The following is a 72,089-nucleotide window of genomic DNA, read 5'->3' on the forward strand; positions in this document are numbered from 1 at the left end:
AGTTATTTTTAAATGGCATCACAATAGAAATATTAATCATTTAACTTACACAAATAGTGAATAAATTCAAAACTTATGGCAGTATTAAGAATCTCTTTATTGTAAAACGCCGAGGAAGCTGGTTGCAATGAAACGTAATTAACGTTGAAGTAGTGGACATGATTAAACCTTGGAAGGCTAGGTTCAAGTTTATATTCCACCGAAGTGGAAAATTTAGTTAGAATTTAGTTTAGAAAATTAATAATTAGTAAGATAACGATTCGAAAGGAAAAATTTATTATCCTTTTAGAATAGGTATATACCTTTCTTAATTTTCGTAAATGGATATTTAAACATGGTTTTTTATTGTTCTTCTTCTAAAGGTGCCTACCTTGTAATAATGTTGGCGACCACATTTGACGTTAGGCCAGTCCATTTCTTAAGATCAGCCAGAATATATTTCTAATTCCAGGGCGTCTGTTACCTTCAATCTTGCCTTGTAGAGACAAGAACGGTCAAACAGCACTGAGGTCTCAATCTGCCTACTCCTCAGTGTCGAGTGACAGGTCACTATTTCTACAGAACACAATACTGGTACGTCACGAGTACGGGGACTAGACAGCTTAAGACCCCGAACTCGAACGCAACCGTATCCCTCTTGATAATGGCTCCAAAATGGGTGCCGAAACGTCGAGTATTAAATGTTCAACGCGATTCTTCTTATATATATATATATATATATATATATATATATATATATATATATATATATATATATATATATATATATATATATATATATATATATATATATATATATATAGATCTGAACGAAGATATGTGCAAAAAACTAGAAGCATTTGAGATGTGGCTATATCGGAGAATACTTAAGGAGAAGGAGGTCCTTAGAAGAATGACTAAGAACCGAGAGGTACTGACCATCATCAAATCTCGAAATTTACAATTCTTCAGACATATTATGCGAGATGAATCCAGATATGCTCTCCTTCAAGCCACCCTGCAAGGAAAAATATTTGGAAAACGAGGTCCAGGAAGAAGAAGAACATCTTGGTTAAAGAACCTCAGAATCTAGTTCAATACAACATCTGTGCAGCTTTTCCTCTGCACATGCGATCCATGATGATCGCCAACATTCGTAACGGATAGGCACATCAAGAAGAGAAGATATAGATTAGGCTATGAAAAGATAGTATAGAAAATGCGGAACAATGGGCACACCAGTACAAGAGAATATATTACATTCACTACTTTTCGCAGATGACCAAGTCATTTTTGCACAAGACAGGGACATGGAATATATGATAAGGAAATATGAGCTATGGGTACTTAAGGTAAATATGTGTAATTGCTAATAGTTATTGCAGATTTGAACTTAAGTTTAGAAAAAGCTACTATTAACAGTTGTTAGACTGTTAAGTATTTAGGGTCAATGATAAGATCAATTATTAATCAGCCATTATAACTGACTAGCTTTTTTGAAAAGCCAAGTTCCTGCATCACTGTTTACAGTCTCACCCTACATACTCAAATACTAGTTTAAACTCTATGAACAACTGACATCAGTCTACATCATGGCCATCTGGTACATCCTGCTAGATAACTAACGAGGTTCTGACGTCCAAGTGTTTGCCGGGATAAACAATCCACCATTTACTGGCTAACGGCTTCGGGCGGATGAGCTGGTAAGTACAAGGGCACTCTGTTATCCTGAGACTGAGAAATTAGTCTCGGGGCGGAAGAATCAAGAAAGTGGTCAACGGCATCAGAATGCAGAAGATAATGAAAAACCATTGCTCTAAGTTCCTGATGACATCTCTAGTACAAATTATAATCACTAGCACTATTTGCGCAATAGACAATATTAATTATGGTAATCGAAGACCAAGATCCAGCAGGGAAGGACAACTAGCAGAATGTAAGGTCTACTCGGTTGTCAACATGCGAAATCCTTGCACACAAAAGCAAAAAAATACTCAATCCTCTCAGATAACAATAGCTACCTAGAATGTAAGAAGTATATATCAGCCTGTAAAACTACATAACGTTATCACAGAGAAAGAGAAGCTAAATATAGATATACTTGGTGTTAGCGATGTACAATGGTCAGAAATAGAGAGATATCAATAAATAACCATCATATGTATTACACAGGAGGAGACAAAACTGATCATCGATACGAATTAATGTTCATCATAACATGCAACACAATTAGAAAATCAGTACTAGCTGTGATTCAAATCTCAGAAGGAATAATAATACTAAAAATTTAAGCACGGAGTTGCAATACTAATCTGATCCAAGTATACGCTCTCACAGCTGATAAGAGCGAAGATGAGATCGAAAAGTTTTATTTTTATGTTGCACAATACACTGAAGTTAACAAAGTCTAGAGACATAATGTACATTTTAGGAGCCTTTAATGCAAAAATTGAAGCAGGTATAGTTGAAAATATAGTGAGACAGTTCGGATTAGGAACTAGAAACGAGAGAGGAGAACGGCTCATAGAATTCTGCCAAGAAAAGAATATGGTAATTGCCAATACTTGGTTTAAGCTTCCTAAGAGAGTCTCCTTTACATACAGAAAACCACATTGTCAGAAATCAGATAGATTTTACACTCGTAAACAGCAGATATAAAAACTCTATAACATCAGTTAAAACGTATCCTGGAGCAGATGTTAACTCAGACCACAATCCGTTAGTGGCTGTCGTTAAAATAAAATTGAAAAAAATATAACTCAGAAGACAAGAACCAAAAATTAATATAAGAGTGCTCAAAAAGGATGAAATAAAAAACGAATGGATGAATTTAAAGATAATTTGAATGCTAATATGCAAAAAACACTAACTGACAACAAACAAATTATGAACGTAAATATAAAGTGGAATAATATAAAAAACATATTGTGGCACTTAAACCAACTCAAGAAAGTTTGGCACAATACAGGCCATAAGCTAAAAAACAATGGATGACAGAAGAAATACTACTACAGATGGAAGAAAGAAGGAAATATAAAGGAAAAGATCTACAAAAGTATAGAGAGATAAAAATAATAATTAATAAGAAGATCAACACAACTAAGGAATTGTATTTGATGAAACAATGTAAAGAGATAAAAGAACTAGAAACGAAATATGATATGAGAAATATGCACAAAATAAAGAGACGTGGCCGGAATGGGCCAAAAAAGTTAACAAGGACACATAAAAGTCAAGAAAGGACTACTGCTTATAGATTTACCCAAGAAATTAAGAAGATGGGAGACGAAATACCTATTAAAACTTGGAAGAGGATAACTTGAAAGTATTGGCAGATTTGTTCAACAGGGTGTACGATACTTGAATAATACCGCAAAAGTGGCTGAAGTCAGAGTTTATAACTATCCCTAAAAAGCAAGCAGCGAAAGAGGGCTCTGATTACAATAGAGTAAGACATGAAAAACTAATATCCATACTTATGAATAAGCACATTGGCAATCAAATCATAAAAATAATCCAAACATTATATTGGAACCAAAGTGCCGTAGTTCAAATTGATGGACAACAGTCAGAAGAAATGAAGATCTGTAGAGGAGTTAGAAAGGGACCGTTAACGGAAAATTAATTACAACTTACGATATGCAGATGACACTGTGATCATTGCAACGAGCTGCAACATATAATCGGAAGCTTAACTATGAATAGTGCTGAGAATTACTATAAACGCTAAAAAAAAACGAAATACATGTAGTTACAAAAAAGACCACAAAATATACACCACTTATTGATAATAAATGGTAACGTAATAGAAAAAGTAGAAAAATATCAGTACTTGGGAATTTTGGTCAATGAAATCAATGATCATAATACGGAAATAAACAGGCGAATAGAGATTGCTAGATATAGGTATAGATATTATATATTTTCAATATTATTATACGGAGCTGAGACCTGCACATTAAAAAATGCAATTTAAAATGAATCGAGGCTTTCGAACTCTGTTTATACCGCAGAGTATTAAAAATATCATGGACTGATAGAATTACAAATAAAGAAGTAGAACTAATCACCACTATACAAACAAGAAAACTGGAATACTTAGTCCACGGGCCACGTGATGAGAGGATCAAAATATGAAATTTTAGAACTCATAATACAGGGAAAGATTCAAGGAAGAAGATTTGTTGGCTGAAAGCAGAATTCTTGGTTAAAGAATCTACGTGATTGGTATCAATTCAGATGGATTAATTAGTTTATAGCAGCAAGTTTAAAAATAATAGCCATTATGATTGGCAACCTCGGTAGGGAGATGGCATTCTATCGTCTGTGTATATTTTGGTTTTGTTTTAGCAGGATGTTTGCAAGAATTTTGTGGGTGGTATTTTGGAGCGTTATTCCCTGGTAGTTAATACATTGCTTTTTTTTTCTTTTTTGAGCCAAATTCTTTGAATTAGCTTGTATATAGATATATATTCCGTATTGAACTTTTTAACGTAGGGGTTTTAGAACATAGCTCATTTAGCTTATTAACTGGAAATGTTTTCTTAGTTCACCAATTTGAATATCTTTGTATCTATCTTATCTGGACTACTGGTTTCGCCTGTTTTACTATTTCTAATTGCTCTTGTGACTTCTAAACTTAGTACATCAGGTGTTGCTTTGAGAAGTTCCTTGTTGAAAATTATGGGACTTTGCAGCGCAAACAGTTCTTCTGTACATTTATTCACGTGCCTGAAAACTTTATTGTTTTCGAGTGTAGGTCGGTAATTGTTATCTACCATTTTTATTTGTGGATCTTTGTCTTCCCTATTATGTCAACACTTTGTCTTTGTGTCTTTGTTCTAGTTTCTTCACATCTTGGCACCTAGTTGTCAACCATTGTTCTTTTGCACTTTTAATCGCCTTTCTTACCTATTTGTCCACTGTTTTGTACTTAGCTAAGTCTCTGTCTTCTTTTTTATCCACCATGAATTTAAGATCTGGCACCATTGTTTACTGATCGTTTATCGGGATACCAATATGCGTTATTTTACGATTTCATTATTTTGCTGCAATTTATTAAGTGGAATTATATTAAAAATAACAAGGGTAAAGTTTTGAACAACAGGTAAAGTTTTAAAAAACTTTTTTCTACATACTAAGGGAGAGTAGAGTAGAGCAAGGAGTTTTTCAATTTTTTAGGGTTAATCTGATATTTTTAATTTGACTTCATATTTTCGATACCTACCAAAGTGTGTGAAAAAACTCTATATATTTGAACCATCCTCTACATCCTTTACAATGTTTAAATGAATGTCAAATAATTACTGCTCATTTCTGAAACACATAATATAATATATGCAAGACAATACCATCTTTGTAAAAATACAATGTCATATGTACGATCCAAATACATACATTTATATACTTGTTATTCTAAGCCCGTTATAGAAACACAAATTGAAAGTAAAATTGACTATGATGATCACCTACTTACATCCCAATCAATTTTCACTTTAGTTTGGTTTCATTGAACCAAATTGTTTGAAAATAAACAAAAATATGGTTTCTCTTACTTAGCTATTTTTAATTTAGAAGCTTTCTACCGCGAATGACTATTGTTAAAAATGTAATTAATGAATAATATTGTGGAAGTTACGAAATTTCTTCGACAAGTTCTTAATGATTTCCTTAGTATTTTGTTACAGAAGTGGTTATTTTAGTTACGTACCAGTGACATGCCGCAAATAGAAAAGTTGATGGCTTTTGTGGTAAAAACAAGGAGTAAATAATGCTTCAATTAAACTAAAATTACAAAAATATTTAAAAAGCTTCATTTATGAGGTACTATAGAAATAATGTAAAACAAAAAAGCACACCTTTGTAAGGTAAGTAAAAATGTTTGTACTGTCGACCTCTTCGCTAATACCGTTAAACTGTTACAGCATTTATGTAAGTCTAAACATTTAAATGAACATTACACTAACTGAACTGTAACAAGCGTATTCAACAGCATAACAAAACACTACTACTTTAGCCAATTGGTCCCTGTATACATCCTTAATTGAAAACATGTTTTCCAACAATAGTAACTCCTTTAATACTTATGAAAATTATAGTTTTCTAATAGATTGCATTAATAATGCTGCTATTAAATCTATTCTTCAATACAATATTTTTAAATCAAAAAATCGACACCCACCATGGTGGGACCCAGAATGGGATTTGATAATCAATAACAGAAAAGAAGCATTAGCAGATTATAAACGTTCACCAAGCCTTGATAAGTATCTAAAATGTCAGAAAATTCTGATCATACTAAAAAGCAACTGAAACAAAAAACCAAAGTTAGTTGGATCAAATGAAGTTCTAATTTAAGCAAAAATACTTCCTCTAAAGAGATATGGGCACAGGCCAACAAAATGAACCGAAAAGCACATAATAGTATAAAACCGTGTAATGATACTCTATTAGACAACTTCTTTAATAAAGTATTTCCTCCATGGATTCAACATTTACCTACACAGCATACACAAACTCATTATTCAAATAATCACTTCCTGTTAAACCTTTTTCTAAAACTGAATTAGACCCTTGCCCTTAAAAACCACATTAATACTTCTCCTGGAGTCGATCACGTAAACTACCCCATGTTAATCAACCTACCAGATGTTGCTAAAAATCTTCTTTTAAATGTCTTCAATGATATCATCAAAAATAACATAGTTATCGATTTCTTCAAAAACATCTTAGTTGTTCCTATCCTTAAACTCGAAAAAGACCCAAACATTGTAGGTTCATATAGAACAATATCCTTACTGTCTTGCGTATTTAAAACTGTAAAAAGGCTTATAAAATTTAGATTAGATTGGTGGTTACAGAAAGAGAATTTACTCGCAGTAAACCAGTTTGGCTACAAAAGAGGTTTTGGAACTCTAGACGTTTCAAAAACACTTGTTGTATCTGTAGAGAATAACTTAACTAGGAATAACTATTTAGCAGTACTATTCATAAACATAAACATAAACATAATTAACATAATATGCACACAAACAACATCCCATTCAAAATTATACAATATGCAGATGACTTTTGAGTCTATACGGAAAGCAAGAAATATGAAAACGGTATGCAAAACCTAAGTGGAGTATGTAGTTCTCTCTTTCCATGGTTCTTAGAGAACGGCTTAAATTTATATATATATATATATATATATATATATATATATTCAGGGATTCTACAGTATTCACTGCCTTCCCTCGCTCAACCGTTTCCATCTCTCTCTGTTGTTGTTCCATTCTCCATCGTTTAGGCCTCTCTTACTTATGGCGTTGTCTACTTCGTTCCTCCAGGATCTTCGGGGTCGTCCTCTTTTCCTCCTTCCTATGGGGCTCCATTCGGTTATTCTCTTTATCCATCTGCTGTCGCTAGTTCTTCTTTCATGTCCATACCACTTTAGTCTTTTTTGTTCTATATATATATATATATATATATATATATATATATATATATATATATATATATATATATATATATATATTAATATGTCTGTTTCTATTGATGTTGTTTGCTTTATTTCGTCATTATTTCGACTATCCATTCTTGTTACTCTGCAGCATCTTCGTAGGCATTCCATCTCTGTTGCTACTATCTTACTGCTGTTTTTCTTGTTTATGATCCAATTTTCAGCCCCATATGTTATAATACTTCGCACTAATGTTTTATAAATCTGTGTTTTTGTCTTCATATTTAGGTGTCTATCCCACCATACTGAGTTAAGTTGTCGGATTGCTGTTCTTGTTTGTCCTAATCTTTGTATAATTTCTTCCTCTGTTCTTGCCTTTTTCGTGATTATAAACCCCAAGTATTTGAATTTATCCTTACCTTTGATTGTTACGTTGTCATCAATCTGTAGATCTTCTATGTCTTCTTCACTTGTAGATAGGCACTCTGTTTTCGCGAGGTTAATATCTAGGCCAGCCTTGGTATGTTCTTCTTGTAGTTTCTTCATCATGTAGCTGAGGTCGTTTGGTCTTGTGCAATCACTACTTGATCGTCTGCAAAGCTTAACGTATATAGGTATTAGTTCCGTACCGGTACTCCCATGCCTTCTTTTTTTTCCATGTAGTCAAGGCTTTCTCTAAGTATATTTTGAATAGGGTTGGAGATGTGGAACAACCCTGCAGAAGCCCTTTTGTTGTGCTGAAGTCTCCTATGATTCTTGTTCCCATTTTATTTTCTTTATACAGAGCTTGTGTAGTTTCTATGAGTTCCGTCTGAATTTCTAATTTGTACATTGCCTCCCATAGTTCTGAACTTGGTGCAGAGTTATACGCCTTTCTCAGGTCTACAAATGCCAAATGTATATCTCTATTTTTTGCTTTTTTTCTTTTTCAACAGTTGTTCCAGTGTGTATATGTGGTCTATGCATGATCTTCTTGCCGTGAAGTCTGCCTGATTCTCCCGATTTTGCCTTTTATCGCTTGCTCTATCTTTTCTCGCAGTATCTTCCCATATAATCTTCCTATTGATGATTATTCCTCTGTAGTTTTCGCATCGTTTTCTATCTCCTTTCTTAAATATAGATGTCATATATGCTTCCGTCCATTCCTTTGGAAGCTGTTCTCTCTTTATGGCTATCTGAAATATCTATTGTATTATCCGGTGTAATTTTTTTGATCCGTATTTTATAAGCTCAGGTGAGATGCCTTCAGGTCCCGATGCTTTCTTATTTTTGATTGCTTTTATGGCCGTTCTCATTTCCGTATCTGTTATTTCTATTTCTTGTTGTGGGGATCTGCTTCGTCTTCGCCTGTTTTCTTTTCCAATGAATTGTGGTCTTTGTTCTGTTAACAGTTCCTTGTAATAGTCCTTCCATTCTTTGTCCTGTATATTTCCCAATTTAATTTTTTCTTTTGAGTTTTGTTTCAATCCTCTCAGTACTTTTCATGACTCCGAAGTTCTTGTACCTCCTATGTATGATATCAATATTTAAGCAGGTTCTTTCCCATTCTTCATTCTTTTGTTGTGTTATTTGTTATTTCACTTTTCTATCTTTTGCTCTATATTCTTTATAAACTTCATCGTTGTTTGTAGTCAGCTATTTCTGTATAGTTGCTTTTTTTCGTCAATTATTCTTTTTGTTGGTTCATTTATTTCATAATAGTGCTGTTTATTTGTTATATATTCTTTTTCTCCAAGGGCTTCGAATGCTGCTTGTTGCTTAAATTTATCAATTGTCAAATCAGCAGTATCTGTCTTTACACAATATAACCTTCCTCTAAACCAAACTATATTTCTTAATAATCAATCTTTTACATTAAAAAAATATGTCAAATATCTGGGCCTTATCCTGGATAAAACATTAACTTGAAAACAACACATACAATATATGCTGGATAGATGCAACAAATGTAGTTAGAATTTCATCTAGAGTATAGTGGGATTGCGATGTTGAAACATCTTGATTGTTTTATAGAGATTATATATGATCTATTATAGATTATGGCGTTCTCTATGAATCTTGGTAACAATTTCGGAGAGCTATTGTACGGTTTTGTGCAGTTCCCATGAGTGTATGTAGAGTCCTGTCCAATCACGTATTTTCTTTAGCCAAGAACGTTGTCTATGGCCAGAACTTCTGCATCATCTATTTTTCCTTCTATGATTAGTTTTGGAAACTCATATCTCTGGTGTCGAGATATATGTCCTAGGTATGCGTTCTTTGTCATCTTGATTAGTGTTCTCTGATTGTTCTCATTTTTTTCAAAACTTCATCAAGCATACGTCGGTATATCCACATTTAGAATACCTTTTAGTGCTCAAGCCTTTGCTGCATACAACAGGCAGTACACGTAGCATTTGACATATCTCAGCCTGGTGATTAATCTGAAGCTGTAGTCGCTTAGCAACATTTTGATCTTGAGGAAAATTGCTTTTGCCAGTTCTATACTTGGTACTATTTCTAGATCTAGATTAGTTTTCTGTTATCCAGCAGCTCAAGTATTTAAATTTTGTCACTTGTACTATTGGCTTGTCGTAGACAGTTATGTTTGTCTGAAAGTTGAGGTTTCGGCCTATGACCATGAACTTGGTTTTATTTGTGTTACTTTTAGACCAAAATCATTGCCTTCTCTATTTAATTTGTTTACAAGTAGTTGCATGTCTTCTGTGGTATGTGTCGTGTCACCAACGTACAGGTATCTGTGGGGACCGTCAGGGGTTTTCGTTGTTAGATCGCTTTCCAGTCTTACTGCCGCCACTTGGTAGTGTTATATAGGTAAAACGGAATCCATATGTCCTTGCTGTCTATTCAATGAGTGTATGATATTAAAACTGCAGCCTTAAAAATCGCCGACTAAATTGGAACTTCGTTATAGTCCGCCTCATTAAAATTTTGCCTAACATACTTATGGATGTGTAATGGTCATATTTATTCCAATTTCTCTACCGATGGTGATGTCGTAAGCATGGGACAATGTTGAAAATGTGGGAAGTTTGCAAGAACCCTTCTTGCATCTGTTAGTGGTCTATCATTGGTATCTTTTGAGACAAAGCACAAATCTGGGTTATATTATTTTCTTCATGCAGCTAATTTAAATGTTTCTCTCCCTTTTGCTTTGAAGACTAGGTATGCGTTTTGTTCTTCGGACAATTCGACCAATGCCTTTCCATTTTCATTATTCGTGTTATACTTTCACACTTCGTGGTGGCTGTTAAAACTGCCGATGTATATAGTAGGGTGTGGATGAGTCTTTGCCACTTTTAGTTTCCATGTAGTGGCTGGGGGTTTATGTATGTTCTAGATCTAGGGTAATGTTCAAATATGAATAATTTCAAGTAGAAACAAATAAGGGTAATTTGTAATTATAGTGAAATTGCATGTTACTCTTTAATTTTGAATCAGAATGAGCCTGAATTGAATCACAGTGTCACCATTATTGCATAGGACATCAAACATATTTAATTCGTTTATAAGAGGGTTTCTCGAGTGATATGTGCTGTTTACCCCATTTAACGGATATAACGCTAAAACAATAATAACATACAAGTAGAATTTGTTTGGAAGATTTCGAGGCGCACTATTTCGATTTAGATAATGATGAAGCTTGATAAATCTTGTTCTGAGAAAACTGGGAAAAGATTTGATATACATCATGGTTTGAATTAAATATCCAAAACTAGAAATTTAACCCCTACATTAGATGAAGTAAAACGACGAAACCTGTCTGGGACACTATCAGTTTAAGAGCAAGCCATTTGTGTCATTTAAAAAAAAATATAATATTCACCGCAAAACGCATCAAAATAAAAAAAGTTTCAAAACTATATTAGATAATTTAACTATTAACAAGATCATCACTCAACACCAAATTTTTAAAAAGACTCAAGAGTTCAACATTTATCTCTATCACCTGTTTGTCGACTCTAAAGCCGTATCGTAAAACCAAGTCTGCAAAATGCTATGAATGTACCAAGGATTAAGAAAACTTATGGGCATGACAAAAATGATTATGACCAAGATGCTATCCGCAATCAAAATTTAGAAAGATACAACTACTCCATTTGAAAAGGCGCAGAGGCAATGCATGGCAGCTCTTCAACATAGCCATAGAAAAGGTTATTTATACTCGTAGGTAGACGTAATATGAAATATTAAAATCTCGAGCTTACAAACATTTATCTACAAAAACAAGATTAAGACTGATAGTAGCTACCATTACATATGGCTTAGAGGCATGGACTCAACACACTTTATAAATCATCTCTATCGATCATTAAAAGGAAAATACTATTCAAAATTTTAGGAGAGTTTTGTGAAAAGGGAACATGGAAGTGCATATACAACTAAGAGCCAAAAACATATACAAGCACAAGCTCGATGACAACAATATTACTAACATATTTACGCTAACCCTTCTACAGTGGACAGGAAGATGTGGAATCAAAAAGAATAAAAAGAATTGCAGTGAGTACGAAAAAACACCGTAGGCCACAAGCTCAGTTGGATAGAAAGGGTGACGCAAGGTGCCGAGAAGGTCGATGTGAAAAATCTAGGAACAGAACAGAAAAGATGTGACGAAGGAAATTTAAAAAAAGGTGGAGACTATCTGAGCCTCGACAACCACTGATAAAGGTCTCTAATATGGAGATATTCTTCAACGAAAAATGAAAATAGGCAGAAGTAATCTATCTGAAAAATCGACATGTCGGTAGATAATTTTGATGCTGATCGAAATTATGTAAGTATTAGTATTAGATTATTGAAATTTTTATTTAGACATTATATTGAAAGAAGAATAATAAAAGATGATATTAGAGTCAGAGATGCTCATACCAGATACAAAATTTTTAAACATTTCTTGTAATTTTTGTTGTTTTATCAGTTTGTCTACATTAATTGTTAATTAAATAACTAGTGTACAGCGTTTTTAAAAAAAATAAGCAGATAATTAAGAAATTACTTAGAAGTAATAAAACTACATCCTTGTTTGTAATATTTTTCTTATTTCCAGAACATTTAAGAAAAAATAATAAAATTTAAATAAATTGGTAACCATCATCATTTTACAAAAGTTAATTTTATTTAATTGAAAAGTTCGACTGCCTTTATATATTATCCTTTAAACATATGATTAACTTTGGCCTTATTTCATATACCAGTCAATCTGTTGCATTTCCGGTCTTTGAACTTCGATTTCTTCGCATAAACAAACCTAGTGGTCTACCTTGTATGAGGATAATTGATAATTGATCGAAAAATTGCACAGTTCCGCTTGTTACAGAAACTGAATAGCGTAAAACTCGATATGGTTTCACTTTAACCATCTTTGAAATGTGTCACACGTCCGGTCTTTGTAAGTTTTTCTTTGTTTTATTAATGCGGCAAACACAACTTCCAGATGGTTGTTTTACTAAGTCACAAAAACAAAAACGATTAGTGTGCAATATGAGTGGTAGAAAAGTAGGAAGACTAATACATTGCTTAAAATTTTGTATTTTTAATAAACTTAAGACGAGTATGTTCATGTCAACCTAGCTTTTTGAAATGAATTTAGAATATATATATATATATATATATATATATATATATATATATATATATATATATATATATATATATGAGCAATTCCAATACTTTTCACCCACTTTTGTGGGAGGGGTCTTCGGATTTGCTCCAAATTATAGTATGTTATTATACCTTACTAATAGACTACATAATAATCAAACAAGATACCACAATAAAGATCAAAGATGTGCGAGTCAAAAGAGGAGCAGAATGTGGAACGGACCATAGACTACTGACAGCAAAAATGAGCATTTATTGGAAACATAACAAGACCCCCTCCACAGAAGAACAGTTGAACACTATAAGAGAAAAACAATACAATATAGAACTACTCCAAGAACAATCAATAAGAGAACTATACCAACAACGTCTAGACCAAAAATTAATAGAATTCAGATACGGCAACATCGAAGAAATATACGAGCATATAAAGGCGAGTATAAAGCAAGCAGCATTCGAAGCCCTTGGGGAAAAAGAACATATAACAAATAAACAGCACTATTATGAAATAAATGAACCAACAAAAAGAATAATTCAAGAAAAAAAGCAACTATACAGAAAATGGCTGACTACAAACAACGATGAAGTTTATAAAGAATATAGAGCAAAAGATAGAAAAGTGAAATAACAAATAACACAACAAAAGAATGAAGAATGGGAAAGAACCTGCTTAAATATTGATATCATACATAGGAGGTACAAGAACTTCGGAGTCATGAAAAGTACTGAGAGGATTGAAACAAAACTCAAAAGAAAAAATTAAATTGGGAAATATACACGACAAAGAATGGAAGGACTACTACAAGGAACTATTAACAGAACAAAGACCACAATTCATTGGAAAAGAAAACAGGCGAAGACGAAGCAGATTCCCACAACAAGAAATAGAAATAACAGATAGGGAAATGAGAACGGCCATAAAAGCAATTAAAAATAAGAAAGCACCGGGACCTGGAGGCATCTCACCTGAGCTTATAAAATACGGATCAAAAAAATTACACCGGATGATACAATGGATATTTCAGAAAGCCATAAATGGAGAACAGCTCCCAAAGGAATGGACGGCGGCATATATGACATCTATATTTAAGAAAGGAGATAGAAAACGATGCGAAAACTACAGAGGAATAAGCGTAATATCATCAATAGGAAGATTATATGGGAAGATACTGCGAGAAAAGATAGAGCAAGCGATAAAAGGCAAAATCGGAGAGGATCAGGCAGGCTTCACGGCAGGAAGATCATGCATAGACCACATATACACACTGGAACAACTGTTGGAAAAGAAAAAAGCAAAAAATAGAGATATACACTTGGCATTTGTGGACCTGAGAAAGGCGTATGACACTGTACCAAGGTCAGAACTATGGGAGGCAATGTACAAATTAGAAATACAGACGGAACTCATAGAAGCTACAACAGCTCTGTATAAAGAAAATAAAGTGTCCATTAAAATGGAAACAAGAATCATAGGAGACTTCACCACAACAAAAGGGCTCCTGCAGGGTTGTTCCACATCTCCAACCCTATTCAAAATATACTTAGAGAAAGCCTTGACTACATGGAAAAGAAAATGCGAAGGCATGGGAGTACCGGTACGGAACGAATACCTATATACATTAAGTTTTGCAGACGATCAAGTAGTGATTGCACAAGACCAAGACGACCTCAGCTACATGATGAAGAAACTACAAGAAGAATATACCAAGGCTGGCCTAGATATTAACCTCGCGAAAACAGAGTACCTATCTACAAGTGAAGAAGACATAGAAGATCTACAGATTGATGACAACGTAACAATCAAAGGAAAGGATAAATTCAAATACCTGGGGTTTATAATCACGAAAAAGGCAACAACAGAGGAAGAAATTACACAAAGATTAGGGCAAACAAGAACAGCAATCCGACAACTTAACTCAGTATGGTGGGATAGACACCTAAATATGAAGACAAAAACGCAAATTTATAAAACATTAGTGCGAAGTATTATGACATATGGGGCTGAAAATTGGATCATAAACAAGAAAAACAGCAGTAAGATAGTAGCAACAGAGATGGAATGCCTGCGAAGATGCTGCAGAGTAACAAGAATGGATAGGAGAAGTAATGACGAAATAAAGCAAAGAACATCAATAGAAACAGACATACTAACATATATAGAACAAAAAAGACTAAAGTGGTATGGACATGTAAGAAGAACTAGCGACAGCAGATGGATAAAGAGAATAACCGAATGGAGCCCCATAGGAAGGAGAAAAAGAGGACGACCCCGAAAATCCTGGAGGAACGAAGTAGACGACGCCATGAGTAAGAGAGGACTAAACGATGGAGAATGGAACAACAGAGAGAGATGGAAACGGTTGAGCGAGGGAAGGCAGTGAATACTGTAGAATCCCTAAATATATATATATATATATTATACCTTATAAAATAAGACTACAGATCAAATTTCAGCCCTCTAGGTACACTAGGGCCCGAGAAATCCCTTCTCAAAGGCCCAAAAAAAGGCCCTTTTTAGCCTATATTCAAAAAGCTATATCTCGATGTCCTATAAACCGATTTTAATTTAGAATAGCTCATTTTTTTTTGTTATAACGTCAGCTATTTACAAAACAATTTTCAAAATCATAGATTCATTATCGGGGACTAAATTAGTGCGGACGAAATTTAGATTTTGGTTATTTTAAAAAAATCATAAATAGTGAATGGGTAATTAGAAATACTTTTGATAGGTCTTATTTGAAAAGTTTTTTTATTACCTTTAAAATGAGACTTGGTATATTAAAATTTATCAAGTAGATTCAGAGTTAGAGCTGTTTGAAATTGATCATTTTCGTGAAAATCGCATTTTTTCGAATTTTCAAGCTAGCAGCAAAAAAATTTTTGAACTTTTAGAGTAACGAAACTTGGTGTGATGATAATTCTTCAGATGTACAATAACCTGTATCTCTTTATTTTTGGTGTTTTAGCCATCATTGACCTTATCTAACTGCTTCAAAAATTGGAAAAATCGAGTATTATGCATCTAAAGTAAGCCAAAGTACTCGGCAGTTTTGGCATTCTTGAATCAATTTCATAATACTAACCCCTTTTTCTCAATATAGATAATAAAAAAACTTACCAAGAGCTTTAACTTAAGTGATGGTAGATTTCTCTGGGTGCTCGAAAACAAAAGTTTAAATTGTTAAAACGTATTTTTATAATTCAGGGTATTAAATCTGTGAAAAATCGTTTTTGCCTATTAGTAAGTTTATGTAAAATTTTGAACAACTTTGATTTTGTAGCATATAGAAAACTTCTTTAGTCACTTTTCAAATCTATTAGCAATTGAAACAGTTTTTTAACCACAAAAAAAATGTACCGCCGAGCGGCGAAATAAACATTTCTGATAAAAAACTTTGATAAAAAGTTTTCCAATGTGAACTAAAGCATATACTAATGCTATATACTAAAGCTGTATATACTAAAGCATAATGCATCTACTGTTCCACTCGGCATGTTTACATTATCCTAATAGATAGTGATATTTTTTCAATTTAAAAATTTTCGTTGATAATTAAAATCATTCCCTATTGGCGATTCAAACAGTTTTTTAGGCAGTGTCAAATTTGTAACTATTACTGCCAGGTTCAATTCATATACTATAATTTATTATTTTTTTCAGCGATTTTTGTAAAATAATACGGTAAAACTCTATTGTAAGCTTATTATATTTATTAGAATTCCAAAAATTATTAGAGAAAAAATATTTGTGCACACATGCGTGCACGAATTCGTACTAGCATTAATCCTTACACTCTTGGCCGCTCGGCGGTACATTTTTTTTGTGGTTAAAAAACTATTTCAATTGCTAATAGATTTGAAAAGTGACTAAAGAAGTTTTCTATATGCTACAAAATCAAAGTTGTTCAAAATTTTACATAAACTTACTAATAGGCAAAAACGACTTTTCACAGATTTAATACCCTGAATTATAAAAAAACGTTTTAACAATTCAAACTTTTGTTTTCGATCACCCAGAGAATTCTACCATCACTGAAGTTAAAGCTCTTGGTAAGTACTTTTATTATCTATATTGAGAAATGATGATGAATATGATGATGATGATGAATATGAAATTGATTCAAGAATGCCAAAACTGCCGAGTACTTTGGCTTACTTTAGATGTATAATACTCGATTTTTCCAATTTTTGGAGCAGTTAGATAAGGTCAATAATGGCCAAAACACCAAAAATAAAAAGTTACAGGTTGTTGTACATATGAAGAACTATCATCACACCAAGTTTCGTTACCCTAAAAGTTCAAAGATTTTTTTGTTGCTAGCTTGAAAATTCGAAAAAACGCGATTTTCACGAAAATGATAAATTTCAAACAGCACTAACTCTGAATCTACTTGATAAATTTTAATTTACCAAGTCTTATTTTAAAGGTAATAAAAAAATCTTTCAAATAAGACCTATCAGAAGTATTTCTAATCACCCATTCACTATTTATGATTTTTTAAAAAACACCAAAATCTTTAAATTTCGTCCGCACTAATTTAGTCCCCGACAATGGATCTTGGGATCTAGGATTTTGAAAATTGTTTTGTAAATAGCTGACGTTATAACAAAAAAAAGAGGTATTCTAAATTAAAATCGGTTTATAGGACATAGAAATATAGCTTTTTGAATATAGGCTAAAAAGGGCCTTTTTTGGGCTTTTGAGAAGGGATTTCTCGGGCCCTAGTGTACCTAGAGGGCTGAAATTTGAACTGTAGTCTTATTTCATAATTCAAATAATAACATACTATAATTTGGAGCAAATCCGAAGACCCCTCCCACAAAATTGGGTGAAAAGTATTGGAATTGCTCATATATATATATATACATATATATAAGAAAAAGTACTTGTGACTCGTTTGGAAAAAATATATAACTGTTTTGGATGGGTTGGAGTCAATAAAAGGGCTATTGGTTAACTATTTTTTATCTCGAACTTTCAATTGTGTTTACAATTATTATCAAGGGCTGCTAAAAAAGACAAAATATCTTACAAAGTTGAACTAGAAAGAAAAAAAAATTTTTGTTAACTCACCAAATAAAATTAGTTTAGTAAATAAAAATTACTGCTAATACATCTCTGTATTTTGATAATATTACATTACATAATTTTGAAAACATTTTTTTAATACAAAAACAATTGAATTTATAAATAAGTTAAAATAGCAACCAATTACAAATAAGCCTCAATGTCATAAATGCCAACTTAAAATTTTTATTTTTGACAATTAGATTGCCAAAAATAAAATTTTGTTTAAAAATTCTTTTTTGTTTAGTAACAAAAAAGAAGAAGATTTATTCACCATTGATAGATGTCTGAAAAAATGTAACAGATATATGGAAAATTAAATCAAAATGTGACATTTTACAAGTTTTATACATAAATTATAAAGAAAGAATATAATTATAAATTTTGCTTAGATTTTGAATTTCTGATCTTTTGTTTAAATTATTATCACTTTTGCTAATACAAACCATTTCCAAAAAAGTCCTTTTGAATTTATTACTTTCACTACATAAAATTTTAATGTTATCAAAATCAATAATATGGTCTTTATCGATTACATGCTCTGCCGAAAACTCCTGATTGCCTTCGAACCATGAGATTTATTTTTAATCATTATGTTTCTTTCTCTTTTTTTGTTGATTTTGACTTTCGCTCGTATTATTCTGTGGTTACTGCTTTGGTGAACTTGTTGATAACTGTTATATATTAAATTATTTGTATTTTGTCACTTATGGTATGGTCGATTTCGTTCCTTGGTCTACCGTTTGGACTTTCCCAGGTCCACCTTCTGTGCATCTTTTTGTAAAAGAAGCTGTTCATGTTAAATAAATTATTCTGGAGTAGGAATCCTAGAAGCGTTTCTCCTCGATCATTTCATCCTGGAGAGCCGAATTTTCCCAAGGATGTTACTAGCTCAGCTTCTTTTACACCTATTTTTGCGTTGAAATCGCCACATAAAATTGTAAATTGAGTACGAGAGCCATTAAGCGCAATAGATAATATCGTCATAAAATATTTCGATTTCTTCGTCTGTATGGTCTGTTGTTAGAGCATATACTTGGATAATTTTGAGTTAATATTTACTGGTCAACTTTAGAATAAGATATGCCACTCTAGATGATATACTTTGGATGTTTATTATTTGTTCGCGTGGTTTTTATGGACAAAGAGACCGATGCCTCCAACTGATGCAGTTTCAGGGCCAGTCTGAGAGAATATATGTCCCGATTTCAGTGTTTTTAAAGTTTCACCTCTCTTTCTAACTTCGCTAATACCTATGACATCTCATTTAATTTTCTTCATTTCAGTTTCCATTTCTGTGAATCTCTCCTCGGACAGTAGACTTCTGGCATTTTATGTACTAACGTAAAGAGTTGTGGGGATTTTGGGTTTCCGTGTAGTCAGCTTTTTATTCCACCCAGAATCCTTGGGACAAACTGGTAAATCAGTGTGAGATTTTGGACGCATCCTTCTCACCTGGGGTAAATCTGTATCTGTGATGTAAATTGAATGTTTGATTATCCGCTCTCATTTCTTGAACGTTGCGTTTTTCTGTATTGTTTGCTGAATAATTAGATTCAATTTCAGAATATAATTAAGCATATCCACAACCATTAACGTCAAAGAGGAAGTGTCTGGCTTGTTTTATTCCCCTTAGGGGTCAAATATTTTTTAATACTATTTCTTTAAACAACTAATAAAAGGAAAAATTTCAGTGGTTGGCTGTACATTATAGTTTAAACAATGAAGTAAACAACTACTAATGTATAATGGTAGATATATATTATAAAATTTCAATTATCCAAACTGTTTAAAAAATTTCAGAACGTTTTCGGACTTATCCGACTATCATAGTGAAAACATCTTAATATTAATTGAAACTAGCCAAATAGTAAGGTTTAATAACCCTTAGATTACTTATTGAAATTCTTAAATTTAAAAATTGATGTGACACGAGGTCTATGTTAAAAGATTTTACTTTAAGGGAACATACTGATTCCTAGTGGTAACAAGGACGTTAGTATCCGGAGAAAAATGCCAGCCAACTCAAAAGTTGGCTGGTATCCAAAAAGAGAATTTCTTGAAATGTTTTTTTAATAAAACATAAAAAGTTAAATACAACATTAATTAGTAAACCTATGATGACCTGGTCATTAGCGACGGCAAATTTAATGGCACAGAGATAGAATACAACAGGCTCTGACTGTAGTTAAGTAATTGAGTTCAAATGTAGTGCTTAACATAAGTCCCTATAAGTCCAAAATCATGAAATTTGATAGAAGAAGGAATTTAGAGGATTAACGTAAGCCTAAATAGTACACTCTAAATCTAGTGAGTGCAGTTAATTATTTTGGGGTAACACTAAAAACTTATTTGGAATCAGCAGATAGGACGAATAACCAAGAAAGCGGTAAGTACGTTAATGATAGCCCGGCGTACTCATAAAAAAATGTGGGGTTTAAAACCAGACATGTTATATTGAATTTATAGGGTCTTAAAACCAACAATTACATATACATCAGTATATAGTAGCCAAACGTTCAGCAAAAAAGTTCTATCCTCAAACTAAGCAAGGTGCGAAGACTGGTTTGACTCGGAATCACAAGGTCTGAGGGGCACATCAACGATAGCTACAGAGTCCCTACTCCAACTTTCTCCTTACCCCCCACATATAATTATAAGGCGGAGGTGAAAATGGGATATTATAGACTGCAAGAAAACCTAAGCTAACTACCGGTTAGATTAGGACATAATAATATTATAAATGGAATTAAGGATACCGAATGGATGATGATTTCTGAGCACATGACACCTCAATGTAGGCCTGAAGTACTTTTGGAAGTGGACATTTGAACACGAAAGAAATAGGGTAGAGGAAACACTCGACCCGGACTGCAGGGTTATACCTGGTATATAGACTGATCTAAAACTGCAGAAGGGTCGGGTGCAGAAATATTCGGTAGTGGTGGAAATTTAAACATTTTTATTTCATTGGGAGAGTATACCTCTGTGTTTCTGGCAGAGATATTTGCAATCTTGCAATGTGCTAAAGATATTAACATGGGGGCTTTCAAACTCAAGCTGATCAATATATACACAGATAGCCAAGCAGCAATTGTTACAGTTTCGCAACTTTTATAAACTATTAGATTAAATATTAAATAGTACATATTTCTAATTCGTACCGGGCCACCCCATCTAGAGTCGACTAGACGCGGGAAGTACAAATTAAAGGATATAGGACACATCACTATTGGTTGTAACATTGTCTGTACCCAACCTTGTATGTGCAAGTATGTGTCACAAATATACTGTGTTTCTCATTTTAGCGGTGGTTAAAAGTTCTCTGTCTTTTCCCACTAGGTGCAACATAATATGATCGGTCCATGGTATTTTTAAAATTCTTAAAAGTCACATCTCAAGAGCTTCCAGCTTTCGTATTAAGTCAACAATAACAGTCCAAGCTTCGGCACCATAAAGAAGAATAGAGTAGATATAACATTTTACCATCCGATATCGGATTTACAGATTGAGTCTTTTAAACTTCCTCATCTTCAAAAAGGTTGCTCTTGATTGCTCTATTCTTGATCGAATGTTTGATTTCGGATTTAGATCTTCCATAATCCAGACTCCTAAGTATTTCATTATGTCCACTTGTTCAAAATCTTCATTTTTTATCTGGATCCTTGTTATGACTTTACTCCTCTTAATGATAATCATGGTTTTTATTTTCTTTATGTTTATTGTTAAATCAAATCAAAAAACTGTTCCCCAGTATCACAAATTGTATTTAGTAGCGTCTGCAGGTTTTTCTCACTTTTAGTGATAATGACTGTATCGTGGTGATAACGAATGTTATTTATATTTTCACCATTTATCTTCATCTCTTCTGTACAGTTCTCAAGAGATTTCTTACTATGTTAATATCATTTTTGTCAAGTTTTTTTTGTTTTAATGAGAATGTTATGTTTTTTCTTCTTGATGTGCCTATCCGTTACGAACGTTGGCGATTATCATGGCAATCTTTATCTTATCTGCGGCAGCGCGGCAAAGCTGCACAGATGTTGTATTGAACCAGATTCTGAGGTTCTTCTTGGACCTCGTTTTCCAAATATTTTTGGTCTCGGTCAGTCCACGGCATCTTAAGCATTCTCCGATATAGCCACATCTCAAATGCTTTCAGTTTTGTGCACATATCCTCGTTCAAGGTCCACGATTCAACCCCATAAAAAAGGACAGAGAAGACGTAGCATCGCAGCATTCTTACTTTTGTATGAAGAGAGAGGTTGTGACTCTTGATGAAGGCCCCCATCCGAATGAAGGTGGATCTAGCTTTTCCGATGGGTGCTCTAATCTGGTTGTGCCGAGGTAGTTGTAGGGCGTCACTCTTTCTACAGGGGATTGGTTGACGTAGAGTTGACCTTGATGTTATGTTTAACTTTATCAAAAGATTTCGAATAGTTCATTTTTGAGCAAGACTGGTGAAACTATACAGAGCTTCTACTGTTCCGAAGCCATTACGAAAGCCAAACTGTCTATTATTCATATACGCTTCACATTATTTGAATATTCTTGCATGTATAATCTTTAAAAATGTTTTCAATAATTGTCTGTTAATTACTTGTCTGTAATTCCGATTATTTAAGAAGCATCACTACAAGCGTGTGTGTGTGTTTCTATTTTTAATGTTTTGTATTTCTTGTTACACATTTTAACCATTTGAGAACAAAAAATTTTATTAAAAATCCTTTATAAAAGTTATATAATTTAAAAGACCCAATTGGGCTATATCACAAAACGTTTTCGGAATCCATGTTCCATCATCAGTGCACTAGGTGGGTATACATGTATTGAGCCACTAAATATGTGGGTAAAAACTCGTTAAAATTTGTTTTATAAATTTGGTTTACATTATGTTGCGATAAATTTCTTAGATGTTAAAGTTACCAGTGGATTTGGTAACATGGCGACGTATGACTCCACGTGAAGTTGCTGGTCCTGAGACGATGTGTCTACGAGGACCTAATGAAAGCAACTCATTTGAGAACATTTTATGTATGTTTAAATATCATTAACTTTATTGTGTATTTGTATATTTATCACTGATTCTATTTTGATATGATTTTGTTAATAACTGTATTGATGTCATTATTGATCTTTTTATTGATAATTTCGGTTTGTTAAAATTTGTACTTAGATAGATTTTATTATTTGTATCACCTTTATAATGGTATTTTCGTAAAATTATATTATTGCTTTATGTCCTTAATTCATTTAACAATTAACTGTGAAAGCGACTACACTAAGAAATGAAGCGCATTTCTTAAATTTCATTGTTTTAACATATTCGTGAACACCTTTGATTATAGACTGGTACATTTATAGCTTGCTTTATATTGTTCTTGTTTACACAGCCAGAAAAAGTAATTATTCTTTTGTGCTATTATTTGTTGTTGAATCGTATTGATCATAACAGATTCCGTTATTCCATTCGTTCTCTTTGTATAATCATATTTTGCATGCATTCCCAACCTTAGATAAATGCTTTTTACCTTTGGTCACAATTAAATGTATATGTGATATGTTCTGCTTTTATTGCACTTGCTAAAAAAATATTTTACTATAGTCTACTTGTTTATTTCCTTAGTAGTATGCCGTAATATACATACTTAATTCGAAAGGAAGAAACCAACGTGTTATAAACAGAACGAATATATCCAGAATACCTTTCTGATGTCCTCCCACGTTATATAGAGACCATCATATGTACATAAAGCAACAGCCATGGACGTTCTCGCCCTAAGATGGTATATAAGCTAGTGTAGGAATTCGAGAGGAACTTCACAGAGTAGCGGAACATAACAGTGTGAGACTGGAATGGGTTTCAGTCTCACACTGGAAAGTCATCGGGAATATACGGTAATTAAAGAGCTTATCAACTTGCCAGAAGAGCATCACTTACAAAATAATTCGGTCCAGTACTGACCGTGGGAGTGACCGACCAGAAAAAATGTATATTGGACAGATATATGATAATAGAGCTGAAGTACTGCGGAGAACAAGCAAAAATTAGCTAAGAGTTATAATAGACTTCCTTATTGAATATGTATCAGCCAAGTGCACCTGCATAAAAAAGGACTGTTTCATGGAAACTTAAACTGCAGACTCTGTAGAAAAGAACCTGAAAGTCAACCATATCTTGCATGGCTCCGAGGCATTAGATCGCAGGCGGCGCGGCATACACTTTTTGGACACTACCAAGAGGCTCCAAAAACATATGGTATCCATCCACTAGACCTGTACAAGCTGGTACCATAATCCTGAAATTTGTATCATAAATAAATAGGTGTACACTAAGCCTACTGTCTGCAGTACGACCGGTTTACAACAGACGGCTGACATGGAAAAAAAATAGTAAACCGTTTAAGGTAAATTAAATACTGTTTTTTATTGATAGAAATGCAATAAACAATTGCCTATTCACAGTATTTTGGGTTTCTTTACATTACTTAAAGATTTAAGGCAGTAATACAAATGCATATTCCAATTCTGTAAATAGTAGTAACAATTCTTAACTGTCATTTTTTATGCTTCATAAATTAAACATCAATTACTCAATATTAAGTGGTTTTTATTTTTCTTTCTTTAACTATCCTCTCCATTAAAAGAGGTTGACCAACAGAAATTAATCAGGCGCAGTTTATAGTAGTTAGTCATTGTATCCCTGATAAATGGCTAGAATCAGAATTCATAGCGATACCTAAAAAACAGGGGGCTAAAAAGTGCGAAGAATATCGAACAATCAGCCTAATGAGCCACATGTTGAAACTGTTTCTTAGATTCATCCATGGAAGAATTTATAAGAAGTGCGAGGAACAAATATCGGACAGACAGTTCGGCTTTATTAACGCAGTGGGTACCAGAGAGGCACTTTTCGGAGTACAGGTACTGATTCAAAGATGCAGGGACATTAACTGCGACGTATACGCGTGCTTGATCGACTATGAAAAGGCATTTGACAGAGTTCAACATCAAAAGATGATAAACATTTTAAAAGAAGCAGACCTGGATGACAAAGACCTCAGAATAATTTCAGAACTATACTGGAATCAGACCGCATACATGAAAATTAACGGAGAAGAAACAGATCACATAAAAATACTACGTGGAGTTAGACAGAGATGTATCCTATCGCCGTTGATATTTAATATGTACTCAGAGAAAATTTTTAACGAGGCTCTTTACGGAATAGACGAAGGCATCCTTCTAAATGGTGAAAGAGTAAACAATGTTAGATATGCCGACGACACTTGGTGATAGCAGATAGTTTAGAGGGACTTCAGAGGCTAATGGACAGAATAAACGAGTACAGTCAACAGTACGGACTAAACATTAATACCCACAAAACGAAACAAATGATTATCAGCAAGAAGAATATAAATGGGGCTCATCTATACATTAATGGGACGCAGATAGAGCGAGTAAAACAGTATTGCTACCTGGGAACTATTATAAACGAACAGTGGAGCAATGTACAGGAAATAAAGTGCCCATAGGAAAGGCAAGAACGGTCTTTAACAAAATGAGCGCCATCTTCAAAAGTCACAACATATCCCTAGATACAAAAATGAGACATTTGAGATGCTATGTTTTCTCTGTGTTGTTGTACGGGGCGGAGGCATGGACGCTTACAGACACCACTTTCAAAAAACTTAAAGCATTTGAGATGTGGCTTTATAGAAGAATGCTCAGAATATCATGGACAGCAAGGATCACGAACAAGGAAGTTCTAGAAAAAATGAAGAAGGAACCTGAGATTGTGTTTACGATTAAACGCATAAAATTGCAATATCTGGGACACGTTATGAGAAATCAGCACCGTTACTCCCTGCTGCAGTCTATACTGCAAGGTAAAGTCAAAGGTAAGCGAGGACCCGGTAGAGGGAGAATATCATGGCTGCGGAATTTAAGAACATGGTTTAAGAAAACCTCAACGGAGCTGTTTCGAGCCGCAGCGAGCAAGGTCATGATTGCCAATATGATATCCAACATCCGAAACGGATAGGAACCAGAAGAAGAGAAGAAGTCATTGTGTATCCATACCTGTCCAATGCCATACATTTTTTAGCCACGACCTTTCCCTCAATGTTTCTTTTTATTATGAGATTTTTGAGGTTAGAAGTTAGAAAGTCTTAGTTCTCTTTTGGTTCCAATCATTATTAGCACTCGTTCGTCTGTTCTGCGTTCTATTTATAAGACCTTTAGGGTTCTTTAGAGTACCCACATATCGAAGGCTTCCAATCGTCTCATACTACATCCTTCAAGAGTCCATGTTTCGACATCACACAGTAATTTAGCATTAATTTAAATTTTTAGAAACTGATATCGAACTTGACACGATACACGCTTTTATTTCAACCTTATGGTCCAGAGCTTGTTATCCATCAGCTAGATATTGAATTCAATTTTTTATGTAAATATAGACTATGTTTGTGATTTACATTGCGTGTGACGGATTTTAGTTTATAAGACATGTACGTTGACTGGTAAAAAAGTATCTAAAATCTTAACTGATTAAGTTTGATGTTATTACGACATTTATTTATTTATTTTTTTTTAATAGGAACAATCAGCATCTTTAAATCTAAAACACAGTTCGTGTTAAACCTCACGACTTACGTAATAAAACAATAAAACATATCCATAAAGAATTTATTAAAACAAGTGATATTGATTGGTAAAACATTACTTATTCTTTTGGCGGCAATTAGCTTTAATCATTCAGTCCTTGAATTGAAAAATTTTAACTGGTGTGTCTGTTGGCCAAAGAAATTTCGATTGAGGTGGTACAGAAATCTGAACTATACGTGGACATATTGTTTCTAAAACAGAACATTTCTACATTTATTAATTGTAAAAATAAATTATCATTTTTTTATTGGCAATTAGAAAATTGAAATTAACCGCCCAAACAGATTAAAGACCAGGATATTTAATGCCAGCAGCATACAAATATAGGCATATTGTATGCCTATATTTTCCTTTCCATTCCAGTGGCACAATTACGTTAGGAAATTCTAAGACGTCAAAAAGATATTCATTTGCATTTGATAGATTTTTATTAATGAATAATATAGTTACGTAATTAGTAAATACGATTGTGATGTCTTCTGTCACTGGGTTTACAAAATAAAAAAAAACAATTTGTTTTTAGGCATGCAAACACTATGTATATATATATATATATATATATATATATATATATATATATATATATATATATAATATATATATATATATATATATATATATATATATATATATATATAAATATTGTATATATGTAATTGTAATTGAATATAGCTAAATAAGCACACAAGTTACTGTAAGATTGTACTTTTTTATGTATACTTCAACAGTAGATTTAATAACTATGCTGAATATTTCAATTATGGTGATTTATGCAGGGGGAAAAATACCTTTAGTGTTTTTTTAATGAGGTATGTCCCCGTAGAAAATTCTACACATCATGATATACCTAATAATGTCTCAATAATGACCCTAGTATGGGTCATTATATGACCCTAGTAAATTTTTAATTTTCTTTTTTTTCTTAAATAACATTTAATATCAAAATTATTTTTAAATATTTCTACCAGGTCATCAAGAGAAATTAATATGTAGCATTATATAAATATGTAAGAAAGTTTCAAATTGTAATGGATATTCTTGCTTGTACGATCTATATTAGTGTGTCCAGTTAAATCTATGTTTCAGTTGGCAATAAATGTTTCTGTGTAAAAGCAGTTTCTGTAACAATGTTCTTTTCTCTTGGACCACAGATAAATAATTGCGTTTAAAAGATTTGTTAAACGAACACAGAAGGTAAGTATCATTGTTTCGTGTTATTTGTTTATATATGTATTTTGGTGATTGTTTCTTGTTATTTGTTTATATATGTATTATGGTTTTAAGGAGTTTTCTTTGTCCCTCGCAGAAAAGACAAAAGTGGTGCTATTTCTTTTTATTTGTTCCAATTTTTGCACATTTTCTTTAAGTTACAAGATTCATATTCTCTATTATTTCTGACTTCAGTATTCCTCGTTCCTAATAAATGATATATGTAGACTCATATCCCAAAGCTCGCCGTTGTGCCCTTTAAAACACATGAGTGCTGGTAGCAAAATGAACATACTTGGACCTGGGATTCTTGATTTATCTTTTAATTTTAAGACTAAACTTACCTTTGGGTTAATTTTTATGTCCCTATATGTATACCCACCATAATACCCAACTCCTTAGCTTCCTGTCTTCCCTACCAGGTCATTGTACGTTCCAATCTAATTTAAAACTTCTATTCCATGTTAGAAGAGATCACGGAACTGACGAAGAAAGGCGAAATAACAATCATGGTGGGAGTGTTTTTGATATTTCTGTGCTCTTTATCATTCGGTGCAAAACCATTTGTATAAATTTCATTTCTTATTGGATCAACCACATCACAAAGGCCTCCAATGTTTCATTAGTGTTTCTGTAAGAGTCCAGCTCTCCATGATATACAGCAATGTGAAGAATATGTAGCAGCATGTTAATCTGATTTTTGATTCAATATAATATCTCTATTAATGAGGATTTTCTTTAGTCTATAAATGGCTGCTTCGGCTATTTCAATGCGTGTGCTTATTTCTTTGCTCATATCCAAGTTATCGTTAACATGGGGCCTAAATAGGTGATATTGTAGACTGTTTCTAAGTTTATTCCATACGCTCTGATGTTCATGGGTTGTAACCCTGTTTCGCTGAAAACCATTAGTTTTGTCTTAGAAGTATTAACTTTTAGCCCATATTCTACACATATTTCGATCACCTTGTCTAAAGTCGTTGCAACTCTGTTTCATTGGATGCAATCAGTAATGTATCGTCTGCCTATCTGTGATTATTGACATTAATCCCGTTGATTCTAACTTCTGCATCTTCATCTAACGCTTCTTGAAAATAAATTTGGAGGACATATTAAAAAGTAGAGGTGATAAAATACACCCTTGCCTGACTTCACGTCGTATTTACACTGCTTACGCCGTGTTATGACCAATTCGTATGTTTGCACATTGAAGCCGATACAAATTTTTAATAATACGGAGGTCTTGGTCATCAATTCCCACCTATTTCAAGACACCGATAAGTTTGTCGTGGGTGACCCGATCAAAGGCCTTTTCGAAGTCGATAAAACACATATATACCGGTTGTTCTATATTCCTACATCTTTGAACCATTAGCTGCAAAGTGAATAATGCTTCTGTGGTTCCAAGAAATCCTACAGTAATTATTAAAAGAAGAACTCTCAGTACTTACTTGTTAACGTTAAAAACTCTCCCAAAGTGTCCGAGTTTCTTTCCGTGCAAGCAAAAATGAATTCTTTTACCCCACAATATTCCTTGAGACATTTCATAGCGTTAATTAACGATTGAAACAGATCATTGTCATAGATAATATCGGCTGCTATAATTTTTTCTATAACTCCGAGATCTTTGCAGATACTTGGACTAACATTTTCCCATGGTAAATTTAAGATAGATATGGTAGAAGCATCCGTGTTGCTATAAACGCAGCTAAAATATAGTGATTTAATTAGGTCATCCAATATTTCAGTAAAAAAGCAGTAAGTGATATGAAATAAATATTTGTAAGACTTCTAATAAAAATACTAGTTATTTTATCGATACAGCTTTAAGCCATACGGCTCTAACGGGGCTCTGGTGGGACTCTTTCTATGTTATCGAGTCTTAGGTGACCTTATTGATTAGATAGAGGTTTATGCAATCTTGCATTGGACAGGAGAAATCAACATGACAGTTTTTGAACTACGCGAATTAGTATATACACAGACATTCAAGAGGTTAGGGGACTTCCAGAAGCCCTAAGGTAGTCTCTAAGCTAGACTTATACACTTGGACACTGGTATGAATACCAAGTCATTCATACGGGAAATTCACAGCAACGAAAGAGCTAATAAAGAACTAATGATAATGAAGAACAAACACGATATAACGATTGTGGTAAAAATATAAACCAAGGAAAGAAACGAAATATATTAGCATATCAACCGCCTCCAAGAGCCATAAAGGATTCAATAAAGATAAATACCATGGGAAGACTTAAAAAAGTAGACGCAATTTATATAAATTCAAATATGATTGAATTATTACAACTAGCACGATCACTAATTGTTAAACATGTCTTACCAGTTTTTTAAACCGCTGCAGTCATTATGACTCTCAATATCGTCTGTAGTATCAAGGTGACCTCCATTAATGTTCAGCTTTACATTGTCACACAAAACTTTTAACACAGCTTCATGACAATCCGTAAGGTATATGGTTTTTGTTTGACAAACATTTTTTAAAACTAATCCTGTAAGACCGACTCCTGAACCCAATTCTAAAACAGTTTGGTGTTCAAATGAGTTTCTATTTTGAATTATCCACTCGGATAATGCTAGGGAAGCCTAAAATGTAAAAAAACCATTATAGTTATCTTTGTTAAATATGAATACTTTTTAGAAAAAAGTTATAATACATTCTATGTGAAGAATATCGTTGATATAAATTAACTACTTTTTGTTGTTGACTTAAGATGAATTTGTCATGAGATACGCCACAAGTAAACTTTTCGAGGGAATATAACCGTTACTGTTAAATAGAGAGATTAAGAAAGGATACACAATATCTACAAAATTTTCCAATATGGTTTAAAAATCTAAACTGGAAGGACAAATATTAGTTATATCTGAATAGCTAGTCGAAACAAACACAAGAAAATTATTGTTACGATAAATATCATGGCCTAAAATAACCGTAAATATATTATGGCTAATTCTGTTTTGTTGTAGAAATTTCGGCGAAGGATCTAGACCCAAATTATGATGAATAATCCGACTAGAGGTTTCCAGGTAGGCCGAATGAGACCGGTCTGAGCTTCTGGTTACTTCGATGTCACTACATTATACGAGAATTTAATTCTCTATTTAACGACATTACATTTTTAATTAAAATATTTTTTAAGGGTACAAAAACAATTTTTTTTTTAATTAAATTCAACTAAATTACAAATAATAATTTAATTAATAATGTACTTTAAAGTAACCAAATTATGCATAATAGTTATTTTAAATTAAATGTTCGAAATGCCTTCCATCGCCATCGGTTTCTTGACAATATGCGAATCTACGGACACATTCATTAAGTACATTGCGGATGACTTCTGGAGTAATTAGACTCATTTCATGTGTTAGATCTGGCTACCTTGCTGGCCACTCTATAAAACCTCGTCTTCCGATCAACCTCCTGGGAAAGCAATAATTTAAAAATTGACGTACTTCGAAGGGGGTCGAAATCCTGCATAATTTCAAAAAATTCAAACCGGCGATCGAGATCGTCGTCGTTTAATTCCTGATATAGTTGAATTTTGTAGAGATGGTATTTTCCTTTTTTTAAAATACATAATCGTTGGGAAACTTCAGCATATTCACCCATTTGTGTTGAACTACTGTGAGGATTGTCATGTACATTTAATAAAATATCAAATTTCACATTGTCATCAAGTTTAGGACGCCCAGCGTTTGGAATATGTTTAACGTGCCCAGATTCTCCAAATTTTCGGACTATTTTACTTACTGTTGATTGGCTGATGGGCTGTCTGGATATTTTGCGTTGAATAAATTGCATACCTCGTTTTGTGTTCTTTTTTTTATCTCCGCATCCGCTAAGAATTAATATTTCTATGCGTTGTGTTTTATTTAGGTGAGCCATAATTTAGTATTCAAAAGTAAAAATTACAATTGATAACTGATGACAATTCACAAAATCAAAACATTTACGTCAATAAATATTACAGTAACTATGCTACTATCACTTGCTTGAATTAACATTTGACAAAAAGTTTCAGTGTTTATGAGATAACTTTTTGTGTCCATTATTATTTTTACTTATTTTTGCTTTTTAAGTATTTACTTCAGAAAGTCTTGGCAGGAACCGATGGATGGCATTTCGAACATTTAATTTAAAATAATAGTTACGCATTATTTGGTTACTTTAAAGTACATTATGAATTAAATTATTAGTTGTAATTTAGTTGAATTTAAATTAAAAAAAATTGTTCTTGTACCCTTAAAAAATATTTTAGTTAAAAATGTAATGTCGTTAAATAGAGAAATAAATTCTCCTTCAAAAGAGGTGTCGCATTATACCAATTTCTATTTAAAAAAAATTAACGGTTATGTCACTACACCCACACTGGTGACGTCATCCCTACTCCATGTACGTTATAAGATGGGTATTTTATAATAAAAATCGACCTGTTTCGGGATTTCTCTCAAAACTCGACGGTTCTCGAAATAATGATAATATTCCATAATTTAGCCGTTCACTATATATATATATATATATATATATATATATATATATATATATATATATGTATATATGTATATATATACATGTATGTATATAATATATATATATATATATATATATATATATATATATATATATATATATATATATATATATATATATTGTTATGTTTCTTGTTTCCCAACCAAAGAAAAAAAAATCCATCGAAATAAAATTTCAAGATATCAATAAATTGTATATAGTTTAAGATAAGATTTAGTGTAGATAAGAATAGAAATTTGTTTGGCAAACGACCTGTTTCCGTTTCAAACAAAATTATCAAAAAACCTTTGTTTAGAATTAGAAGACATTTTACCTGTAAGTTAATCTTTTCATTGTTTGTATAGTCGAGTATTAAATGACCATATTCCAATCTTTTGAAATATGTATAAATGATGTATTGAAAAAACCAATTTTAAAGTAAGCTATTTAGTTTTCTCTGAAACCGAAATTAGGCTTTTCCAAAATCATAGTAAACACAATTTGAGCTTTTTGATTGGACGGTCGTTTTTAAATGAGAATTTGGGTGTCGATCATCAGACAGGAGAAGTTAGTCATATTTTGGTAATCGAAAGGAAACAGTCGTTTTGTCTCAAGATAGGGTGTGGTTCGTGAGTTTGGATACCGGCGTAACGAAAAGAAGTGAATAGTTTGAAGAAGGAGATAACAAGTAGATTAAAAGAGGTCCTTGTATCTACCGTGGGCATTTATAAAGTATATGTGAAAGTATTCTTACGGCATCAAGTTGACAAAAGGAGGTCCTGGTGTCATAAATAAATAGCTGAGATTGGAGAAGTGAATCAGGTGTTTTTGTGTAGTCTGCAGGAGGTTTGCAGAGACGTTCAGAAAGAGCCGAGGTGCCAAAGAGGAGAGATCACATCGTTGAGGAGACTGGACTTTTCTGGGTATTTTCCAACATACAACTCAAGAAGAAAATAAGCTGTAAGTGTTTGTACAATTGAATTTTATATCTGTGAAGGATCGTTTCGACATCATGGTCATTAGCATTCAAATTTAAGAACTGAGGTTTTGTTAGGCTAATCAAAAGTTTAAAGTTTTGTTTTTAGTTTTTAGTTTAAAGTTAAATTTTAAGTAAAATTGGTTTTTTACGTAATATAAATGTATGTAGCTTTATAATCTTATTATCATAAAAATTTGATTTATTTTCATGTATGCTGATTGATAAGATAACGACAGAATTTAATAATTGTTTTATTCTTTCATATAAAATAAAGAAACGTAAATTTTTGTAATATAATATATTTGTATTCTTATCCTTTCTTCTCCATCTCGATAAAAGACAACTAGAAAATCTTTTGAACCATCGAACACAGGTAATATAAGGATTATTTTACTTTTGATAACAAATAAGTTATAATTTTTTTATTGGCTCAATAAACTAATATTAAAGTCAAAATAAACAATCATAACAATATATATATATATATATATATATATATATATATATATATATATATATATATATATATATATATATATATATATATATATATATATATATATATAGTAAACTCTTAAATATTGGGGAAATCTGTACAAGAAAGACTGTAATGAGTATCAATTGTTTCGCCGAACGTTTTCGCCAAAGAGAATTAATTTGGCTTCTTCAGGGCTGAAAGAGAATAAATTATAATTAGCTACCATATATTATCTATTAAAAACATTATTGATCTTACTTTAACTTAGAAGTTTCTTTAAATCTAGGAAACTCCGATCACAGATTGTCGTTACACGATTTACAAGTCCAGTCTTTGGCATACGTTGATAACGCAAGTAAGACCAAGTTTATTTGACTAACATAAACACCATAACGGCTGAGGATATCGACGAAAATCTTACTATTATTAAATAAATCCCTAACCCTAACGTGGACCCTAATAATCACATACGAGGAAAAATAAACCGACGTATACTACTGATAAACAGGTGCTACTATGGCCTCAAAATACCTAGCTAATAAACGTCTCATCTCAAATAAACATCTCAAAAGACAGGAGTACGACTGACAGGACAGAACATGAAACTGGTACATCTTTGAGCTACATATTATGTACAAGCAGAAGTTTGGTGTAAAATATATTATTACTATAATCCATCTGCAACGGACACGGAATGTATCCAGCACACAAGAAATAAATATGACAAAGAGAATCACAACTGTGCAACGAGAAAATGGATAGATCAAAGCTCAGATGGATCAACAAAGTAACCCAAGATGCCGAGAATATATTGCTCCCAACTAGAAGACCTAAGCATAGAAAAAGACTATATGATGCAAAAAAACTTGATAAGGCTGTAGCACCACTACAGATAAAACGCCCAGTTCATTTATTCTCAAATAAGAGTAAATAAAGTGACTGTTTCTTAGAGATCTTGCTCTTTGTTTAAGCAAAAAGCATTTGAAGCAACGTTTATTGCCAATGAATGTACCATTAGCAGTGAAAGAGAGGAGGTAGAAATTTAGTGGCATCCTGACGAAAAATATAAAACTTCCATCAGAAACTGGTCAAAAAGACCCACAAACAAAATATTACTGCCAAAATCGTCGAACATTTATCTGCCTAACCCTTCTTTATAGTTGGTTGTCACTATGTTCCAATATTACAAAAAAAAAGAAATGTTAAAACTATGTATCTTGAAAATTACGGAAATATTCTTTCAAATATTTCGCTATAGAATATCTGCTGTTTTGAGTTATTGTAAATAAAGAATATAAGAATGTGTTATTAAGTAACTAAAAAATAAAGCAACATTTTTTGCTTGCAAGTTCTAAAGACCCAACTCTGATGTTATACAATAGGGTGTCCTGAGTGCAGGGTTTATTAATGAAAATAATTAGAAAAAAAAAGTTCATTTATCTAATAAATAAGAATGAAATAATAAATAAAAATAAATAAGAAAATAATAAATAAGAATAAAGAATAAAAATAGTAGTCATTAAATAATATCAAGTAATAAGTATTTTTTAATATTGGTTCACCCTATATTAGAAATGAGTCACAATCGTGTTTTACCTGCCAGGTTCTCAGTCCCGTCGTCCCATCTGATATCAAACTATTACTTTCTTTCAAGGTAATGACCTTGTACTCCTTACCCAATGAGTAATGTTTGTAATTCTCTTCCACAGTGTCCTCTGCTGCCATCAAGCGGCCGTAAGCCGAATATAGGTCGTCGTGAATTGTAGATTCATCTAAATCTATATATTCTGAGGTAGCTTGTAAGCTTTCTAATTTATCCAAAATATATTTTAAAAATAATTTTTGATATTTTATTTGAATTGGGTATTTTACTACTAATTCTGAATTAACAGTCTTATTTAAAAGTAGTTCTTGTACATCTTCTGGCAAAAATATATTAAAAATATTCTACAACAAAAATAAATAAATGTTCTTAAGCTATTTGTGGTAGTTTAATATGATTTACTACATTTTAGGAAATAAAAAATAAATAAATCAATAAAACAGAAATTGTTGTTAATTTCCAATAAAAATAGTAAATAAAACAAAAATAAAAACTTATAGGTTAGAATTCAATTTATTCTTCAGACTTACCTGCCAGTTAAAATTGTTTATTGGGTATACACACAAAAACTGTTTTGAAATTTCGTTTATTTTTTCTACATAATCTGTAGGTTTCATTTTAATATAAAAAAAAAAATAACAACTAAAGGAAGTTTTTTAAAACATGATAAACAAAAACATATGCTCGAAAATGGAGGGCAGTTGAAGGAAGGAAACTGAATACTATATAGTTATTCTATCTTCTACGAGATGGCGCAGTGTACAAATACTTGTTCTTTTTAATAGTTAAAAATTGTCTTCTTTTTCGTTAACAATGATAAAAGTTTATTTAAGGTTCGATAAAAAATATTTAATAAAAAAGTAATACAAAAAAGTATAATTAGGATCCAAAATACTGGTCACTATTGTTTGTAGGTAGAATATAACGACTGAGTAATAAGCAAAGGGATAAATTGTAAAATATTTTATCTATCATTGTTTGTATATCCGAATTTTCTGATATTATATCAACGCTATTATTAGTATAAGCTAAGATCACTCATTTCTGAGTTAAAAGCTGTTAAATTTAAAGTGTTAAGTACCTAATTTAGGGGAACATAGGGGAAAAATCTAACTTTATTCAAACAAAAAAGAAAAATAAATTGTAAAATACTGATTGTACACTTTATTCCAATTACTTTCACTACAAGTAACATTAAAAACTGTAAACTTAATTTTTTACGAATAAAAAAATATTAAGAAAAACGTACACTGAACTGCATTTGCCGGAAGTCTGGGGTAATACCGATCAGTTGCCTTTTTATAATATACTTATATGCATTGTTATTCTTTACAAAAGTCCCAAATATACATTTTTGCTTTTTGTAGTCATCTAGACAATCTAGAGCAAATTGTGCACCTAAACCATAGCGTATCATCTTTATCAAAGTCATTGCAGATTATGCAGTATTCATTTGGAGCTGCGTCGTCAAGTTCATCATAATCGCAGAGTTGATTTTCATATACACTTTCATCAGAAGATGAAGACGCTTCCTTACACATTCAGCGTTTAGCTGGCATCTTTTTTGTGTTACATTAGATATCTCTTTTTGATTTCTTTGTTGGTGCATACTGTTTCGAAATTTTACTTGCACGTCTGTTCTCTTTTTATTAAAGTCAGAATCTTTGAAATTGTTTTCGTCTTAAAGTTTTTTTCTGGGTATTTGATGGTCCAGCTGTTGGCATTCATTCTGTCAATGATATAATTGGTTTTGGAGATACATTTGTTTAGATTGCTGTCTGTACACCGATGTTTGGACTTTGAGATCTTTCATTTCTTGCTTGACTTGCTGAATTTACTTCCAGAATCTCCCAATATTTTAAAGTATCAGATGCCAAAAAGTTTTCGTCACTGAACACGTTCGGATTAACCGGACATGTACCAGTCACCTCGAATCCTTTAACTGCCTTATCTACTATAGCGATACGAGCATAAGCATTGTTAAACAATGATGATACTGAATCGATAGATAGATCCAGGAAAGCCTCCTCGTCCTAATACCGGTGTCATACGCTTTTTGGAGTATATAAACATTGGTCGTACAAAAACTCCAAAGGCACTAATTCCACAACATACAGTGTAGTTTTTACCTTGCTCCCAACTACTTACAACATTGACTTGTTTTTGTTCCAGAATATTGCAAGGATTTTGCACCGTAGAAATCCCTGTTTTATCTACATTTAATATCCCCGGAGGACTAATCTATACCGCTAAATTAAGATTTCGAGGTTGGGGAAAAATCGTTGAACTTCATACCTATTAATACTTTCACTCTGTCGACAATTGTCGGTTCTGGTTTACTTAGACTTAAATAGGGTTTCTTTTAAGGAAACCATACATCCAGTCTACTCCAGAGAGCTTAGCTACCATATTAAATCTATGCTTAATGTTATTCTCGAATAAAACTCAAATGAATGATTAACGGAATGAGAGCACTAGGAAGAAAAAAAACTATCGTGACTATAAAACATCCTACAAATGACACGGCTAAAGTTTGAACAGCTAGTAAGACATAGAGGAGTTTGTAATAAATTGTAGTAGCCAACAAACTACCTAGCCAACTAAAGTACGCTCGTCTGTGTCACCTCGGGGGAACAATTAAGGGTCTAACCACCTTCTGTTGTCTCCGGGTGCTCTGTAGAGTGCTTCGAATACACTGTCGAGAGCTCCTCTACTTAAGTCCATTTTCAGGTTATGGACTTATGGAAAATATTTATCTTCGGTGTCTTGCCTTGAAAAAGGCAAGATATTTCTTACATGACAATTTCTTCGTCGAAATAAAAACACCAAGTTAAGTTGAAACAATTCTGAGCCACAGAGTATGGAAAATAAATGCAGGAAGCAGAGCCCCGAGAGCACTAAGCTCTCGGAGAGCCTGTGAGGGACTGACCTGGCTGACTTGAAAATCGCCAATATTTATATGCGCTGTTCGAGCGATAAATAGGGATTTCCAGGCCAAGAGCCAATGGGAAAATTCGAGGCGGGGCGATGCCCATCGAAATGCGCACTAGTCCACAGACTATGGCATTCGATGACATCCCCCCTACTCTGGAGACTCTACGGCTGGGAAAAATATTAATTGATTAAAAAATACAAATGTTAAAATACACAAGAAAATATGCATAAACATACAAGTAAAACGTTCAAAAAGAAATTTACACAACACCGCACTACTTACAAGGGGAGATCGGTGGTGATGACGGCATCTCAAGCTTCTACAGGTCCATCCTCGGTCGGTGTGCCAACTCCTCCAACGGGCTCGTCTTCTTCTCGGTCGTCCGGATCCCATCTGCCATATCCAACGGGGTTTCGTAGAGTACCAGTGTGCCGAAGCCTACATGGTCGTCCAACCACTTTCGGTAGGGGGGTGATGACTGGGTCTACTCCGGGACTTTCATCGGCATCTGAGGCTTCTAACTTCGAATAAGCCTGGCTCGTCAAAGGTGTCTGCACGTCGAAGGCATCAGGTCTGCAGAAGGCCTCGATGTCGGAGTGTTAGAGTATTGCTTTCTAACACTACGTGGTTCTCCCCATTCTTCTCTTGACTTCAACCCATGTTGAAGTCAGTGGTGTGTTGCCTTCTGTGAATTCGAGCTGGGTAGCGGGTTCGGATTTTAACCACGTTGTCGGGCGCCATGTCACCTCGGGGGAACAAATAAGGGTCTACCCACCTTCTGATATCCCCGAGTGCTTTGTAGAGGACTTCGGAGTAAACGTCGAGAGCTCCTCTACTTAAGTCCATTTTCAGGTTATGGACTTGGAAAATATTTATCTTCGGTGTCTTGCCTTGAAAAAGGCAAGATATTTCTTACATGACAATTTCTTCGTCGAAATAAAAACACCAAGTTAAGTTGAAACAATTCTGAGCCACAGAGTATGGAAAATAAATGCAGGAAGCAGAGCCCCGAGAGCACTAAGCTCTCGGAGAGCCCGTGATGGACTGACCTGGCTGACCTGAAAATCGCCAATATTTATATGCACTGTTCGAGCGATAAATAGGGATTTCCAGGTCAAGAGCCAATGGGAAAATTCGAGGCGGGGCGATGCGCATCGAAATGCGCACTAGTCCACAGACTATGGCATTCGATGACATCTGTTGAGACGTTGAGGAGAAGAAGTCCGTCATATTATTTAAATGATACTTCGGTCAAGCGAGGAATTGCAATGGTGATCTCGTCTACATTATTCCAGTCCTTTAGAAACTGTTAACGTGTCCAAATCATAGTGATAATTGTTAAAAAAAAAACAGTTTGAGAACAATGCTTGTTCATTATACGGTCTAGTCTAGATTATTCCAGTCCTATAAACTGTTGAAGTATCAAAATCTGAAAGTTATAATGATTTTAAGAAGAGAGCAGTTCTATAACAATGCCTACTCATTGTACGGTGTTTTTGCCACCTTTAAAATGGGGCTGGCTGGGATATCTACAGGATTCTATTTACGTAGGATTAAAAAGTAGACCACCAATTCAGTTCTCGACTGGATCTCTGACTAAATCCGTAGTATTCCAATCCCAGTTCATATTATTCCACTGACAATCTAGGCCTGTTTACTATCGCTGTGCTAAAATGCTATAAACCAGGCTTAATTTTCGTTGTTTCTGTTATCTAATTTAAGGCACTGTTGCTTATTAGCAGTTTTTTTGTTCTGCATAATATTGGAAACTAGCCGAAAAAATGATTAAATTAGGCTTAAATTAAATAAATCTTAAATTTGTATTTTTTTTATCATCGACCATTCATATTTTAGGTCAATTGTCTATTGGAAATCATATGTATAGCAAAACATTGTTCTGAAACTATTTTCTTGTGACATTTTAAAGTAATTACTATTTAAATGGGAATAAGCCACAATTAAAGGTTAAAGTAAGTGGAAGTGGAAGTTGAAACGTCAATAAACTTATTTTAACCTTTAATTGTGGCTTATTTCCATTTAAATAGTATAGCAATACATTTATAAAATTTGTAAAAATATGGCAAAATATTTATCTTTATTTTATGTAGATTAAACAACTTAATTTAAAAAAAAAATATATATTAATTACTAATTATATTCATATAAAAATAAAATGATACACAAAAAAAGGTTAAAGAAATAAACGAAACAGTTGACGTCAATCATCCAAATGAAAACTTTTAAATTATTTATTATTTACTTGGTTTGTTGTATAGAAATAATTAATTGTGATACTACTGAGCAAGAAACTTTTAATTATTACATAAATCTTATTAAGAGTGGCATAAAAGATGCACTGAAGTATGTATTACCAACAGATGCTTACATGTATAAAGCTAAAGAAAATTCAATAAAAGGTAAGTGTTAATAATATTTTAATATAAAGTTTGGACAGGTAATGATTAGGTTAGGTTAGAATAAATATGAGTGGCGCTTAACCATCCTTTCACTTGACCTAAGAGGTCTATTGTGTCTCACCCCTAGGTTTTAAGACTTTATAAGGTGTATTTTAAGCGGGAATCAGCCGGATCAATCCGGATATATATATATATATATATATATATATATATATATATATACAAATATATATATATATATATATATATATATATATATATATATATATATATATATATATATATATATATATATATATATATATATAATAAAACGTGTCCCGTCGAGATCAGGGTTTAGGTTAGTTTTGTCCACCAGTGTTGTCCGTAAAAATTTTACTAAGTTGGGTAATTTATACAAGGATAAAATTTAGACACACAACTTCGTTAGACCGCTTCATTGTAAAATTACCACGAAACTGACATGACACTGACCGTACCTCCTCTTGGATATGCGATGCAACAGCTTCCGATTGTTTTTGGACTGTTAACTTGCCGACAAACAAGGGGAAATCACGCGCGCCCATAAATACACAGTTTTGTCCTATTCAAGAGACCGTAAACCACAAATATTGAGAAGAAAAACGGTATTCCACATGTGTTGGTTCCCGTCTTTATATTTTGTCTTTTTCTATTACGTAATTTTTATTTCTCTTTGCCACTCCATATTCTGTCATACCACTCCTTTAGAGGGTACTTAATGTAGTACAAAGTCGTAGAGCTTAAGTTAATGTTGCTCAAATGTATTGAGCCTTATACTATCTAACCCTAGGCAGTTGAACAGATCGCGTTTCGCCGTCTCGTCATCAGCCTGACAGAATCGGCAATTCGTACTTTCTGTCAATCCGATTTTGTTTATGTGCCCCTGAAGGTTACAGTGTTCTGTTAAGAGACCTACAATAATTTGCAGATCATTCCTATTTATATCTAGTACATCTTTGGACCTCTTCTTTGAAGGTTTATGTATAAAAGCCTTCGAATATTTAAGACCCATTTGTTCGTATCAGTGGTTACGTTTTACCCGTTACACCAATCCGATATTGTTCTTTTGGCAATACATCTTGCAATGCTAACGACAAGTTCTGGGCCTATGAATGTTACTTTTGTATCATACCTGGCAAGTAGGCCAGCTTTTTCATTCCCTTGAACACCAGTAAGTCCAGGCACCCAAAGTAAACTTAATTTGCTACTTTTTCCATTCCGAATCCGATTCAAAAAACAGTTTCAAACTAACTTGGGGTCAATCCGATTACATTCCAGTGCCTTTAATTCCGCCCTGGCTATCAGATATAATTTTGCTAAATCTTTCCTTGCAGTTCCTTTTTACTAGTTCCTACAGGCACATCTGTATAGCATACATTTCCGCTTGGAAGATAGTGCAGTGATTATCTAGGCTTTCACTAAGGTTTAGTTGTGCTTTACCGCCGTATACTCCTACTCCAACTCTTGGTGATTTTTAATTATCTCACCAGATTTGATCATGGTATCCTTTTGCCCTGCTTCCTGGTGTTTTATTGGCCTTCTGGTCTATTATGACCTCCAGAAGATGGTTGGGGTAGTCGAACCTCCATCGCTACTGTTATGGTTAACCATGCTTGTCGTTGAAGCCTATTCAGATTCCCTTTGGTGGTGTTTTGTTGACATTTTAGCCATCATATTAGTGCGCCATACGTAATTATAGGTGTAACTACAGTCATATATAGTACATCTGTTTGCATTTCATAACCAATGTTTTCCCACATACCATTCGAGATGTCCAAAGAGAAAGCTTTGCTTTGTTGGTTATTCTTACCAAATGTAAGCCGTTTATCTATATGACTCCTAGATTTGACCTCATTCGCAACTTTGATAGTTTCTTCATACTTAAAGAGCGGACATCCAGATGTTATCTTGGTTCCGTCTCCTTATGAAACTGACTACTATTGTTTTACTGGGATTTACAGAGAGTTTTTTTGCTGTCGCACCACCTAATAAGAATATTTAATATTCTTTGGAGTGTGTTGGATAGAATCTTACCATATTTTCCTATTACGAAAATTACTAGATCATTCGCACATACCTACACTTAAAAACAAAGCCCTACGGTGCCCAACTTTTCTGCAACGGGTATCTGTATCGCTAATATTAAGTTACAGCTTCTGGGAAATGCGACTATGGATGATTTTAAGAAAATCTTAACGAGACAACGGGACATTAACGAGATTTTAGGTGATCTTATTTTTAGGTGATTTAGGAATATATATATATATATATATATATATATATATATATATATATATATATATATATATATACCCGGTATTTAGGCGTTCGACGCCCTTCCGGTAGGGATCTATGGAGGAGTATCACCTAGCCGCAAGCCCTTATCTCTTGCCGTACTGCTCCACCATAGGATTTAGGAATATTCCTTATATTATTTCCTTCTGACGGCAGACATTCTTGCGGTATAACATTAATTTTGTGAATAGTTTAAACGAGTGTTCTCCATATCTTTTCTGATGTTCTGATTTCTCAGAATATTTAAGTCTAACGCTAGGTCCAACAAAAGGTTTAATTTTTTTAGTCTAGCGTCACAGTGATTATAACTGATAATTTGGAAGATCAGCAGTTATTACTTGATAGGGTGAATAGCATAGGTAAAAATTATGGCCTCAAAATCAACATTTTGAAAACGAAATATATGGTCATTAGCAGAAACCCTCCAGAAAACTCGATAATATTCATAGGTGACGATCGCATAAAACGCGTGAAAACTTTTTAAATACCTTGGCACCACAATTAATGACCAATCGGATCCACAACAAGAGATAAAAACCCGAATACAAATGCAAGACAAGCTTTTGTGAAATTCAGACCGCTCCTATGTAATCAAAACCTAAATTTCGAAATACGCTACAGAATGGTCAAGTGCTACATATGGTCCATCTTGCTTTAATGCATGGAAGCGTGGACTTTGAAAAAAACATCTATAAACAAACTTGAAGCATTTGAAATGTGGTCATTGAGAAGAATGATGCGCATACCTTGGGTGGATAGAGTTCGAAACGATGACGTCCTTAAGAGAGCCGGCGTGGAAAGAGAACTCTTTGAATTAATTAAAAAACGCAAGATTGGTTACCTTGGGCACATATTGAGAGGAGCAAAATATGAAATACCACAGTTAATCCTACAAGGGAAGATCGAAGGTAGGAGAGAAGCCGGCCACAAAAATTATCCTGGTTAAGGGATGTTAAAGAATGGACAGGAATACACAATACAAGCGAGCTGTGTCACGCCGCCAAGAACAGAATTCTAAAGTAGAAACCCCCAATTCAGAAGAGTGATATCATAGTTTAAACGCGGAATATCCTCAAATTTAAATGTACACAGCGGCCCTCGAAAACTGCCTGTTTTCTCGATTGGAATTTGCGTTTCCTCATAAGAAATTACAGAATATATAAAGTAGTATATTTATTTGTGCTTCTCTATAGAAAAACTGACCAGGAGTTGTCGTACAGTGTAGCCAAATCTTGTTCACAAGTAGTAATTATGGTCATACAAAACCTGTATTCTTCCACGCAGCGATTATTACCGTCATAAAAATACCAAAAAACATGATTTTTTCAATAGTAAAAATTAAGCACAAAATTGTAATAAAATAAATTTTATTTATATGTTCCGTTTCGTTACGTATTTAAATTTATAAAATAAAAATCGATATTTTAAAACATTATTTTTCAATCGTTTGGCAATGTTGGAATTAGCGAGGGAACTCGGTTTTACAATTCGGATCCAGACATGCAGTAAAACTAGTTTTTATTATTTTTTGCCGAAGAAATGAACGAAGAAAACATTGGTGTTTCTATGGGTAAATAGTGCATGTGTTTTTGTGAGTATATTTTATGTGATAAGTTTGTAAACTTATTGTTGTCAATACTGTTTTATCAATACTGTATTGTAGTATTGATAAAACATGTTATTGATAATAAGAGTGTTATAGTTTGTCGTTTTATAGTAAATATTTAGTTATATTCTTTGAAATTATTGTATATATAGTATATATCCAGATTATTGAAATACAATGGACGAAAAACCGAGTTGTTCCAAGAGAAGACAGCAAAATTCTGATGTTGATTCCAAGAATGAAAAGCCGCAAAAGAGACGGAAAATGTTAACGTCCGAAGAGAAGGTAATGATACGAAACGTTTATGAAGGAATTGTCGGCAGAAAAATGACATTAAACGTTAGCCAAGCGGTCGACATTTGTAGCAGTTTAACAAAAGTATCCGTTAGCTGTATTTATCGTGTACTTAAAAATACATCGGAAAATAAAAAGCAAGAAAAAGGTAAAACTAGAGGTAGGAAAAGCATTGTTTTGGATGACGAGACAAGGAATATTATACGTCGAAAAATTCATTCATTTTATTTTCGGAGTGAAATTCCAACACTGAAAAAAATTTCTCAAGAGCTCGAAAATGATGACTGTTTACCCAAGATATCTCGTAGGGTCTTAATCAGGACCATGCACGAAATGAACTTTCGATACGTAAAACGCAACAGAAAAAGTATGCTATTAGAAAAAAATGAAATTATTCTGTGGAGAAGAAAATATTTAGAAGAAATACGAAAAATTCGCAGCACTGGATGCAAAATATATTATTTGGATGAAACCTGGATTAACCAAGGTTAAAAAATGTAATACAGTTGGAAAAGTTTGGCAAGATTTAAATGTCAAAAGTAAACGCGAAGCATTTATAGAAGGCTGATATACAGGATTAAAAGCTCCATCAGGAAAGGGACGGCGTTTAATCGTCACCCATATAGGAAGTGATACAGGGTTTCTTGATCGTGGTTTTCTTCAATTTAAGTCGAAAAAAACAGGTGATTATTAAAGAAATTGAAAGGGAGGATTCAACAATGGCTTACAGAAAAAGGGATTGCATACGAAGAATCAATGCTCAAAATTTAGCTCCTTGACATTGCACGGTTAAGGAAAATTGAATATCTTAAATATGCTGTAGATGAAACTGCAAAAGATTATGGTGTCAAAGTTCTGCGTCTACCACCTTATCATTGCGAACTTAATCCCATTGAACTTATCTGGGAGCAAGTGAAAGGAGAAGTAGCACGCAATAACAAAACGTTCAAATTAAACGAAATTAAGAAACTTTTGATTCAAGCAATCCTCCATGTAACTCCAGAGAAATGGGCTAAATGTATAGGCCACATAATTAAAGAAGAACATCGTATGTGAGAACTTGACACTTATATAAAAGTTTTACTAGAGCCAATTATAATTACACCAGGTGGTGAAGATAATGACAGCGATAGCAGCACTGCATCTTCAGGTTTAGACAGCGAATAATATTTTCTAATAGTTTAATAAGAACATCAGCATAAAAAAAACCAAAAACAAAAAAAAAAACGAGAAGAACATAGTAAGTGTATATAGTGTTTGTGTTTAAAAACACATCAAACATTATTTTTATTTTGTTTTTATAGAATTTTATTTTGTTTTATAGGATTTTATTTTGTTTTGTTTTATACTGTTTAAGTGTTTTGTTCATTTTATTTAATAAGACAATATGGCTCTTGGCGAACACCCATTTAAAAAAAGTATCGCGCCACAAGACATACCTCTGGGGTGGTGTGGAAACAGTCTTAAAATTTGTTTTAAAAAAATTTCATTGTATAACTCTTTAAGGAACGGGTCACGTCAAAAGACGTTTTAGCGTAACTTCCGCGACAGCCGGTTGGTATCAGTAAACTTTCTGCAAAATTACTTCTTTTTTATAGCTTTTTGTTTGTGGCATTCTGTATTTTTAGGGGAATGTAGGGAATGAGCCACAAAATATTTATTCATATGTTTATTTATTGACGTTTCGATCTCTATATCCAGAGACCGTTTTCAATTATACAAATGATAGTACTATTTATTTTCTATGGCTTTTCGCTTGTTGTTCTGTATTTTTAGAAATGATGTTGGGAATAAGCCACAATATATTTATTCAAATGTTTAATTTACGGACGTTTCGATCTCTATAAAGAGACCGTTTTCAAACATACAAATGACAGATATATTTATTTTTCTATAGCTGCTTGTTTGTGGCATTCTGTATTTTTAGGGAGAAGGTTGGACATAAGCCACAATATATCTATTTACATGTTTAATACATTGACGTTTCGATCTCTATTCCGTTTTTAAAGATAGAAAAAAAAATAAACAATATAAGATTATAAAAATATATAATAATAAACAAATAAAATAAATATAACTATCATTTATATCTTTGAAAGCGGTCTTTGGATATAGAGATCGAAACGTCAGTAAAAACTTGTAAATAAATATATTGTGGCCTATTTCGAACATTAATATTTGAAAAATAAAATATAATTAACGTTAAAATAAAAGTAAGTGTACGTCACTGGATTTCCAAACAGCTTTCCGCATTTCTGGGCCTTTAAACGATGACTCACTCTCTCAAATAGTGAAATTATACCATAGTAATGAGATGGTCGCCTACGCACTTTGGTGTATGGCATGTTAAGAAGAAGAAGTCTAGCGTCGACTATAAAGACTACAGCATTTCTTTTAATAATAAAATTGCAGCATTTCTAATGTTACGTTACATTTTCACAAATCATTACGTATTATAGATATAGGAGGTTTCTTTCTTTTATTGTTCTTTAAGCTTCTTTGTGATCCTTTATTTTTATAACACGTAAAGTGTACACGATTCAACAAGTAATAATTTATTAGTCAATCGATTTTTTGTAGCTAATGTCAAATTACTGCTCCTAAGAACCTTTTTATTCTTATAAAGCGGGCACGTGCTTTTTTCAGTTGTTATTTATTTTAGTTAAACTCGGTTTTTAAAACTTTTTTTGGGCAGTATTGTCGTTATTTACAGTTATTAGAGTCTCCAGGTACGTATTCCTTTCGATTAGGTGATCTCCAAGAAACATATATTGAGGGAAAAATGTAACTTTTATTTAATTTTATTTATTATTTCATTAATATAAATTATGAACAAAATAACATTTTGAAGTTCTAGTAGAAGAACCAGTAGGAAAGAGTTCAGTTCTGAGCTATACTTCAATGAACATAAGATAGAGAAGACTTTATTATGTAAAAACAATTTAAACAGCAAATGAAATAATTCTTTAATATAAATATAATATAATAGAACATACCACATAAATTTTCATGGATAAGTCTTCTGTAAATTAAAAGAATTGTTGATATAATTTATAATTATTTTTTTTTTTTCAGACTACGGCACATTTGATTTTGTCATAATTGGAGGAGGTGTTAGTGGTACTGTTTTAGCTAATCGGTTATCTGAGATAACTACATGGAAAATTTTATTAATAGAGGCTGGAGACTTTACAGATGGGGGATTTATTCAGATTCCTGCTTATTTTCCCTACCATGGTTTGTCCAGGTACAATTGGGGATACAGATCGGTACCACAGAAAAATGCATGTCGTGGTAAGTGTAATCAATATTTTTATCGATACAGTACCTACTGTTTACGATACAGTAGTACAAAATATTGTTTTTTAAATCAATAAACCTAATTTTTGTGTCACGAAGAATTTTAAACAGGGAAACTGAAAAACAAATAAAAATAGATCACTTCTGCCAGCAAAGGATGGATTCAAGAAAAGTGGAAAGATGTAGATGATTTGCAAGTGAAACACAAAAGCAGATAATTACAATATAGATTAAAAGAGTTGCAGGATATGGAAACCTAAACATTTAGCTACAGTGGAATAGCAAAATAACAAAAACAACGAAATGGAATTAGATCCCGAAAAATAAAGAAAAATATGGGAAAGGTATTTGATAGATCTATTTGGTTATCAAAAAACAAACGTAAACCAATAAATAGATAAGAGTCGGAAAATAAATATACTCAAGTAAATATTTAACACATTTTAAATACCACAGTGAAGATGCTATCAAAAAAACTAAGTTAGTGGTGGCCATGGCTCAGTTGCTATGTATTGGCACACCAAGGTTGTGTACCCGGGTTAGATTCCAGTATAGACAGCAAAACTATTTTAATTTCTAATTTAACTGAGCCGCCACTGTGATTCGGAATGCACGTAAAGCCGTCGGTCGCGGCTATGTAATTAGACGTTTACACTAAAACCTGAACCAGAAGATCACACGTATGAAATATGTAGAATAAGCCAATTAACTAAATTATAACCAGATAACAAAGAGCTTCTGAAAAAATCTGCTTCTTCTTCAAGTTCCATCTTCTATCGAAGGTTGGAAATCATCATGGCTATGCAGACCCTGTTGAGTGCCGCCTTAAATAGTTCTGCATTACGGCATTCAAACCATTCACGAGGAATGAAATATGAAGACCACTGAACAATATCGCTGATAACGTTTTGAAGTCCAAAAAGAACAAATAAGAAAGAGTTTAGTTCAGAGCTACACTTCAATGATACTGAAATGGTATAGTAAACTTCGAGAAACCTTGGTGTGAGGCTCTCGTGTATGCAACGAGTACGGTAGAGGTACGAAGAGGATGGTTTTCTATCTCGAATTATGTGACTCCGGCCGAGGCAAGACTAGAGATGATCGCTTTATCGTTTTTAGTGCTTTGAGAGACCGATAGGTTACAGAAGTTTTCATTAAAAATTATCTGTATATATATCTGTAAATTATCGTGTATTATGTTCCATTAAATCGCGATTATATCTTACGGGTTGGGAAAGGTGGCTACGAATGTAGCAACGACGAGGCGAGAGATATGCTTAAGTGTGTTCGAGCGACTTCCAAATGGTGAAGGTCAGTTGTGATATGAGGAAGCATAATATTTGGTGCTTGCATAAAGTTATTCTTTACCGAGAATAGGACATAGCCTGCAGATGGGTACCTACGACAACTTTTAGAAAACTATGTTTTACCGTTCATGGTTATTTTTGGAGACGACGTGACATGTATATTTGTTAATGTTTAGCCCCACACTACTCAGATAGTTACTAAGTATCTTGACGACTTTCAAATCACGTTAATATATATATATATATATATATATATATATATATATATATATATATATGGAGAAAGTTAAAAAGACGAGTACACAGACATGTGAATTTCCCAGAAATTCTAGAGAGCTTTGCGACATACTGATCCAGGAATGGTATAATATGCCCCAGAAGGTGATAGGGAGGGAAGAGGAAAGAAGACTCGCTACTCAAGCCCTTGAATTTTGTTTTGTTTTAACAAAAAGCTTATGAAAGTAAAATTATTTATTTCCTTTACTTGGAAATTAAACTAGAATTATTCAATTTACTTTGAATAAACTTTGAACAAAAACTTTTTTGAACTTTTTCTCTAAGCAAACAGTTAGTAAACTGAAAGCTACAGCCGAAAAAAAGTTTCTAAAATAACTTTAAATTAGGGATGACCCTAAATGGGGTGCTTTAACACATTTTACATATTTTGTCATATTTAAATATGTATTTTAAAGAAACCAGAGAGTAAGTGATGGATTCGGTCGTTACTTGATAAAAATTCATTTTATATAACAATAAAACACTGAAAACTTTATTTTTAAAACTTCCTGCGGAAACAGCTGTAGTGATAAGATATAATAACTTTTGTGGAAGTTTTGAAAACAAAGTTTTCAGTGTTTTATTGTTATGATATGTATATGTAAAAAATAGTTATGATATGTATATGTAGAAGTGAATAACCCTCTGAGTTCACGATTATTGCATCTTCTTCTTTTTCTTCTTCCTAGTCGGTAGTTGTAACGTCTAGCATCGTAATTTCGTGAAATCTCTTGTACTGTCAGTTTCCATTTGTCTCGATATTTCGCTATTTTTATTGATTATGGTAGATTCTTGTCTGTGAGTTTGTGATAAGATCTATATATCTGGCATTTCTCAGATTTTCAGTCTTCGTCGATTTCTTTTCCCGTGGACCATGCCCCCACTATACAAACTATTTTTCTAAGAACGTGGCCTAAGAACTTGGCAGTATTTTCAGCTACTATGGTGCGTAGTCTCTTCTTTATTTGGATTTGTTGGGAGATTTATAAATTAGTTCTTTTCTCAGTCCAAAACACTCTTAGCATTCGACGCCAGCAATATATCTTAAAGGCATCTATGTGCTTTTATCTGTTTGTTTTAATGTCCAAAATTTAGATGCGTATATAAAGGGAGGGAATACTAGTCTTTAATGTTAAGCGTTATACAATGACTTTTCCAAATCTTGTAAGTTTTGTTATGGCTTGCTTGGCCAGTGCGATTCTTCTTTTTCACTGCATCCCCCTTTTTTTGTCGGTCTACCATCATTATTTTGGTTTTCTGTGTGTTAATGTGGAGACCGACTTTCCAGAGTTGAGTTGGTTATTCTTCTGATACTTTTTGGATAATTTTGTTGATCTCATATGTATATCACATAGGTTGTTAACCTAACCAACTACTAAACTAAACAAACTTTAAACGTAAGTGAACGGCAAGGCATTGGTGGTCGCTGTGGTAATCTTTCCCTGAGTCTGTTTTGCAAATGAATCTTCGCCATCTGGATGTGACTAGTATATAGTCTATCTGGTTTTTATATCTTTCGTCTGAGACTTTCATGGGTACAGTCTTCTCAGGTGGTGTTTAAACTAAGTATTAGCGATACAAAAGCTGTTGTCTGTGACGAACTGTATTAGACGTTCTACCCTATTATTCCTGTTGCCAATGCTGTATTTTTTCATTATAGTTTTTAGGTCTCATCTTTGTTCTCTTTCCCGACTTTTGCGTTGAAATCTCCCATTATGATGGTTATTTCGCTGTCTGGTAGGTCTGGTGAATTTCACAATCTGGTCTAAATAGGTAGACATGTTTTTATGTTTTCATCATCGGCGTCGCTCGTGGATAAGTTTACTTGGATTATATTCAGGTTTACTGGATGGTATGCAAGCTTGAATATTATGATTCTGTCATTCATTGTTCTATACTCTTTGATGGAATGGGAAAGTTTTTTATTTATTATGATTGCTACTCCATTTCGAGATGTGTCTTTTGTTCCTGAGTATACTACAGTACTATTTCTCAATATGAACTGACCTTAATCTTGCGAATGGATGTTTGATAGATCACTAACTAGGTCGGTGCATATTTGTTTTTCAACGATTCCAAGTTCCCGTATTAAAGATATTCCATATTTTTATTCCAGCCACAGAGTTTCCACATAATGCATTGTTTCCTGCATTCACATGGCTGGTCGCCAATTTCGTACCACTCGGCCCGGATTTTAAATCGCGACTGTCGCTGGCTGGACCGCTTGGTACAACAGTATTATCAGTACTCATCAATTTCATGAATCGCAGGTAGGGGTAGTAGAACCAAGATGGGGCCCCTAGTTCTTCTACGTGGTCTTGAGGAGTATATTTCCCCATACTTTAAATGTTACGATGATCTCGCCGATACTCGGTAGCCAGATCCTCTTTTGTTATCTAGCAAAGTGCATCAGGTGACCAATAGTTACTGTGATGACACGTAGTCGGGCTTATAGGATAGGTTAACTCTGGAGAGTGGAGGCTAGGTTATAATGAAACAACTTGTATCCTTACTCTATTGTGTCTAGATTCAGAATGGTTTTATTTCCTCTTCCTTGCACCTGTCCGTCACGTCACTCTTACAATGTTACCAACCTGAGTGCGTTCCGACTATTTACTTATTTACATACATCACAGTGACCGCTCGGGCAGGTAAGGTCGACATTTGAGCTGGCCTTGTATAGACCAACTGTGCTATAACCTCCTACACCCCAATTTTTGCATAGTCTGCTCTAAAAAGTGCTAGTTTTTTCAGAATAATGAATAAAGAAAAGACATAAAAAACTGACTTCAAAACTTTTTAACATTTTCCTTAAAATTACTGTTTTAATTAAAATAAAATAATTTTTAAAACTTTTTAGGACTGGTCAATAATACATGTATGTTGATGCGTGGAAAGGGTATTGGAGGAACATCTTTAATAAATAGACTATTGTACAGCCGCGGTCATCCAAAAAAATATAATGATTTAGCAGTGTTGGTAAATGATTCAACATGGAAATATGATAACCTATTAAAATATTTTAAAAAGACCGAAATGTTTCACTGGACAAATCATAAAGCCAAAGTAGATTTTGATTATCATGGTAGAGTTGGAATATTAAATAACCAACAAGGCGTGCCAGATTCGTTTCTGTCAAAGATTTTCTTGGAAGCGAATAAGGACCTTGGGTACCATCAAATTGATTATAATGGCCCCAATATGATAGGTACTTCGTATGCTCAGTGGAGTATTAGATACGGTAGAAGGGAGGATTTTGGATCTGCCTTTATAACTCCCTACCTTGGCAGACAAAGTTTAGTAGTTTCAACTAAAAGCTTTGTTACTAAAATTGGTATTAACAAAATTGGCAACGTCGCAGAAAGTGTTTTATTTACTAAAGAAGGAATAACTTATAGAGCAAATTGTTTAAAAGAGGTTATTTTATCAGCTGGTACTATAGGAAGTCCTCAAATTCTTATGTTATCGGGAGTGGGACCTGAAGAACATTTGCGTGAGCTGAATATACCTGTTTTTCAGAAGTTAGAGGTTGGTAATAATTACAGAGATTATGTACTTACTACTGGTTTAAAATTTTCTTCCAATATTAAAATTCCCAGTGAATCTCTTCATACTCAGTTGCGCGATTTCTTTAACGGTATTGGTTCATTATCAACTGCAAATATCGTACAAACGCTTGGTTTTTATCAAATAAACAAAACTAAAGAGAAAGTACCAGACTTTGATGTAATATTTTTAACAGATAAAAAATCACCCTTGGAACAAAGCCTTTACGGATGGAGAGAAGATACTCATAGGGACATTTGGGGTGATCATAAAGAGAATGTTCTTCAATTTATGTTAACTCTTCTTAGTATAAAATCTGTTGGAACTCTGCGATTAAAAAGTAATAGTCCATATGACTATCCTCTAGTAGATCCTAATCTACTATCTGATTCCAACAATGAAGATCTAGAAAACATGTATCAAAGTTTGTCTTTTGTCTTTAAACTTACACGTACTAAACCATTTAGAAAATATGCAGTAAAATATCTTAGTAAACCACTGACTGCTTGTAAAGCTCACAAATATGAATCAAAACAGTACTGGTATTGTTTTTTGAAACAACTAACTATACCCGCAGGTCATCAAATCGGTACTTGTTCAATGGGAACCGATCCTAATCTTGGTGCAGTTGTAGACCCGAATCTAAAAGTATTTGGAGTTAAAAGCTTACGAGTTGTTGATGCAAGTGTGTTTCCTAATTCTTTGGTGGCGCATATGAGTATCCCTTGTGCAGCCATAGCTGAAAAAATTAGTGATGTAATTAAAAATGTATATAAACACTAACTGTATAGGTATTTTCCCAAAAATGTTTTACATATGCAATAAAAACAAATAAAAAATTTACCAAATCTTTGTTTATTTATTCGTTATATTATATAAATACTATATTAACGTTATTATCTAAAATTATTTAACAGCTATATAGATTAATTTATAGTCGGATTCACCAAAAGATTTCAGCGTTGGCTCTTACGGACAATGTCAATCAAATGGAAAAAAACGCTGTGCTGTTGCGAGTTCATCGTTAAATTTATTGTTACCTACTGTAAATATAATAATGAAACACACATTTCATTATCTACAAAAAAAAACAATGGTTTAGAGGTGAATGTCTGATAATAATTAAATAGAAATTTCGGTATTATCGTAATTAAATACCCATTTAGAGTTTTCCTGATAATATTATCTACTATGATAATATTGTTACTCGAGTGTGTATTGTAATAAATTAATAAACAGGAAAATAGCTAACTGACGAATGGTAGTTTGTAATAAACGTTTAACAGTTTTATGTATGTAATGAAAAAGATCTTACCGATTTTTTTATGTATGTATTCAAGAAGGGACGTTAACCGGTCAAAAAATAAGTTCATTTTTTTTATACTTTTTTTGTATACTGTGTCAAAAACATGTAGCAATTAGAGGGGAAAAGTTTCAAACAAGGACAAATTTTAGATTTGTATGCGCGACAAATTATTTTGAATATGTTGATATATAAATTCTGATCTGACTCCAACACAAATTGTTTCTACAACGTCAAAGTACAGCGCAGGGTATTAGCGATAGGACAGTGTGGAAAATCCGTGAGGAGGGAGGATTGGATCATAATGGAGACTTACTTAAAATTCCCAAAAACCCACGTAAACGGACCAAGAAGGGTACCAATCGAGAGTTTACCAACGATAATAATATGAGGAGCCAATTGAGAAGACTTGTTCACATGGAATTTTTCTTAAAGAACATAGGTACCTCCCATAGTCAAAGTTATCTTGGATGCCGTTAGTTTACACGAACATTTGCCTAAATTTCCCGTACCCTCTAGCTACTATTGCGAGAGATAGGTTTTGTTTATGAAAAAAGAGGAAAGGAAGCAGTAATGATGGAGTGTCCTGAGATAATAAGTTGGAGGCATAAATTTCTGGATGGAGGAAAAATACAGGATTATCGATTTCAAGGATACAATATTTTCTATTTGGATGAAAGTTGGGTAAATATCGAACATACAGTAAATAAGGTATGGACGGATTCAACCATAATCAGTTATAACGATGCATTTTTAGAGGGCTTGGCTACTGCTCTAAAAGATCCAAAACAAAGGGTCCAAGATCCGAGATTCGTCTTGTTACATGTTGGATCTAATATAGGTTTTGTACCAAATTCAGAATGAGTATTTTTAGCAAAAAAGATTCAGGCGACTATCATGACGAAATGAAGGGTCTTACGTAATTTTGTTTAAAAATAAACTAATCGCAAACTTCCCAAAGGGAGAGTTAAATGTGGTAGTAATAGATATTGCTCCATATCATTCGTGCAAACAAAACTTCCCAAGAAGATCCTGGAACAGACATTCAAAGAATCATTGAATAAGATTATTTAAAGTCAGAACTATTAGACGTAGCAAATAGTTATGCAGATATATACGATAAGTATAACATCGAACTGGCCGAGAAATAATACGATTGCCTTTCTATCAGTGTAAGCTCAATCGGATAGAGATGGTTTGGGGTCAAGTTAAACACTACATTGCTGCCCGAAACCCTAACGTTAAAAAAGATAGTGTGCAACAACTCATACATGAAGCGTTTGCCATACATGTCTCTGCTTAACAGTGGTAAAATTATATACAGCATGTCATCATTTTTAAAAAAGAATAATTTTTTTATCTTATCTTAGTTAATTTATAATATTAATACGAGTGATAATGCAGAGAAACATTCAATGTAAACGCTTTATAGAACGAAGAAGAATCCAATAAAATACAATTGTTCCATTCAGCTACTGTAACGATACGATCGTTACCTACAATAGCTACTAATTTGCGCCGCAAACTAGGCAACCTATAACACAATTTCATATATCGATTTACAATAAAATCGATTCCCATTGTCATTATAGGGAAAACGAATACTGGCCAGTGGCCATGTTCATCATCATCATGTTCATTTTACAACCGAACTTCCTGGATATAGGTTGATTGTTGATAAGTGCGGCAGGCAGGACTTGGAAGCAAGAATGAAACAATTTTAAGTTATTTTATTATGTCTTGGGAAAGGGGAAGAGTTTATTTTTGGTTATTTTAAAGGAATTTAGTTTATGTATGTTTAAGAAGCTACCATTTTTTTTATGAAAGAGAAAACTTCCAATAAGTTCTGGTAAGTCCAAATATCTTTCATTTAAATTGTCAGTTTCAATCATCTAAATCTTCTCAACTATTAGAAATACCCCACAATCATTCTTATTTTTTTTATATACATATTATAATATTCCAGTATAGTACCTAACATTCAATATTTGAGCCAAGGTCACTTAATGGCAAATATATTTTAGTTTTTGTTACTAAAACAAAAAAGTACAAGAACCTAGAATAAACAAGGCTTTTTCTGTTCTCTTATAGCCTGCCGGCCCAACCTCAGGGATTGGAATTTGTTTTATTATTTGGGAAGAAGATATTTTGATTTGGGGAAAATTATACCGGGATTTGGGAAGAATTATACTTTGATTTGGGGAAGGATTTTGGTTTCATTTTCTGGTTGGTCTGCCAGTCCTTAAGGCTTTTACAAACCACATAGGCTGATCCATCCTACAGCCATCCACCACCAGGACAGCGGATTAGGGAACTCCCTTTCCATCAAAAGGGTTATTAAGGACATTTATTTTCTTGTTAAAACTTAATAATTTAAATTTCAATTTTTTGTAACTGTATAAGTATTTAATTAATTTATATTTTAATTACCATTTACTCCATGTGAGTTATTTAAACATTATTAACTTACCTTTTTTTCTCATTGTTAGAGGACTGTTCAGATCAAACCTTGTTATATATTTATATTTTGGGTCCTATTTTTAGTAACTGTTTTTCTTGTAAATATATATTTTGGGGATATATTTTAATCATTATTTGTGTATATAAGTATAGGGTTGGGATAGCACAGTAGGATTATAATATAGTGTATAAAGCATTTCAGATTTTTATTTGTTTCCTATCATCTTTTATTTTCAGTTAGTATATAACTACATATATCCCTAATTGGAGTGATATTCTAAATTCACCCTGGCGCCCATCTAAAGATCATCTTAGGATTGATCTAATTTAACCTTAAGTTACTACAGGCAAGCAAACGTGCCAACCTCCTCTCTGAGCATAACTCTCATTCTCTTGAGCTAAGCCTATTCTATTGTAGTGCTTCCAGTAAATTTTATATTTTCTTTTGTATTGGTTACATTCTCGATTATTTAACCTTTTATTTAAATAATTATTAATTAATTTTAAATTTTATTTAACCAGAAATCTTACATAATTTCTAATATTGGCTTTACCATTTCACGCTTTTCCTTTTCTCATTGGCAGCAATTAGCTCTCTCCATTTTTTAATTAGCAACAATTAGCTTTTCCATAGCTTCCCCTTATTTAATTGGTAACAATTGGCGCCCAACGTGGGGCCTTTGTAGTAACATAAGTTATATTTTAGTTTTAGTATATTTAAATATTCAGATATATTGGTAACTGCGGCTATATACACTTATATTAGATAATCTTGTACTCAGTTAATATACCATCATACATACTGTGTAGTTAGTTAAGATACATTGGGCAGTACAGTACAATCAATTTGGTAAATTTTAGTATATTTTAATGACTGTGGTCTGATCTTATTTAAACAATATTTGAGTATATTTTCGAAATTTAATATTTTGATATATTTATGATTATTTTGATTAGTTTAAGATTCGTTATATTGAATTAACTTTTTTTCATAATATTAATACAAATTTACATTACTATAATTTGACTTGTTTGGTAAATACTGTGGTCTTGTGGTGTGTTGTAGAGGTTCATTATTTGAAATATTTTCATTATGTCTACATTTAAAGTAGAACATTTATTGGTTAGTGAGTTGGATTATGAACTCAAAATTAGGGGTATCAATATTGATGATTTACCTAATGTTGATGCAAAGCGCAAGGTCTTGCGTGGCGCCTTAAAACATGAGGAGGGCAATAGGAGTTTTACTCAAATTTCTGCTGGATCGATTCCATTTGAAAAACAACAGCAAGGAATATCCCTGACTATACATAGATGACTGAACTATACATGATAGTCAATATGGTCGACTAACGTCTCGCTTAGCACACATTTCAGGTCGTGTCCACTTGCTGAGTTGCATTGATGAAGATCAACACTCCTTTAAAAGGTCGGTCTCGGTTAGGATACTTACTTTGGAGGGTGAACTCGACTCTAGAGTTAACCCTATTGCTTCATCCACTCCGAATGCTCCAATTAACATAGTCCCTAGTTTTTCCTACTCCAAACCAGTTCAAGTGCATAAATGGGGTATTACATTTTCCGGTCAAACTCAACATATCGATGTGATTTCATTTTTAGAGCGTGTAGAATGTCTTAGGGTATCTAGAGGTGTTTCAGAGGATGATCTTTTCGCTGCTTCAGCTGAACTATTCACAGATTCTGCGTTTACGTGGTTTATGAATAATAGGGGTCGTTTGTCTTGTTGGTCTGATTTGGTGCAGAAGTTGAAGTCTGATTTTCTCCCCTATTCGTTCCAGGATGATCTACTGGATGAGATCAAATCCCGTAAACAGAAACCTGGTGAATCAGTTACTATGTTTATAAATAATATTTTGGGTATGTGTAGTAAGTTAGATACTCCCTTATCTGACTCTGCAAAAATCAAAATCATTTTAAAAGGTTTTTTACCTTTCTATCATGCTCAGTTAGCCTCGGTGGATATCCACAACATTGAAGATGTGACTGACAAATGTAAGAGAATTGAAGAAACTCTGTCTTGGTCTTTACATCCTCCGACCTCATCTCGACCTACTTCAGGTCCTTCGTCCACTCCGTATCAATTTTCAAATCGATCATGGCATCAGAAATCTAGGGAGCGTAACATGTCGGTTTTAAATTCTAATTTATCATGTTGGAATTGCCATGAAGCTGGACACACATTTTATGAGTGTGGAAAACCAAGGACACATATATTTTGTCATGGTTGTGGGAGAGATAACACTCTCAAGAGGAATTGCTATAAGTGTTCGGGAAACGAGCAGACCGAGGCTCGTACCCTGAGCGTTCCTCCGTCTACAATCCCATCAGGGAGTACAACCACCGTCGTGGAAGGAAATATAGGTCAAGCAGGGTCCAGCAATTCAAGGTCAGGTCCCCTATCAGAGAAACCATCAACAAAGCACAAACGCCACAACAAGTCGAATCAAGGGAAAAAGTAACTTGGAAACCCAAAGCAATCCATTCTGACGTTCTCAATTCTAGAGTATCTTCTCCTTTATTAAATGTTAGGTGTAATTATGTTAATAATATGGACCAGCAAACAGTTCTGTCATCTGTACCAAGTTTTGATGTTAAAAATGATAATGATAGTTCTATATTAGTACCTTTGAATGACTATTCTATATCTAGAGTCTCTGGCTTAGATATAAATTCTTTATTAGTTAAGAAATGTAACGATAATCGACCATATCTCCAAATTGAGATTCTAGGACAATCTTGTTTGGCATTACTGGATAGTGGCTCTAATATTTCATTATTAGGTTCTCATTCATTGGAAATGTTAGATAAAGCTAACATTAGCATATCACCTATTCCCTCCCTGCAAGTGTCAACTGCAGATGGAACAATCCAGTCTATAGTAGGTAAATTTGAAACTGAAATTTTAGTAGCTAATATCAGGAGAAACATTACGTTTTATATAATTCCTTCTGTACAAAATTCTGTTACGATAAATATCCTGGCCTAAAATAACTATAAATATATGATGACTAATTCTGTTTTGTTGTAGAAATTTCGGCGGAGGATCTAGAACCAAATTATGGTGAATGAGCCCGGTCTGAGCTTCTGGTTCTTTCGATGCGAGACGACGCTGTTCTCGAATATCAGGATTTCATATATAATAACCGAACTTTGATTGAAGAGGACAGTCAATATCTGAAGACCGCGCCCGCGATTTTTAATTGTCACGTTCGCCTATATAAATTATGTATTGTTCGCTAAATAAATTAATATAAATTATTGTGCTTTTTAATAAAATAAAATAAGAACCTTTTAATAAAGACATAAATAAATAACATTTCATTGGTGTCAGAAGTGGGATATAAAATAAATTGTGAAAATGACGACGATTTATGAGCTGACAGTGACTAATTTAAGAAGACATCTCGAAGACAGAGAATTAGCTTCTACCGGAAGAAAGGCTGAGTTAGTCCAACGACTAAAGAACGCTTTGCTAAAAGAAGGACTAGATCCAGAGACTTATATATTTGAAGATGCTGTCATCTCGTCGATTTCTAAATTAGAGAACAAAGTTTCTGGCGATATTTCAAAAGTTTCTGGTGACATCGCATCATTGGAGAACAAAGTATCTGGCGATATTTCGAAAGTTTCCGGCGATATCGCCTCATTAGAAAACAAAGTTTCTAACGAGATTTCTTCTCTGGAAAGCAAAGCTTCTGCTAACATCTCTTCGGAAATCTCTAAAGTCACTTCTGAGATGTCTGCCCTGGACGATAGAATATCTTCGTTAAAAAATCAAGTTGCTGCCGATATGTTGGCCTTCGAAGAAAAGATGAAAGAGATGGAAAGGAAGATGGAGGAAATAGGGACAGCAGAGAGAGGTAACAATCCGATTACAGTGGAGATAAAAGAAGACGAGACGAAATGTAAGTTGGAGACACGGCCGAAATTTGAAGGAAGTGGAGGTTCTATTCATGTTAAAGTCCCAACTTTCGACGGAAAATCATCATGGAACAACTACATGAAACAGTTCGAATCAGCCGCAAGAGCGAATGGATGGTCTGAAAAAGAAAAGGCTGTAAACCTGACTATCGCTCTTCGAGGAGATGCCTTAGATGTGCTTCAGACCATAGCCGTAGAGGAGACCGATGATTTCGAACAACTGAAGAAGAGGTTAAATATGCGATATGGCCACGAACATTTGGAGCATGTATATCAGTCGCAGCTTAAAAATCGTAGACAGAAGAAAGATGAGGCTCTTCAAGAATATGAGGTAGATATTGCCAGATTAGTACGATATGCTTATCCAACAGCTCCCGAAGACATGATGGAAAAGTTGGCCGTTCAAACGTTTATTGATGGTCTTCGTGATCATGAAATGCAGAGAACACTGCGATTAGCTCATCACAGGACGCTGGTTGATGTCTTATCCGCCGCCCTCGAATACGAGTCAGCTACACAGGCCTCTGGCGAATACAGTAAAGTTAGGACTGTAAAAGAGGAAGGAGATGAAGATAAACTTGACCAGCTCGTTAATATGATGAAAATTATTACATGCAAGAAAACGAAGACCATAGAATCAAGAAACTCACCATCAGGAAAACCAGAACGAGTCGGCTTTAGGGGAGCAGCTTCGACCCGGAACTTTTCTAAAGACCCTTTTATACTAATAGCCTCTTTGAAATGTCGTGAAGATAGTGTATATGTAGATGGAGAAATAAATGGTAAAAAGCATACGTTGTTGGTGGATACCGCAGCGACCAGAACCATTATACGCCCAACAGTTATAAACAGCCGTAAGAAACTGTTACCAACGAGGTTGCGACTTCGGACCGCTACAGGTGAAAACGCCAACATTCATGGAGAAATCCAGGTACAATTGGGAATTGAAGCAGAAAAGTTTGTCCATACTGTTATAGTTGCTGACATCGAAGAGGATGTTATATTAGGAATGGACGTAATGAATATGCATGGATTCCAATTGGATTTTAAGAACAAAGTAATCAAAGTTGGCAACGAGGAGGTATTTCTTCATCCACATAATGACAACACTGTGCAAGCAGCCATTACAGAAGATACAGTCGTGCCTGCGAGAAGCGAAACGATCATAGTAGCGCGACTACAGGGAATTGTAGACGAAGGGACACCTGTTATGATGGAGCCTTGGAACCACGACGATGAGGTTGGCCGTGGAATCATAATTGGAAAGGAATTGGTGACTTCGGCTAAAGAAATTCCTGTGAGACTTATCAATGTCAACGACTACCCAGTGACCATCAAGAAAGAGACAAAAGTAGGAACTTGTGTACCTGTGACATCCATAATCCGTCAGGCGACAACATCTGATAATTCCAACGACAAATTCGACCAAATGGTTGCAGTTGCAAGACAGTCTCTAAATCAGCTGGAGAAAAGGAAATTAAGGGAATTTCTTCGACAGTACCGTGATATTTTCGTACCGAAAGGAGGAAAGACGGGAAGAACTACCGTTGTTAAGCATAAAATTGATACTGGTAATGCTAAGCCAATTCGTCAAACAGCTCGACGATTACCACAGGCGAAAAGAGAGGAAGCTGAAACGATTGTTCAGGAAATGAAGAAAGACGGGGTGATAGAACCTTCTACGAGCCCATGGGTCTCTCCGGTGGTCCTGGTTAAGAAGAAAGACGGAACGACGAGGTTCTGTGTGGATTACCGTTTGCTGAACAACGTTACCAAGAAAGATAGTTATCCTCTGCCTCGGATCGATGACACATTGGACACATTGGCTGGAAGTAAATTGTTTTCTACTTTGGATTTGAAGTCTGGATACTGGCAGGTAGAAATGGACCCAGTAGATAAAGAAAAGACAGCCTTCACCACAGGATCTGGATTGTGGCAATTCAACGTTATGCCATTTGGACTCTGTAATGCTCCTGCGACATTTGAGAGGCTTATGGAAAATGTGTTGAGAGGGTTATCTTGGAAAACATGCCTGGTTTATTTAGATGACATAATCGTCTTGGGGGAGACATTCGAAGATCATTTGAGGAATTTAGAAAACGTTTTTAATCGACTTAAAGCTGCCCAATTGATGCTAAACCCCAAGAAGTGCCAGCTATTTCAAGGTAGAGTCAATTATCTGGGTCATATAGTCAGTAAAGAAGGAGTGGCCGTGGATAAGGGAAAAATCGATTCCATTAAGGAATGGCCAAAACCAACTGACAAACATCAAGTGAGAAGTTTTCTTGGACTATGTACTTACTACCGGAGGTTTATTAAGAAGTTTGCAGATATCGCTAAGCCATTAACGCGACTTACGGAGGAAGCAAGAGATTACCGCTGGGATACAGACTGCCAAAATGCCTTTGAGACCTTGAAAAAGCATTTAATAACAGCACCAATTTTAGGGTATCCACTGCCAGAAGGAGAGTTCATCTTAGATACAGATGCAAGTAATGTGGGAATTGGAGGAGTGCTGTCTCAGATTCAAGGAGGACAGGAACGAGTCCTCGGATATTTTAGTAAAGTTCTTTCAAAACCTGAGCGGAATTATTGTGTCACGAGAAGAGAACTTCTAGCAGTAGTAAAATCAGTAGAGCACTTTTATCAATACCTTTATGGTAGGAAGTTTCTAATCCGAATCGACCATGCCGCCCTTAAATGGTTGATGCAGTTTAAGAATCCAGAGGGTCAGATAGCCAGGTGGATCGAACGACTCCAAGAATTCGATTTTAAGATTGAGCACCGGGCCGGAGTTAGCCACAGAAACGCTGATTCTCTTTCCAGAAAGCCATGCCCAGCAGAGTGTTCCCACTGCAACAAAACGGAATCCAAGGAAGCAGCAGTGCTAAGAACAACGATGGTCAACGACGACTGGACGCCTACTAAGATCAGAGAAGAACAAGAAAGAGATCCAGTTATACAGAAAATTCGAAAATGGAAAGAGGAAAACCGTCGACCACCTTGGCAAGAAATATCAAACCTATGCTCAGTAGTTAAGACGTATTGGGCCCAGTGGGACTCATTTATCATGGAAGATGGCTTGCTCAAACGAGTCCTGGAAAATGATGACGGTTCGGAGAAGAGAAGACAGTTGGTGATCCCAAAGAGCAGAATAGCCGAAGTACTTCGTCAGTTACACGACAGTCCATCGGGAGGGCATTTTGGTGTAAAGAAAACCCTTCAGCGAATTCGGGAACGGTTTTATTGGATGAACAGTTCCGACGACGTAAAAGAGTGGTGTAAGAAGTGTACTATTTGTGCCACGAGTAACGGGCCCTACCGAAAAAGGAGAGCTCCTATGAGACAATATAATATTGGAAGCCCGTTTGAAAGAATAGCTTTGGATATCGCTGGGCCATTTCCAGAAAGTGAAAATGGAGGCAAGTACATGTTGGTAGTAATGGATTACTTTACTAAGTGGGTCGAGATTTACGCACTTCCAGACCAGAAGGCCGCCACCGTTGCAGATAAGTTAATCCAAGAATATATCAGCCGATTTGGAGTGCCTTTGGAGATACATAGTGACCAAGGCAGGAACTTCGAAAGCGATCTATTCCAAGGAATATGTGATAGACTAGGCATGAAGAAAACAAGAACTACAGCATATCATCCGCAATCTGATGGTATGGTAGAGCGGATGAATAGGACAGTCGGCAAGTATTTGACAAAGATGGTGTCCGATCATCAGCGAGACTGGGACCAATACCTTCCGTTCTCCACAATGGCCTACAGATCTGCTGTTAACGAATCAACAGGCCAGACACCAGCCAGAGTCCTATTCGGACGCGAAATGCGACTACCTTGTGATCTAGAATTTGGGTGTCGACCTGGAGAAGATGTAGCAGGTGAAGATTATGTGATCGAATTACGAAGAAGAATGGACGATGTACATGAGTTGGTCCGTTCCCACCTTCAGATCGCTAGCGACCGAATGAAGAAACGGTACGATACACAAGCCGAAAAGGGTTGCTTTAAGAAGAACGACAAGGTCTGGCTCTATAATCCCAAGAAGCGAAAAGGTTGTTCTCCCAAATTGCAGCAGTTTTGGGAAGGCCCATACCTAATTATGGAGAAGATCAACGATGTCATCTACCGAATAAGCAAGATTCCGAGGGGAAAGCCGATGATAGTACACCATAACCGGTTGGCGTCTTTCGAAGGTGACCACGACGTAGATGAAGAAGTGGAAGTAAACCAAGTCCACGATGTGTCTGACCTCACGTTTGAGGAATTCATCGGTGCCTGTGGAGGTACCGGTAAAACGAGACATGGTGTTACCACTGAAGAAAAGCAAGATCTACTCGCGCTCCCCGCTGACTACTCGCTGGCCCTTATCATCCCGGCCAGTATCAAAGACGCACCAGGGTTGGCATCCGTCTTTCGAAGGAAGTTTGGTCGAGTTGCAGAACTTCAATGCCAGGTGCCAGCTCCCGGTAAAACCTTGAAACTCCAAGATGCATCACGTTACCTTTTCTACCTGGTAACAAAAGACACTGCCCGTGACTAACCTACCTACCGAGATGTATGGGAAGCCTTACTTCAATTGAGAGAGCACGTACTAGAGTCCGACGTGCAAAAGTTAGCCATGCCAAAGTTGGAGTGCCGCCAATTAGATTGGAGGGTTATCCGAAATATGGTGGAGGAGATCTTTAAAGACACCGAAGTCCAGGTGTTAGTCTATTGCAATCCGCATAGTTACTGGTGCGGAGAGAAAACCGTCCCTTGTCATTTTTATACAACTGGAAGTTGTAAAAGAGGGTCCAGTTGCCGATACCAGCATACAGTTCCGGTTCCAGTCCCGACAAGGTTCCAGGAGGAACCATCTTTTAAGAGGGGGGCAATGTTACGATAAATATCCTGGCCTAAAATAACTATAAATATATGATGACTAATTCTGTTTTGTTGTAGAAATTTCGGCGGAGGATCTAGAACCAAATTATGGTGAATGAGCCCGGTCTGAGCTTCTGGTTCTTTCGATGCGAGACGACGCTGTTCTCGAATATCAGGATTTCATATATAATAACCGAACTTTGATTGAAGAGGACAGTCAAGATCTGAAGACCGCGCCCGCGATTTTTAATTGTCACGTTCGCCTATATAAATTATGTATTGTTCGCTAAATAAATTAATATAAATTATTGTGCTTTTTAATAAAATAAAATAAGAACCTTTTAATAAAGACATAAATAAATAACATTTCAATTCCATAATTCTTGGCATGGATTTTCTAAATATATTTAATAGCACCTTAGATTGTTCAGATTTTTCATTGTGTATTTCTCCACTGAATTTATCCACTCTTACTGTCATCCATGATTTCTCTAGTTTATCAGTTTCACAATAGAAACAATTAGAGGCCATTATGTCCAAATTTTCATCGATCTCTTCAAAAGACAAATTAGGCCGTACCTCTCTAATCTCGCACACTATTGAGGTAAATACGTCTACTCCATTTAGACAATATCAATATCCTATACCTCAAGCGTGGCAAGCAGACTTGGGAAAAGAGATTGATTCAATGCTTTCTTTAAATATTATAGAACCATCGACTTCTTCTTATTGTAGTCCACTTTGGTTAACTAAAAAGAAGGATGGATCCTTCCGAGTTTGTTTTGACGGTCGTAAGCTAAATAGTATCACTGCTAATAGGGATGCCTATCCTATTCCCAGAATGGATGTCATCTTAAGCAAACTCCGGAGAGCCAAATATATCTCTTCTATTGACTTATCCAAAGCATTTCTACAAATTCCTTTAAGAGAAGAAAGTAAGAAATATACTGCTTTTGCTGTCAGTGGTAAAGGTCTCTTTCAATTTGTCACTATGCCTTTTGGTCTTGTATCAGCTCCTCAGACCATGTGTCGTCTGATGGACTTAGTCATTGGTCCACAATTGGAACCATATGTGTTTTATTACTTAGATGACATTATAGTTGTAACTCCTGATTTTGATTTACATATTGAGGTTTTAGAGAAAGTGTTTTCTAGCCTTCAAGAGGCGAATTTAACAGTCAATATAGAAAAATGTAACTTCTGTCGTCCTAATCTTAAGTTTCTGGGATATGTTGTCGATAGTCAAGGTTTGCAGACAGATCCTGATAAGGTAACTGCTATCAAGGATTTTCCAATACCGAAAACCACTACCCAACTACGTAGGATCTTGGGAATGTGTGGGTATTATCGTAGGTTCGTACCTTCCTACTCCACCTTATTGTCTCCACTTACTGATCTCCTTAAAAATAGGAAAAAGGGCCAGACTATTACCTGGACTTCTGAAGCCGATGATGCTTTCCGGCTTATTAAAGAAGCTCTTACTAGTGCTCCTGTCATGATGTCTCCAGATTTTAACGAACACTTTTATCTCATGACAGATTGTTCCAATACCGCTTCAGGTGGTGTCCTCTTTCAGATGAAAGATGGATCGGAACACGTTATAGCTTACACTAGTAAGAAACTCAACAAGGCTCAGAAGAACTATTCGACTACAGAGCGTGAACTCCTAGCTATTATTCATGGCTTAGAGGCGTTCCGGTATTATTTAGAGGGTCGTAAGTGTACACTCATTACCGATCATAGCTCTTTATTATGGCTACATTCCATGCGTAACCCATCACAACGTTTATCCCGTTGGATTTGCAAACTATCAGCTTTTGATTATAACATTGTACATCGCAAAGCCAATGGTGTCGTAGTAGCTGATGCCTTGTCTCGTACTTTTGATATTAATATTCTCGATTTGTCTAGTTTAATTCCAGATGCATGGTATCAAAAGATGTTGGTTAGGGTTGCTCAAGAACCGGATCGGTATCCTGATTTCAAGGTGGAAAACAATGTTCTTTACAAACATATTGTTAGTTCCACAGAAGTTTTAAGTAATATGTCGGATTGGAAAATAGTAGTCCCCACAGCAAATAGGGATGAAATCTTGACTTCATTTCATGATAATGTGACAGCAGGTCATTTTGGTTTTTATAAAACATTTGGTAGAATAGCTGAATTATACTATTGGCCTGGCATGCGGTATGCAATTAAACGGTATATATCTAGATGTAAAGTTTGTGCTACATGCAAGCCCAGGAATATGCCACAAGCTGGATTAATGGGTTCTTTTAGAAACATTAACTTCCCATGGCAGATGATTTCTATGGATCTTATTGGACCATACCCCCGTAGTTACAATGGGAATACATATTGTTTGGTAGTCGTTGATTATTTCACAAAATTTCCTTTAGTTTTTCCTCTTCTAAGGCTACTGTTCCTGCTATTATTAAATATTTAGAGGAGCAACTCTTCTTGTTATTTGGTGTTCCACAAATAGTATCGTGCGATAATGGTCCTTAGTTTGTATCTAAGGCCTTTAAAGACCTCCTCAGTAAATACAAGGTACAAAAGATTTTTTATAACGCTGCATATTATCCACAGGCGAACCATAGCGAACGTGTGAACCGCAGTATCGTGACTGCTTTAAGATCTTATACTTACGAAGACCATCGAGCGTGGGACCAATACATCCATTCTATAGCTCAGGCTATAAGAACGTCTGTCCATGAGATTACTAAATGTTCTCCAGCTTATCTAAATTTTGGCAGAAACGTGCCTTTATCCGGTGATTATTTTGGTTTAATTTCAGACAATTCTGTAAATCTTCTTCAAATTTCAGAGAACCTCCATCGGTTAAGTGATCTTCAGCATCTACCCCCTATCTTTGCCGATATTAGGAAGAAGTTGAAATCTTCTTACCTTCGATCACGAGGTCATTATAATCTGAGGAAAAGAGACATGCGATTCTTTGTTGGCGATCAAGTATTAAAACGGAACTTCGTTAAGTCTAGTAAGGGAAATGCGATTTCTGCCAAGTTCTGTCAGAAATACATTCCTTGTATTGTCAGTAAGGTAATTTCTCCTTTAGTCTATGAACTGAAAGATAGTTTGTCTAACAAACGTATCGGTCAATTCCACATAAAGGATTTACTGCCAGATAATACTGTCAATGACTTGGACTCTTCATGATCAGAAGAAGATGTAACTTAACAACCTTGCTTAAGTTAATTCCTCCTTCTAATTTTTTTTTGGTAATACTTGGTTGGTTCATGATTAGGATTTGGATAGGATTTTGATTTGAAAACCCCGGATAAATGCTACGTTGTATTTATTTTAAATTTTGTTACTACTAAATTTTTATTGATAGTTAAATAGTAATTTTTACATAATTATATAGCGTAAAGACTGGTACAGAACTGTCATCCTTGGTACTTAGTTGTTCTCATACGGTTTGGGTATGTTTTATGTATGTTGGTTACGATTTTGATATTTGTATCGAGAAAGTTAGTATAAAGTTTAGTATTATTCCGGAAGGTTAATATTTTAATAATAATAATAATAATACTATACAGTTGAGGAATACTATATAGTTAACTTATATTTATAAGGAATCGGAAACAAGTTGATTTACTAAAGTCAACCTCTGTCAATTCACTATACTGTCTGAATATTTATTGAGATGCATAGAGATACAAATTGTTGAGATTACTCATCTTTGGCAAATGCTGGCTGTGTTGTTTAACGGTGTAGAAAGTGGGTTCGAAACCTGGAAACCTTATCAATTGGGCCTCGATAAGGAACAGATTTCATGGCTCACGGTTTTTTGTCGTTATGATATACACGTCCTCCCAGATGTTAGATCTCCTGACAATATAGTTAAATAGGTATAGTCTTTATATCATATATCAAACATTTTAGATGTCTGTCTTCAGTGTACTCATTTTTTTTATCAAACTATTGATCATAAGTTATGGTATTCTCACTTAGTTAACCGTTTAGTTTATTTAGCTTACTAAGTTTAGACATTTTATAATATAGATACCTTTAATGATGTTCTTGTATAATGGACAAATGGATATTTTAGTTGAATCCTAACTTTCCCTACAAATTCAAAAATTTTGTTTAGCGATTAGAGACAACTTCAATCTGCAGTTTCATTGGAAATTGATTTAAGCGCGCTCTAGTCCTGTTTATTTTAGTATGTGTTTCTGTCGTCGATTATTTTATGGTTAGTACGTTAATAGGGATGTCTCCAGCATCTGATTTGCTCTTCTTCTGGCTATTCTTATTCATCCATTGTAGCTTTATGCTATAGGTACAGAAGTCCAGAATGAGTTAGCCTTATTTGTCTTGATAGGTCCATACTGGTACCTATACCTTCATTAGTTCATGTAAATGGTCATAACCATTCATCTTCTTGGTGTGTAGAATTTGCTAGTTATGCACGTTAATTTGGGGTTTATTAATTTTCAAGGACACGAAAGGGAGTCTTAGAAAGATGAGTTGGGATTCTTCCGGATGTTCGGCCTAGTCAACGAACATTATTGAATGCCAGATTGTCGCTGTATACTAGTTAAAGACTATACGACCGATTATTTTCTATGATGGTTTGATTTCATAACAGCAGGTAAACTGAAGATAGGTGAATTGTCTCTAACAATCCAATGTCGTTTCAGTCATTGGGTAGTCACCTGGTACCAAGTAATCTTTATTCTTTGTTATAGATTAATGTTAGTTATTGTGTAGCAAGAAGCCTTAAATCAGCCTGATTGTTCTCCTTGGATATATTAAATATGAATCTGTTGTCTAGGGTAGAATCGATTTTGGATCTGGCTCGTGCTACCATTTTTTCTTATTATTAGGTGGGTACATCCGTATTAATGTGTTGGTCGATATGTTCAATTTTATTTGAGTTGAGTGGTTACATTGCGAATGGTTATATAATCTGCCTGATTGTCTCACTTTGGATATGCAATATATATAAATCTGGTGTCCCTTGTTGAGTCAATTTGGTCTGCCTTACTCATTCAGCGATTATTATCGGAGTATGTGTAGTTATTAATTTGGTTATATTTGGTATGTATTTTGGTCACTCCTATCTTTATTAATGGTAGAGTGTTGCAACTACTTTTACACGGCTCTTAAATTTGTGGTTAATTTTAATCGTTCGAGTCCGATGTAAAGGTGGAAGTTGTTATTTATTTTATTTATATTTGGTGTGTTTTTTTATTCACTCCTACTTTTAATGGTGGTAGAGTGTTACGACTTCTCTTACACAGCTCTTAAATTTGTGGTTATTTTTAATCGTTCGAGTCCGGTGTAAAGATAGAAGTTGTTAGTTATTTGGATTATGTGAGTGTATATTTTGTTGCTCCTACTTTTAGTGGTAGTTGAGTGTTTGTGGAGTTGAAGCAATTATAATATGGGGTTTTATTAAATCCGCTAGATTAACTTCAACCACTTGTGATTTATCAGTTATTATGTAAGTCACAGATGAAAGACTCTGTGCAATGAATTATATGTGATCAGAGTAGTATCTGAGTCACTATATGATGTAGTTTAGTAGTCACACTAGTGTTGGATCCCACGGTGCGTGATTACTGTCAATTATCTTTAGTTAGTGTTTATTCATTTAAATGTGGTTTCCACAGTTTAAGCAACTTAGTATATGTTAATTCAATATTTAATAGAAAAATTTACCTTTAACTTGTCATTATACAATGAGAGGTATGTTTATAAGTCAGTCCACATATCATTCAATAATTCAATAACTACAGACCATTTAATGGGTATTATATCATTGGGTTCCCAGTAAGAAAAGAAAAAAAAAAGAAAATAAGAAAATAGCTTTTCTTTTTTTTCCCGAGTTGTAGGAGATTGTAACGATACGATCGTTACCTACAATAGCTACTAATTTGCGCCGTAAACTAGGCAACCTATAACACAATTTCATATATCG

General features: G+C 34.1%; 2 protein-coding genes across 2 annotated transcripts; one reads left to right on the forward strand and one right to left on the reverse strand.

Moving 5' to 3' along the window:
* Window positions 1-26,775: 26,775 nt before the first annotated feature.
* On the reverse strand, window positions 26,776-36,267 carry LOC140433340 (protein-lysine N-methyltransferase EEF2KMT). The gene is made up of 5 exons (XM_072521369.1): window positions 36,099-36,267; window positions 35,562-35,912; window positions 30,319-30,581; window positions 29,429-29,685; window positions 26,776-26,959 (listed from the first exon to the last, which is right to left on the reverse strand). Exons 1-5 carry the CDS (start codon window positions 36,183-36,185, stop codon window positions 26,859-26,861), a joined length of 1,059 nt encoding a protein of 352 aa, XP_072377470.1. The 5' UTR covers window positions 36,186-36,267; the 3' UTR covers window positions 26,776-26,858.
* A 4,441-nt stretch (window positions 36,268-40,708) lies between these two features.
* LOC140433341 (glucose dehydrogenase [FAD, quinone]-like) lies at window positions 40,709-54,407 on the forward strand. Its single transcript, XM_072521370.1, has 3 exons — window positions 40,709-40,920; window positions 48,212-48,430; window positions 52,880-54,407. Exons 1-3 carry the CDS (start codon window positions 40,734-40,736, stop codon window positions 54,346-54,348), a joined length of 1,875 nt encoding a protein of 624 aa, XP_072377471.1. The 5' UTR covers window positions 40,709-40,733; the 3' UTR covers window positions 54,349-54,407.
* The last annotated feature ends 17,682 nt before the right edge of the window (window positions 54,408-72,089 follow it).

The sequence above is a fragment of the Diabrotica undecimpunctata genome, chromosome 2 (assembly GCF_040954645.1).
Source record: "Diabrotica undecimpunctata isolate CICGRU chromosome 2, icDiaUnde3, whole genome shotgun sequence".
NCBI classification, from domain to species: Eukaryota; Metazoa; Arthropoda; class Insecta; order Coleoptera; family Chrysomelidae; genus Diabrotica; species Diabrotica undecimpunctata.

What these genes read in the sequence shown, in the direction of transcription:
- LOC140433340 (XM_072521369.1), bottom strand. Translation starts at nt 36,185, where the DNA reads ATGAAACCTACAGATTATGTAGAAAAAATAAACGAAATTTCAAAACAG. An exon ending in TAAACAATTTTAACTGGCAG is followed by an intron (nt 35,913 to 36,098) that starts GTAAGTCTGAAG and finishes TTTTTGTTGTAG; the next exon opens with AATATTTTTAATATATTTTT. An exon ending in CGGGACTGAGAACCTGGCAG is followed by an intron (nt 30,582 to 35,561) that starts GTAAAACACGAT and finishes TTTACATTTTAG; the next exon opens with GCTTCCCTAGCATTATCCGA.
- LOC140433341 (XM_072521370.1), top strand. Translation starts at nt 40,734, where the DNA reads ATGAAAACTTTTAAATTATTTATTATTTACTTGGTTTGTTGTATAGAA. An exon ending in TAAAGAAAATTCAATAAAAG is followed by an intron (nt 40,921 to 48,211) that starts GTAAGTGTTAAT and finishes TTTTTTTTTCAG; the next exon opens with ACTACGGCACATTTGATTTT. An exon ending in ACAGAAAAATGCATGTCGTG is followed by an intron (nt 48,431 to 52,879) that starts GTAAGTGTAATC and finishes AAAACTTTTTAG; the next exon opens with GACTGGTCAATAATACATGT.